Source organism: Artibeus jamaicensis, unplaced genomic scaffold, assembly GCF_021234435.1.
Source record: "Artibeus jamaicensis isolate MK-2021 breed Jamaican fruit bat unplaced genomic scaffold, CSHL_Jam_final scaffold_537, whole genome shotgun sequence".
Taxonomy (NCBI): domain Eukaryota; kingdom Metazoa; phylum Chordata; class Mammalia; order Chiroptera; family Phyllostomidae; genus Artibeus; species Artibeus jamaicensis.
This window is the reverse complement of record NW_026522047.1, coordinates 34439080-34511168: the sequence shown is the minus strand read 5'-3', so window position 1 is coordinate 34511168 and position 72089 is coordinate 34439080. Positions and strand designations below refer to the sequence as shown.

The 72089-nt window shown below is 43.1% G+C and overlaps 1 protein-coding gene, 1 long non-coding RNA gene and 1 other non-coding gene across 8 annotated transcripts; 1 reads left to right on the top strand and 2 right to left on the bottom strand.

Annotated features, from left to right (window-relative positions):
• Positions 1-931: 931 nt before the first annotated feature.
• On the bottom strand, positions 932-1035 carry LOC119048426 (U6 spliceosomal RNA). Its single transcript, XR_005082331.1, has one exon. It is a non-coding gene; the product is annotated as a U6 spliceosomal RNA (small nuclear RNA).
• A 49413-nt stretch (positions 1036-50448) lies between these two features.
• Positions 50449-61695, bottom strand: LOC128626387 (uncharacterized). Of its 6 annotated transcripts, none has more exons than XR_008390320.1 (5): positions 61532-61695; positions 61033-61144; positions 55165-55335; positions 54650-54751; positions 50449-54201 (listed from the first exon to the last, which is right to left on the bottom strand). It is a non-coding gene; the product is annotated as an uncharacterized LOC128626387 (long non-coding RNA). The 6 variants fall into 6 exon arrangements; XR_008390316.1 differs by having other exon boundaries at positions 54650-54804; positions 55215-55335; XR_008390317.1 differs by having other exon boundaries at positions 55215-55335.
• Positions 61696-62693: 998 nt separating this feature from the next.
• Positions 62694-65521, top strand: HAND2 (heart and neural crest derivatives expressed 2). The gene is made up of 2 exons (XM_037156386.2): positions 62694-63314; positions 64653-65521. The coding sequence occupies exons 1-2, from the start codon at positions 62760-62762 to the stop codon at positions 64749-64751; spliced, it is 654 nt and encodes a 217-aa protein (XP_037012281.1). The 5' UTR covers positions 62694-62759; the 3' UTR covers positions 64752-65521.
• Positions 65522-72089: the final 6568 nt, after the last annotated feature.

Genomic DNA, 72089 nt, shown 5'->3' with positions numbered 1-72089 from the left:
GCAAAGGCAGAAGGATTGTTTCATGGAAAGTGCAGCGGACCTGTGGTGCCTTGTGTACGTGCCAGTGATTATTTACTAAATCACATTTAATTGAGCTGCTCAGCAAGTGCTGTTTACTTTCAGACAACACATCTATTTGTTTCTTACAACTTGACAATTTCTTGTTTATGGTTAATGGTTCTTAACATTTTTACTATGATATATTGGTTTGCTTTGGTAAGATATGATTCTTGTACTGTATTTGTGCTTTATCCAAACAGAAAAAAAATCAGCAAAGTACAATAAAACCATACATATGTGGCCTTTAAATAGGTGGTTTTGAAACACTTAGGCTAGAGTTATAAAATTTAAGATCAATATAAACAAAATTATGTATCATAGATGTACTATGCAAGCAAGACTAAGTTATTTTCAGTGACATCGTGGTCATACAGTGTCTTGCTCACAGTAGGTGCTGAAATACATGATAGATGATTAGCTGGTGTTCCCACAGACTCCTACACCTGGGCCTTCACGGAGAGGCCATCCACGTTCACGAGAACCTGTGTGTTTCTGGAATCTGTAATTCCACTGCGGGAATGAAGAAACATGCTCTGTTTAGGAAATGAAATACTCATTGACCAGAGAGCAAGCTTTGGTGACCTTCATCAGGCTGTGTCTGTAGAAAACTCAGGGAGTTGTGTTTAGGTGACCAGACATAGTTTCCTAATTTCATTTTTATTTTCAATTAGTTTACTTTCAATATTATTTTGTATTGCTTTTAGGTGTACAGCATAGTGGTTAGACAATACTTTACAAAGTATCCCCTGACCCCCGATATTTCCAGTACTCACCCGGACCATGCAGTGTATAGCAATATTGTTGTTTATATTCCCTGTGCTGTATTTTACCTCCCTGTGACTATCTTGACTACCAATCTGTACTTCTTCATAAAAATACAGAATGCTTCCAGAATTTGTGTGTCCATCTTGCACAGGAGCTATGCTAATCTTCTTCGTATCGTTACAATTTTAGTATATGTGCTGCCAAAGTGACCAAAAGTTCTCTGTTTTTATAGGCGAGGAAAGTGTAATTCGAAATGTCATTTAAGGAAAATAATGTGAAAAGCATGGTAGGGGAGGTAGACTGAGGCTAAGTGCAAAAGATATTATGTGCCATGCAGGAGTCGGTGCCAGAAAGGCATAGAATGAATTCAAATAGGTGGTTGACACGGTCAGACTTTAGAACTGTCACTTTTCTGGTGTAGGATGGACCCTGCACTCCAGCCATATGTATTAGCGGTTCCCTGGAGCCTGTGCTCTCACATCCCCTTACCTCTGTAAATCTTTCCCTTGAGTAGGAATGGCCTCTCTTCCCTGTTCACCAGACTCATCCCTCCTGCAAATATCCATGCAGCACAGCCCTCGGGTTTCAGGCTCCCGGCAGTCAGTCTCTATTTCCTTTGTGCTCTCCCAGTAGCCACCCAAGTACAAAGATTGTTGGTGCATCTGATATTTCGATCAGACTGGGAGTTTTAAAAATGGGGACTGGGTCTTAGTTATATTTTTGAATTGAGAGTGCCCAGCATGGCTCCTGTACACGTATACAAGGTACTCAGAAGGTGCTCGTCACTACATATCAGCAACATTATAAAAGGGATAAAATGTTGCCTTCTCACCTCCTTGCTCTGTCTCTTGCGCACCTGGTACTGTCGCCTCACTCTGTCCTCAGTTGCCTTTGTCATGCCCAGAGTCCCTGATGTAAGCATCCACTGATGCCTGTTCCCACCCCTCTCACGGTCTAGAACTGTCCCCTTTCCACTGCCCCTCGAGACACTCTCGTTGTTTTCCAAGTACTAAAGCTGGTCACTGGCAAAACTAATTCATGTTCCATGGTAAATGATGCAGTTTTCCTTTTGAGAGATAGTTCTTACAGTCCCAAGGAAGGAACAGCTAATGGTTGGGTTTCAGGCACAGAGGCTGCCCAGCAGAGGCAGAAAAGGGAGGTATTTCTCTGTTACGCTGTACAGCTGCGTATCCCTAAAATCACATTCTGTAGGCAGCTGTTGACACAATCTACACGGGAACATATCAGAACTGGAAGCAAATTTTCAATTCACAGAAGTGTGGTTATTTCAGCACTGCTCCAACATATATATTTTTAAATGTGAATGTGAGGTTTTCCTTTTCTTTGTTTAATTTTTCTTAAATTTATTAGGGTGACATTGGTTAATAAAGTTATATAGGTTTCAGGTGTATAACTCTATAATACATCATCTGTCTATTGTATTGTGTGTTCACCACCCCGAGTCAAGTCCCCTTCCATCACCATTTATCCCCCTTTACTCTCTCCTACCTCCTCCCACCCCTTTTCCTCTGGTAATCAATCACTACACTGTTGTCTATGTCTGAGGTTTCTTAGTCTTCCCTTAATTCCTTCACCTTATTCACGTAAGCTGCCCAGTCCCCTTCCCCTCTGACAGCTGTCAGTCTGTTCTCTGTGTGAGTTTGCTTCTATTTTATTTGTTAGTTTGTTTTGTTCATTAGATTCCAGGTATAAGTGAAATCACATCATACTTGTCTTTCTGTCACTGGTTTATTTCACTTAGCATAATTTTCTCCAGGTCCATCCACACTGTCACAAAAGATGAGATTTCTTTCTTTTTTACAGCAAAGTATTATTCCATTGTGTAAATGTACCGGTGCTTTTTTTATCTACTCAGCTACTGATGGGCACTTGGTTTGCTTCCAAATCTTAACTATTGTAAATAATGCTGCAATGAACATTGGAGTGCATTTTTTAAATAACTGCTTTGAGTTTCTTCAGAAATATTCCCAGAATTAGAATTGCTGGGTCATAAGGAAGTTCTATTTTTAATTTTTTTAGGTGATTCTATGCTGCTTTCCACAGTGGCTACATCAATCTGCCCTTCCACCAACAGTGCGGGATGGTGCCCTTTTCTCCATATCCTGGCCAACATTTGTTGTTTGTTGACTTATTGGTGGTAGCTATTTTGACAGGTGTGAGGTGATATCTCACTGTGTTTTAATTTGCATCTTTTTGATGATTACTGGTGTTGAGCATTTTTTCATATGTCTATTGATGATCTGTATGTCCTCTTTGGAGAAGTGTCTATTCAGGTCATTTGCCCATTTTTATTATTGGATTGTTTGGTTTTTTGGTGTTGAGTTTTATAAGTTGTTTAATAGATTTTGGATATTACTTCCTTATCAGATGTGTCATTGGTGAATATGTTCTCCCATTTGGGGGGGTGTCTTTTGATTTTTACGGATGGTTTCCTTTGCTGTGCAAAAGCTTCTTAGTTTGCTGTGGTCCCATTTGTTTTTTACCCCCTTGGCTTCCCTTGGTGTGATTTATAGAAAAAACATATTCCTATGGGAAATGTTCAAGATTTTACTGCCTATGTTTTTCTTCTAGAATTTTTATGGTTTCGAGTCTAACATTTAAGTTTTTAATCAAAATAACTATAACCTTGTTGATTTTTTAGTGCTGAGAGGCTATCATCCTGTCACCAAAAAAATTAATTGCACACATCCACATGGGGGAATCTCAATAACATAATCAGTCAAAAAAGTCACAGGAGAATGTATCTGCTCTGATTCCATTTATTTAAAATTCAGAACAATCAAAATAAAATTACACATGGCTTATGGATGCATTCATCTGTAGCTAAGCCATATCGAAAAGCAAAGAAATGTTTAGCACAAAATTCAAGCAAGTAACTATATCCATGAAAGAGGCAGGGGCAGAAGGAAGGCTTAGCTTCTCAGATAAAGTCGTACCCTATTTTTTTTTAGCTAGACAATGGGTATTCATTATTATCCTCTAAACTGTACATGTCCTCTTTAAAATACATGACACATTTCATAACAACAAATGAAAATTAAGCACTCTGAAACCCTATACAAAGAAAATAATAACCCCAAACCCACCACACAGTTAACTATTAACCATCAAGACATCTTTCTTTTTCCACGTGTACATACACACACAACTCATATTCCATAAATGCTATTTAAAGCCTGCTTTTTAAAAATAATACACCACATGTATTGTTGTGAAATGAACTCCGTGACATATAATTGAGTGTTAAAAACATCGTGAGCTTACTAAGAACTCACACAAAGAGGAAAGTTCTCACCCAGCGTGATTAAATATACTCCCTTCAGATCTCCAGAATTCAACTGACAGGAGAATTTTCGATCTTCCAAACAAATTCCCAGAGAATGCCACGCAAAACTGACCTTTCCTAGGAGAGTAAACTTGGCTATACAATGTGTCTTTAACCCATAGTCAAAGCCAGACTTTTTCCACTTGTAAGCTAAATTCTTCTTTACCATAAAACGAATGTGCCAAAAATGATATTCATCATTCTCAACACAGAAAAAAATAACCATACTACATCACAGCCTATAAAATATTGAAAATGGAGGGGTGGCTTTCTCACTTCTGACATTCATGTCATGTGCAAGATGTAGGCATACGGCATTTAGGTTCTATTCTGTTAATAACAAAATTATTTTCATTGAAGACCCCAAATTCTGTCTCCATCATGGCAACATTTATGAATCCTAATTGCCTGTTACTACTATGTTAGTAAACCATTGTTCCAAAGTGACATGCCTTCTGGACCAAATTATTCCCATGTACAAACTACTTGCTAGCCAGGGCCTCAGTAAATATTTTCTATGAACTTGAATTTTTCAATACAGCAAGTCACAACTGGTAACCATACACTTCACACTCATGCCTTTCTATAAATGTTTTAGTTTGAAATAATAAATGCTTTTAAAAATACCTCCACTTTGATAGGAAAACCCTATTCACCTCACAGCTCATTCCCACTTTTTAGTAATTTTTCTCTCATCAAGTTGACTCAAATTGAAAACATATCACCAGGAACTGAGAGCCACATAACAGCCTGACAGAAGTTCCAGAGTTGGGGGTGAGGGGCCAATGAGTGGGACCTGGGAATTTGTGGAGAAAGGGATTTTTCTTATCAAAACATGATCAGGAGTTTGAAAACGTGCTCACAAAAATAATTTTGGCTGAAGCAATTCTGCGAGGCTCCAACTGCCCCCCAAACCATGCTTTTATCAGTCTGAAAGATTATAGAAGACTCCACACCTACAATTCAAGTTCCTCATTTCCTCCAAAGTAAATGAAATTGAATTTCTGTAAATATCGCTGTTTCAAAGGATTTTCCCTTTTTAAGTAAATGCCGTGTGCACAATTACTCCCAATTCATTGCAGTTTGTCATTCACACAGTAGGGGATGTCCAGGGCAAAGGTAACAGGCAGGCTTTATGGGATATTCCGTAAACACTGAGATCAGGGTGAGTAAAAATGTCTCACTGAAACCAAGAAAACTCTATTGAGGAATTGGAAATGGAACAAATTCACTGGACACAGGTGAGGAGCATAATATTTAGATGACGTTCTAGGCTCTATGCTGTTGTTTACATGAGTCTTTGTCAAGTGACACATTATCTAGAAAAATACAAGAGAGTTTGTCAAATCCATTTCTTTATATATTTTATTGATTATGCCATTACAGTTCTATTTCCCCCTTCTCATTCCCCTCCACCCTGCACACCCCCTCCCCCACCATTCCCCCCCTTTAGTTTATGACCACGTGTCTCAAGTTCTTTAGATTCTGTATTTCCCATACTATTCTTGCCCTCCCATCTATTTTCTATCTACTGTCTATGCTACTTATTTTCTGTACCTTCTCCCCCCTTCTCCTCCTCCTACTCCCCTGTTGCTAACCCTCCATGTGATCTTCATTTCTATGGTTCTGCTCCTGATCTAGCTGTCCTCTTAGTTTGTTTTTGTTTCAGGTGTGGTTCTTAATAATTGTGAGTTTGCTGTCCTTTCAATGTTCATCTTTTTTATCTTCTTTTTCTTAGGTAAGTTCCTTTAACATTTCATATAATAAGGGCTTGGTGATGATGAATGTCACAAACCAGCGACCTGGGTGGCCCCGCCCTGGTGAACACCTCCTCGTACATAACAGGCACAAACAGATCAAAACATGGCTCAAGAACAACTCAGAGCCCCAGGGCCGGTAAATCTAAGCAATGAAGAAATAGCCAAACTTTCAGATGCACAGTTCAAAACACTGGTGATCAGGATGCTTACAGAACTGTTTGATCATAGTCACAAATTAGAGGAACATATGAAGGCTAAACTAATTGAAATGAATGAAAATGCACAGGAAACCAATAGTAATGGAAAGGTAATTGGGACTCAAATCAAATCCATTTTTTAAAAATTTCCTGCCTAGATATGAAAAATAAATGCCTCTGTGTATGTGGTGCCTAACATACTTCTCTTCCACTTCATTGTTTCACAAGATTCATACCACAGTGAGCTGAGTATTAATAACATATCTGCAGACAAAAAAAAAGATCATGTGTCGGTTGGAACAGCTGCACAAAGAGAAGGAACATGCTTGACTTGTGAAGGCTTTGAAGGCCTCAGGCTCGGGTGGCTAATGCAGGTACATGAAGCGCCAGGTCGAGAAGGATCGTGGTCGTTGTTCTGCTTCTCTGGCCTAGGAAAACATTTTGTTACTATTGTCATAACAGTTGTTTTAACCTTAGAATTGTTATGCCCATTAAATTTCTTTTGCATTTTTATCTGTGGTAATAATGAGTGCCGCCTTCCTCCAACAAAATCAACATTTTTCTGCAGAAACATTTGAAAGCCCATGCTTAAGAACATACTGCTGCTGGGGGAGGAGGGTAAAAGGAGATAAATGGTGACAGAAGGAGACTTGACCTTGGGTGGCGAACACACAGTACAATACACAGACCATCTATTATAGAATTGTACACTTGAAACCTACATAATTTTATTAACCAATGTCACCGCAATAAATTCCATTAAAAAATTTAAAAACGGTATGTAAACAGGGTGATATTCAAACTGATTCTTGTTAAATTTATATATATATATATATATATATGTATACGTCTGCATTTCTAGAATTTTAAGTATTCTTTCACTGCATTATATCTGCTCACAATGTCAGAAGAGTTCCTTTTACTTCCTTAGAGGACTTCAGAGCTATGGGAGGTAGTAGGGTGTGGTATGGTCAGTGGAACAGGGAGACAACCATTCACAGCCTCTACTTGCTATGTTGTTACTAAGTGACTCAGTAACAGTACTTGAACTTTTGGGGCCTTACTTGTACGACAAAGCCTCCAGATCAAATGATTTAAGAGGAAAAAAAAGAACGTGTTGCTTTTAACTGGTTTCTTTCCCACTCTCCACTTCACCCTAACACCATATTATTGGACAAATATCCCTAAAATTCTCCCTTTGTTCCTTTGCTCATGCGCTCAGAATCTCCAGCGCCTTTCCGATGCCTGTAGAGTGTGGTCAGTGGTCTTCCTCTGCTATCCATGGCTTCCATGCTACCCATACGGCCCAGTGTCTTTTTTTCTCTTGTGTGAATCCCTTCGCCAGATCAAAGCCGATTGTTCACTGCCCCCCATACATGTAGTTTTCGGTCTCCACACACTTCTCAAGTTCTGCTCCCTCCCTTTACTGAGCTACAGCTGTGCTGCAGGAACAAACAACCCTCCAAATCGCAATGAATTATGACAGCAAGTACTTGTTTCTCATTCACGTCACATACAGGTTTTTAACGAGCTTCAGCCCTGCTGCAGGCTCTGACCGCCGCTATGTGTCACTTCGCTCTGGAATCCACGCCCGAGAAGCTGCCGCTGTCTGGGACGTGCAGTGGTCCTGGCAGAGAACAGAAGCGAAGCAGGCAGTCACATTTAAATCTTCTCTGATGTGCCCTGTGTGGGGATTCACTCATATTTCATTGGCCAAACAAGTCACATGGAGAAGCCCAACATTAACTAACCAAGAAAACACACTTCCCTTGAATGTAGACGTTACAAATCACACTGCAACTAGCAGGAGTGTATGATCTTATTAGAGAGAAGAAAGGGGGTTAATAACTGCAAACAAAAACAAAATCTACTGCACCACCTGAATGATCTACCCCACACTAGTCTACTCAGAGGTCTGCCCTTCATTCAAGCCTTAGTTCAAGGCCCAGGGTGCATCCCTAACACCACCTGGTCTTCCTGGAGCGCTGCTCTTCAGCATCACACATTTGGCACTCGGCTTATGCACTTATGTAACAAGTTACTGAGCGGTCTCGCCTGTCTTGTATGCCCAACCAGGCCATTGCCTTCCTGAGGATACGATTTAATTTTATACTCCTTGGTAACTTCAATGACTGGATAATGTATGTTCCTAGGTAATCATTTACTGTTGAAGGAGATGTGTAACAGATAACATTTTCTGTTTGGGAAACAAGTTTCATCCCCAAAGAAGAATAGCCTTAGTGTCTATTCTTAGTGTCAATAGCCAAGGAGTATTATTGCCCAATTTAATGTTTTCTCTCCATCATTTACAACATTATCGTAATAAATATATGGAGGCAGGGCATGTTTGCATACATGTCTGGGGCCTCACTGCTTATTCAATAACGCATGTGGTGTGATGAAGTACAGCTATGCCTTGTGCTCCACACTGGCTTTGCCATGGTGCTGGATGAAAGCGGCAAACTGGAAAAATAGAAATAAAATGATTTAGTTTAATGGGAAGTAGCTGTGCTACAATGAGAATTTTAAGATATCTTGACATTTTAAAATAGTTTTCTTTCAATTCTTACAATATTTATAGTCCAAAACCAGTCCCAAGTAACATAATTCAGTAGGATTCCCCCCCCCAAAATTCCTTGCAACAAACCAGCAGGAGGCACGCTCCCACTTCCTGAAGGTGCTAACCCTACTAATTTTATTTGTACTGTTTTGATGCCTTTCTCCCAGCTAATCAGTATGCAGGAATTTTTCCTGAACATTTCATATTCATTTTCCTATATCTCAAAGCAATGCCTTTCATACTTCTTCTTCAGCTCTTTTATTTTCTAAATCATCACTCAAACACAAGTCTAATGTCGGGAGGTGACTTCTGTCACGTGAGATAGCGTATCTCCATTCAACAGCCGATCGGAATCTCCCAGCACCTACTCAGGCACACCTTCCTCAGGAACACATCTATTCTCACATTCCTGCTCTGCTCTTTTCCCTTATTTGAAGTTATGCTCGTGACTCTGAGCCATGCAATCATTACCTCTCCCACCCACAAATAGAATCCATTAAGTCAAAATTCATTCCAAACTCATCTTAGGGTAGTGAGGAAGACTGGGTAAACCCCGAGAGGTCTAGAGGTTGAATTTCATTTGGAAAACTACCCAGAAGTTCAACTGCTTATCCAGTCCTTATCCTAACTATGAGAGTGGCCTAGGGATGTGCTGACAGGAAGGAATTAAGGTGCCACCAGGCACCAGTGGAGACCAGTTGTGGAGCCCTTGCTGCTTCTGAGAAGGAGGGAGGAGAGTGAGAGAAGATGTTGAGGGAGTACCGGGTCAGAAAACCTCACTCCTGGCCTTTCCAGAGCCTCAGAGAAGGATTATTCACGCTGTGTTTGAAACTGGGGAGACCTAGTTTCAAGTCTAAGAAAATTTGCCTCTGACAAATAGGTCATTTATAAGTCAAGGGATGTTGAGAGTCCTTTCCTAAAAACAACTTATTTTCTAACTTAAAGACCAAAAAAAGCTTTGGAAGGTGGTGAAGAAGTTATTTCTTTGGACTTAAAAGGTGATGCTTCAAATTGAAGAAAATTACACTTGGAAAAAAAATAGGCAAAGAGGCATTTATTTTAACAGCCTAAAGATGCCTAACCGGTACTAAGGCTGTAAGGGTATGGAGTGAAAAGAAGTCATTAATTTAAATACACAGTGGAAACAGAGGTTTATTTGAATTTTTGAATCAGTATGGCTGGCACCTTGATCTGAGCTTCGGCAAAAATCAAGTTGCTCAGATCAGTTTGATTGAACCAGGGCAATACAGAAACTTGAGGAATTAAGCCTTGAATAGAGCATAGAAATAGGAAATTCCTTTAAGACGTCTGCCAAACCACTTTTTTCTCCCCAGAGCTTCATTTAAATCTTTAAGAGAGAAAAGAGCTGTTCTACTTTTCAGTAGATCAATGGGCAGGGGTGGGGGGGTTCCGGGGGGGACTATATCCTACCTCATTGTTAATAACACTCATCAGCGCCAGTAAATTGCTTTTCACATGTGACCCAAAGGAAAAAAGTTAAAGGATGCTCTGGCTCATCCCTCACGATGACTGACATGCTATCTCTGGGACCTAATCCCATTCAGTGGCCTTTCCGTGGAGTCCAAAGGCGTGTATAAAGCACTAAAGATAAGCTAAGGCCTTCCATATGTGTCCTTGCTCTTCCTGAAGGCTGTTTTCCCCCAGCAGGAGGAAAAAAGGCTCTATTTCAACAGGCACCTATCTTTTCAAATCTCAAAAAAACCTGGATAATAAGATTCTCTTCAGACCAGTGCTGGCCATCTTGTTGATTTACAGCACTAAGAAAGAACAAGAAAGAAAGGAAGTTTGATCACCTAAGAAAGGAACTTACATTTTTATGTGTGTGCTTTTCTAGGATTTACTTACACTAAACACATCAATGAATACCAAGATCCCCCAGGAAAAAGGAAAAAAGAGAAAAAAGTTCTGAACTTTCTTTGAATGTAAAGTACCACATAATGTGATGGCTACTTACCTTATAAAACTGTCCATGGGCAATTGTCCCCGTTACATCCCCAGGGTTTTGTATGGTGTGTAGCATAGGTGGGGTCTCCTTCTGATAAACAACCAGGTATCAGGGGAGACGGGATCCCTCCTGAAGCTTCTAGGAAACAACATCATGAAGATGATGGAAAATCCTTTTTCTTCTGAAACTCGCATAAAGATTCTTGCCCTCTTTTCTTTCCAAGAATTACAGAACCAGAAGAACCCAAGAAGTTACCTGGAAGGGAAGAAGAGAAGAACAAGTAGAAACAGAATAGTATATCATGGAGAGAAGTAAGTTAACAGCCCATATTTCAGAAACAGGAACAGCTTCCGTGCATGCTGTGCCAGGGCACCGGTCCATGGAAGGAGCAGCTCAGTGGCGGCCCCACCAGGTGCACTGCTCTGGTCTGATGGAGCCACAGCCTGGACCCTGGGGTCACATGGCCCGCATTCCCATACCGGCCCCGCCATTTATTACTTTCATGACCTTGAGCAAATTTTTTGACTTCCAATGCCTCCATTTCCCCATATGTAAAATGAAACTAAATGTAATAGCAAACCTCCTAAAATTGTCGGAAAGATTAAATTGCATAGAGCATATAAAATGTTCACCCTAGTGCATGAAAGATATTTAAGCACCCAATAAATGTAAGCCGGTATAGCATTTCTGTCCTTCCCCTACCAAAGTCATCATCTTCTTCTTCATTTGCCAGGGAGGAAACAGAGTTGAGAAGGAGATGTTACCTGTTCAGTTTCACACTGTCAGTAAGCATTCCAGATGGTATCTGTGTCCCAAAAACCTCTGGCTCCAAATTAAAAACCCTTTCCCTGTGCCACACTGTTCCCCCACCCTCCCAAGACACTCAATTGAAGAATGTTGACTTAGGTCAGTGCAAATAGTTAATCAGCAGCATTTGTCTAAATAGCTAGAATTCTAAAGGCCTGAAAGAATGAATAGTCTTATCAGACTACACCACTTTTAAATACTAGAAAGTGATATTCTTTGACTCTCTACAGTCAATCCCAAGCATTCAAAGACTCCTTAGAACCCCAGTGTCTTTACTGTGTGTGTAAGATCCCACTGAAATAGTAGTTCTTAAGTTTTATTGAGTCTTAGGATTCCTTGTAGAATCTGACCAAAGAAAAAAATACTTTCCTCAGAAAAAAAAAATGCACATAAACATGCTCACAAAGTATGTGTCCAGTTTCAGTGGGTTTGGAGACTTGGGGAAGTCTGTGCAATCCAGGTTAAAAATCCCCATTCTAAAGTGCCTGGAGGTTTGGAATGAGGCTCCATTACAGAGATACTTTTTTTCTATCTAGCTATCATCTCTCTGCTTTGTGTGGCTTTGCTTCTGTTTGATTTCTTTCCCTTCTTCCCGTCACCCCTCCCCCTTTCCCTATCTTTTACCTCTCTTCATCTTCCTTTCTCAATTCTCCACCCCTTCCCTACCTTGGCGATCAGACAAAGCCACTATCACGGTTCCCTCTCCCTTCCCCTCCCTCCCCTCTGTATCCTTCCTGACCAGCTGATTCCGGAGAGGAATTCGATAACTTATCAATAGGCCTAGGTTGCTCCATAGGAATATTGGCCAGCCTAGGAAACAGTCTTTCTTTGAAGGATAGCAGATCAGAATTTCTGACTCCATCAGGGAGTGTTTTCTCCTAATTCTCCAGTAAATGTGGCCACTTTCCATTAAATATACACAGATTTGTCGTATCCTGTTTTCAAGGAAACAGATTCGCTAACAAGTTAACAGTGCTGGCATAGATATAGCTGCATACTCATTTGCCCCCCATCAATGACTTGTTTTTTATGGTGCCCATCAACTTAGTAGTTAACCGCTCAGAAAAAGATAGACTGGAAACAGAAATAGTCCCCACTGAAGCAGCCCTTTGCTCTAAAATGTGTCCATCTCTGTGAGGTTCCTTGTTTCCCTTCAATGTGTGAGTGAATTCCATTTATACCCACTTTTTAATTAATCTTTTAAAACATAAGGCACGCCTTTGGGATCCTTGGCCGACTTTTATAATCTTATATGTAGGTTTTTTAATGTACATTTTGCCCATAAAGTTGCCTAGTATGAAAATCTAGTTACATAACCATAAGAATGTGCCCTGCTGGTGTGGCTCAGTGGATTGAGCACCAGCCTGCGAACTGAAAGATCACTGGTTCAATTCCCAGTTAAGGCACAAGCCTGGAGTAAAGTCCAGGTCCCCAGCTGGGGACATGTGAGAGACAGCAGATCCGTGTAGCTCTCCCACACACTGGTATCTCTCTCCCTCTTTCTCTTCCTCCCTTCCCCTCGCTCTACAAGTAAATAGTGTGGTGGTTGCATGAGGGAGTGGGGGGTGCTAGATGGAGGTCAGCTCAGAGGGAAAAACTGAGACAACTGTAATAGCATAATCAATAAAATATCATTAAAAATAAAATACAATGGGAATAATAAAAAAGTAAACAAAATCTTTTAAAAAATTTAAAGAATGGTAAGCTTCCAATTGAAATAAAACATAAAACCCTGGATTAAAATATCTAATGAAATATGGTTCAAAGGATTTGTCTTATGGTTTGTCTTTGGTTCGGAGTATTTTATACCTCTACAATATTCCATCATCAAAAATCTTAAAGAAAATCAATATTTCTATTCCTAAGCAAAAAAAAAATTGCTTAGAGTACAGCAAGAATTTTTTTTAAGGATGCCTTTCAAGAGAACAATCCTTTGTACTTTCCTGCGGAAGTTTTCACAAAAACCAGCTACGATATGATGACCATGTTTTTAATATGTCACATTTACCGCCATGAAGGTGCCTCGGGTTATAAAAGGAAGTTTTTGTGAAGTGTGCGGCATGATAATTCAAGGTGAGGAACAAATGGTTTACATGAACGTTACACATTTAGTTCAGAGTTTTCAGAATATTTCACAGCAAACTCATTGGCATTTCTGCTTACCATAATGATCGTTTAAGGTTCCTTTACTGTGAAGTCATTCACAGGATGGAAACACTTTTTTTTATTTGGAAAGGAAAAAAAACATATAAAATGAATAGCATTGGCAAATGTTTCTAATCATTTCCTTAAAATACCAAACCACCAAACAATCTTTTTATTTACTACGTTTTGCTTGGGTACATAAATCAAAGGACAATAACAAGCCTAATGTCAAAGAAACTTTTTGACACTTCATACATTTGAGCAAGCTTAGCCGATAAACAGTTTAGATGAAGTTATGGTTTGAAATATGTTTCCCCGGAGGACCGTGGTTCATAAATTGCTATCAGGCTACCTCTGTCATTATTGATTTGAGACGTGCTCAAGGTACCCACAGCTATTATGAAGTCTAGCATTACTTGACCTGCCTTTTTGGAAAATGATATTTAGTTTTATACAGGGACAACCAGCCATGCATCCTATAAGAAATATGCAGTTTGCTTGTCACTGATAATATGTGAAATATTGTATTTTATTTGAAATGTTGAACAACAATTTAAAAAGGAGGAAAGGTAATCCTTTCCAATGGATTAAATGGTTTTCATAATCCTGAGATGGTGTTAAATCAATTGTTTTATAACAATTGTACTGCAAGAGCCAGAAAAATGAGAGAATAAAAAAGCTACATGAAACAAAAGAAATTTGCATCTCAGCATTTTGCAATTATATGATAATTTATTACATCTGTGCTCTTAAGTCTTCTCTGCAGATGAGTGTTTTTGATAAGCTTATTAAAAATAAACCCATAGTCAAATCAAATATTAGTTGCATGACATGTGCATGTTTATTTCCCTCTGTGCCTGCAAAACCAGTTGCCTGTGCTCCTCAGCGAGGCCACGAGTATGGAACAGTTTACCCCCCAACCTGCACCATGCCCTCTGCCTTGGGAAATGTCGAGAAAAGATCAGAGCAAGGATCCTGCTACTTTTTATTCCGATCCTCTAGTCTTAACCTTCAAGGAAGCACTTAAAGGTTAGTTATGACTTGATCATTCTGCACGAGATTTGTCCTCAGTGACCTGGCTTCGCTAAAGCACAGACCCAGAGAGTTTTAGAAACGAACTGGATGAGTGTCATCAACTGCTAGAGATGCGATAAATTTATAAATTTTATCAGCCTTGCTTTTAAAAGTCCTGGTAAGTTAAACAGTCAGAGTTGGTTTCCTGTGGGTCCTCTTAATCATCTGAGAGGCTGCAGGACTGCCCGGTGTGAGGAGAGCCATTCAAGTAAAACCTTGCGCCCGCCGCTCTCACACAAAGAACCCTGCCGAGCATGAAGGCAAACGCCTGGCTTTCTTATATATTTCTTAATGTGTCTATAAGTGTATCCCTGGAACTAGCTGATTTGAAGCACTTCGGCTAACTCATTCAGGGAAGTACCGCTTGCACTGCTATCTCCTACACGCAGTAAACTTTCCTGACGCTTCCATAGTAACCTACGCTAATTTTGCACAATCATCTTCTCAGCTATCTGAATAAGAATGTGGTTTTGCCAAAGCAAACTTGAAGTTACCTCGGTGTTGACCTTTGGCTGAAATTGCTTAGGAATCAGAATGCCTGTGAGGAGCAAAGACCCTTTTCCTCATTCATAATTTACAGTGCTCTGTGGCAGTGAACTTGTAGAAACAGTGCAGATCCCGGTGAGCGATTAAAAGGCTCTCCGATCGCTATCAGCTGCTTTAGTCACCCGCCCCTTAGCCCCCAAATAAAAATAAAACCAGCTTGTTTTGAATGATTTTCAATATGAAACACCAGACCTTTTTAGTAGTTCATTGTTACTTCTAATTAAAACAGAGCCTCTGATTATAGAATATCTTTTGGGGGGTTTTAAACCATAGAACTCTTCTTTTATCAGGACCTTGGGGAAACTTCCACAAAACTGGTTTACTCCTTTAAAAAGTATCAAAAAACGCACAGGGCATTCTACTCTGATAAAGCACTTTTGACATGCAACTATTAACCTCGGGACAAAAGGTCTCCATCTACTTTTTCTCTTGACCTCCTATCCCACAATCCTTTGCTGTGGTTCTGGCGTCACTTCAAAGACCCGTGGGCCCAAGAGGAGCTCCACTTACTCTATTTCCTTCTTCCTCCCCCGTTTCTTCCCTTGTGCTCTCTCTTTCTCTTTTTCATTTTTTTCACTTTCCTCTTACCACTCTCTTGCCTTTGATAGAAAAATATCTAATATCTCTGTCTTCCCACAACTTTACAGTTTTCCTTGACTGTGTGCCTCGCTCATTTATTTCGTTTGGTCCCAGATTTGCTTGTTGTAATTTAAAATGGCAACACCAGTCTCAAGTCTGGAACTCTGTCTACTTTTCCACTCGGAATGATCATCTATTAGGCAGGCTAGAGAAAACCTCAAATCTGTACACAAATCGAATCATTCCTTGATGCCCAAAATGTTGCTTTCTTTGAATAAAAGAATAGAAGAGCTAGAAAGAATATTGAAGGTCCACCTTAGCTCCTCTTTTGAGGATAAGAGGCCCACAGAGGCCAAATAATTTGTCCAAGGCCACAGGGCTGTTTGTGACAGAGGCAGAAACTGCCTCCCGAGTCCAGCACTTTCCCTGTGACACAGGATTTCCCTGAGGTATGAAGAGACTCATTCTTTATCTTGGGCGTCGGTCACTGTAGTGGAACAATGCCGGACTGAAGTCTATTTTTTTTTTTTTACTTCAGGAAAGGTATAAACAAGGGAATTTCTGCATTCCCAAGTCCATCCAGAGGTCTGTCCACTTGACATCACATTTATTTCTATTTCTTTTCTCCTTCATCCTGAGAGAAGAGAAACAATCAAAGAACTTTAAAAAATAAAAATAATTGTAGGACCATAGATAGAGCTGAGAAGAAGCTTAAACTTGATGAGTCCATGTTCTCCACGTTACATTTGAGGTAAAGTAGACTCGAGTTGGTTACTTGGTTGGTGAAGAATCTGGGAGCAGAAGGCCAGCTTTACGACTCCACTGTACCAAGTCTCTGTTTGCATATATTTGAGAATATGCATATTACTGGGCATTACTAGTAAACCTTTAATTTACTGTGTTCATGTGACTCTCACCTCATTAGTCTGCATTTCAAGTACCTATGATATGTAATAATCAGGATGTCTCATAAATTTACTTTCAATCACATAATTACTCCTAAACTCATTTATAAATCCGACTCCTTTTGCTATTTCTCCAATGATTTCATATATCAAATATCCAATTTATCACTCTTCTCTGCAGTAACCTAAACATATAAAATTTCTTTCATGCTGTATTTTAAGGAAAATCTCCACTTCGGCTTTTTAACTTGTTTTTTCCTGTGATCCCCATAAAGTGATATTGATTTAGCTTTCTATTAAGAAATTTTCAGATAAATGGCTTCAGCTAAAGGTTTAAGAATTTTCAAGGAAAACAACTTGTCTTATACTCATGTTTGTTTTCACCTTTCAGAACAGAGTCCCACAAGTCAAACTTTATGGTCAACCAAAAAAAAAAAAGCACATTACTTTCCCACTTTAATGGTAGAACAGGGATCTTTAACCTTCCTGGAGGCTTTGCTTTGGGGTTTATGCAGAGCAGAACTTCCTTAAGGCTGGTAATCAGACCCGCAGGACACGTGTTAATTGTTCCTGACGTGTAAAACTATCTACAGTGTCTCAGCTAATAACACCACTGCAAACGTTTCACTTTTGGAAAGTACAGCATTGAAACCAATTATGTTTCTGTTGATTTACCTTCACATACCTCCCCAAGACATTAGTGTAGCTCATTCTAATAATGTCAAAATTTTAATTCCAAAATTGCAGCAAAAACACTGAAATACAGAGCCAAGTTATAAGATATGCCATCACTGGCTGATTAGAGCTGACTGCCAAACCGAAATACATTTGGGCAAAATATGATTTTTGCAACCTTACAGAAGCATATAACTGATACCACTTCACCATAGCTAACATCTTCAAATAAAACATTATTTAAAAGTAGTCATCCTCAGACTGGTTACCACTGGGTGCATTAATAATTCAGTGTGAAAGGTTAGCATTTATTTCCACTGAGGCTGTGGAAATTGTTGCATCAATAAAAGTTCTTTTTGCAAAAATAAATAAATAAAAATAAAAACCTACTCTGATTATCGTAGGGGAAAAAAGTGGGTAAGGGGATTGATCTGAATATATGGAGGTGTGTGCAATTGGTGGGAGGCTGGAGGACCCAGACGGGAAAATGGCCAGCTTCCCAGGGGGCCAACAGAGCTGGGCAACCAGAACCAGAGCCACGGGCAGGCTGAGCAGGCTGCCCCACACCCCACTGCCTCTGCTGCCCAGGGGGTGTGCCCTATATCCATCCCTTGCCCGCTTACCCAGTTGCTCAAGATTCAAGGTCCCCGAAGACAAGATCTGATTGCCCAAATCTAAATCACATGACTTCCTTGGAGAAGAGAAGGAAGGTCTGGCCCCATCAGCCAGTTGTGCAGCTCTCTACACTCCACACGGGGAGATATCACCAAACAAAGGGCACCAGGACTAGAAAAAAGGAAGTTGGATAGTGGAATCACACACACACACACACACACACACACACACACACACACACACACACACACACACAAATCTTACATAATAAGACAAAGGCTTACTATAAATGTGTTAGCTTCATTTGTTGTTTAAAAAGCCTTTGAATTTAGGAAATAATTTTCTATTTCTGATAAACTCCACTTCGAGCTTTAGATATTTAATGCGTTGGCTGGAAAACCAAAGAGACGTGCCTCACACCCAGGTCTTTCCTGCAGCAGGTAAGGTTGTGGAGCGGTTCCTGGGTTTTGCCTGACTTCCATCAGGGAGAGGGAGGCCTGGATGATGGAAACGGACAGCAAAGTAATCTACTCTGAGATCTCTGACCTTTTGCTGAACAACTGGAATCTGCCACTTTCTCAACTAAAAAAAAAAAAAATATTTCCAAATTGGATTTCAATGTTGGTGAGATTGAGCCAGATCTTTCTCATTTTCCACTTTAAGTGATTCCTGTCAGCTCACAGCTTAATTTTCTTTGCACAAACATGAAATGTAAAAGCATTATTTGCACATAAAATTTCACTAAATGATGGCAAAAATGCAATCCAACATGGAACTTTATGCTCTAGGATATTTTTACCATTTGAAAAAAAATAAAGATCAACTTTTCAAAAGGTAAATACATAACTTTGTTGCATATTTGTTTACTGAAGTCCAGATGCTAGCATTTAAACTTTTTTAAAAAGTGTTCATACTAAGAATTTTGCCAAGTATGAGCACATTTTCATCAGATTTTTAACTCTTTAAAAACTGACCCTCTGTGGAAAAGGAAGCAGGGAGATTTTATAAGCAGGTTTACTTCCTTGAAGAATTGTTTCCCTGGTGGTGCCAGGCAGGAGGAGATGCTGAGCAAAAGGCACGCCCTTTCAGTTACGGGATGAACGCGTTCCGAGCATCTGACGCAGCGCACGGTGAGGGAACTTCATAACGCTGCACTGCGTAGTCGAAGTTTGTTAAGAGAGTAGAACTTGGACATTACATGACAAAACCATGGTAACTATGTGAAGTAACGGATGTGTTCATTGCGATCATCTTTCACAATTTATGTGCATAGTAAATTACTATGCTATTGCACACCTTTTGAAAAGTCATATTGTACAAACTAAACATATGCAATTTTCATTGTCAACTATACCTCAGTAAAGTTGAAAAATAATAAAATTAAATATAATAAATCAGCAACATAATTGTTCCCATAAAAGATAATAATATAGAGTTGATACATTGTAATAGATGCTAAATTATAAAAGCTCTTAATAAATATTTACTAATTAAATAATAACTACATTTATATCACACTAACTGTACCAAGCATTACTGTAATTACTTTACATATGTCCCTTCATTTAACTCTTACATCAGCCCAGTGAAATAGGTATGGTATTTATACTCATTTTACAGATGAGAACACTGAGGGCTAGAACAGTTAAGTAACTTGCCTAAGGTTTCATAGCCAATCCAATAGGTCTGGCTCCACAGTCTATGCTCTTAATAGTTAAGTTATTCCTCTCTGGATGCAATTTTTCAAGAAAGGTAATGAAAGTTCTTTCATTAATGTAATTTAAAGATAAAATATGCCATCAGAGGGGATCACTAAAATCTCCAATTTTGGATCAGAAGTTGTTACAATGCATCCTCTTACAGTAGAGCTTATAAATCTGAAATAGAGGACCCTCTCCAAAAAGTAAATATCTTTAGATAACTGTCTGAAAGGTACTTACACATCTTTTTTTACTATAAACAAGTACGTACATTCCCTCCAATATTACTCTAGTCAAGATATAACTTATAAGGGTTTTTCTTGGGGTACAGAGGCTGATCCTCTGTACACAACAGAGAGTTATAGCTGCATAAACAGGTAAGCAAATTTAAAACACTAATAATTAGATGCTTCGGAGTGTCAGGTGTACTCTTAGTGGTTGGAGACAATGAAACAATCTGCAGAAATATCTAATATACAGCCACAGAGGAGCTTAATGAATGAAAAACTCAAATCTGTAGTGGACATTGAATTATACACTAAAGAGCCAGTGGAAGGAGCATCAAACAGCCAACTTTCCTGACAACAAATGAGTGTGTTTTGAGAAGTGGACTGAACAGCGCTGAAGAATATTGCAATTACTAAAAAGGTTTCCAGACGCACTAGAGTTATTGGACCCTGTTACAAACTCTAACTTCCACCATCAGTTACTGTGATCATTTGTGCCATTGAAGCCTTCACTCAGAGCAACTGGAACCAAAATGTTTACATTTTACCAGTGTTTTATTTTCAATTAAACATCTCAGCTGCTATTTACATAGTTGAATGGCATGGCATTTATACCATGCAATTTGATGTTATTTCTTTGTAAATATTTCTCCAAAGAGAGACCTAAGTTCAAATTCGTTGTGCAAATGTCACCAAAAATAAAATAAACTTTAATTTAACCTTGATCACAAATTACTGTTACACCAAAGCTGAAAATCTATAAAAATTAAAAATGAAAGGCCAAAGGAGTTAACTGAGATGCATGTGTCTGAGAAGTGAATTACTTTTGCATTGCCTGGACTTTTGAAGACTTAGGCTGAGTTAATCCAACTGAGGTCAAGCTAATGTGGAATGTAGAACTACTACACCAGAGAGACAGGGAAGCTGTGGCCACTGCTCCCCCCTCTCAGGCCTGCAGGTCCAGTCTGGAATAAGTCACAACTGGAATGTTTCACGCTTCCCACTAATGGTTGCTGTTGGTCAGCCAGCTCCTCTGTCCCAGATCATTCATCACAGCTGAAAACCTCCATTCTATCTGGACCCGGAACTCCCAGGGCCCAGCAGGGCAGCATCCAATTCAAAATGGAAATAAAAACATCACGAGAATCTGCCTAGACTTTTCTAGATTGTGAAATAAAAACATGAATTTAGGAAAAACAGGCTTTAAGGTAGAACTGGCCTTATACCAACAGGAAGCAAAAGCCAATTATTGAAATTATAACATGTGACTTGACAGATTCCAATCTTGACACTATACTTCCCCCATCCCCCTCCCCTGCAAAAAATCCACTGGCTTGGCAGACACCAGAGACGAAGGTGTGGTTACCTTTTAAACTCCCAGTAGCACTAGAGGAAGAAAGTATTAGGCTGATATCAGTCATTTACAATTCAGTTTGGAGTCCTTTATTAGATTACTTTTCCCTGAGAATTCTAAATGAAACTAAAAAATAAGAATTTGACAGCAAAAAGGGAAAGATCACTTTTGGGCGGAGGTAACACAATGTTGAAGAAACTCAATAATTTACCAATTTTGGCAGTTTACCAAATTTGCCTTGGCTTGGGGAAATAAGACAGTCCTTCTCTTCCCCATTTAATCAGTAAACTCAAATGCCTTCAGCAGCTGGGCAAGTAACATAAATCACACGGAATCAACTCTGATGATCTAAGGAGCACAAACCTCATCGCAGAAATTGCAATTTTTTTTTAAATGTACAACAATTTGGCTGGCCTGTGAAGATACGGATGCAACTGCTAGTTTAGATCCCACTTCAGTCCAAGCCAAAGGAAGTTCTGGGCAAGAATGATATTATTCAGGAATCATACTAAACACAATTCAGTACTTCGTGATTTCTCCCTAAATCAAGAGGCCACCAAGGAACCCAACTGAAGGGCAATCACTAACTGAGTGTCCTCTAATTTGCATACATTCATCTGACAATGGAAATGGTGACTTGAAAATGTGGTTACTCGAAGAAGTCTCGCGTTATGTGAAATGACTTGGCGGCAACTGACCAGGACGGGCAGGGAAAGGCACAGAGAAGTCAAGGACAAGTTTAAACGTTTGGAAGCTCAGAAATGGCAAGCAAAGTGTTCATCACCAAAGTTCAAATTAATACCACTTTAATTTTCTTTCTTTTGTTCCATATCTGCTAAAATAATATAGCACTCCAGTGCCTACCTCAGAATGGTATTATGAATATTAATCATGTTGGTGCCTTCCAGGTACTTTGAAGATGAAAAGGACTAATTAGTACCAATAGCAGCCAAGACATCCATAACGATTAGAGCAAACAGGAAGGCGGCACCATGGAGAAACTTGGAAGCAATAAAGCAATGCCCTTGTTTCTGTGCAAACCTTTTAATAATGAAAGCCTCTGAACTCCTCCTCTAGATGAAAAGAGGCTAAATAGTGTCTTTAATTAGATCGTCCTATTGGAGCACAATATAGTGATAAAGAAGATTTAATAAAGCATTTTGTCTTTTTATTACTTTGATTTGATGCAACATATCTGCTCATCCAAGCAAGATGTTTAACTTCAAAAGAAGTTCTGTCCACCCTCCCCTCTGGCCAATAAATAACTCCAAGAGGGAAAAAATACCATATATTTGGAGCATCCCTATGTTGCTGAGTGATGAAAAGATTCATCTTTTTTTTTCCTACTGTGAACATGGGTCTATAATGAGTCCTTTTCTTTCCTCCTATAACGGGTAGAATTTATAAAAGACTTAAAATGGTGATAGTTACTGATTAAAATACATGGCAGGGTAATTTTGAAAAAAAATATCTAATTACTTAACAACCATGGGAAGACTTCCTGATTTGACGTGATCTGGAATGTGCCCATTAGATCAGGAATTTCAGGAATAAACCAAATTAAGCCATAAAACTGTTGGCACAGAATTATCTGTGTCATGACAAACTTACTCTAAACATTTTTTTTACACATAGATCTATAATGAGCTTCAGTTCTTGAATTTAAAATTATGGCCAGGTGCCTTGACGAGGGTGGCTCAATTGGTGGGCATCCCCACACAAACCAGAAGGTCGCCGGTTCAATTACCAGCCAGGACAATGCCTGGGTTGCAGGCCAGGTCCCCTGTTGGGGGTGTGTGAGAGGCAACAGATCAATGTTTCTCTCACACATGGATGTTTTCCTCCCTCGCTTTTTCCCTGCCTTTCCATCTCTCTAGAAATAAATAAATAAAATCTTTAAAAAAATTATAACCAAGCTAAGCCTAGAAACATAAAGATAGGATGTTTAGGAGGTAAGTGAATTAATTTGTGGGATTCATTTGCCTTTTTTTTAGTCGTCTGAATGATAATGTTTGGTTTTCAGGCCCACACTCAGTCCACTGAGCTACACCAGCCAGGGCACGAACAATAATGTTAACACAGATGACTAGATTAACCAGACAACCGTCCTGAGTCTATACCTAAGAATACCTCGGACAAACCTATCTGCCTAAATCAAATAACATCGATTGAGTTGCCTGGATAAAAATGAGAGGAAGAAAATGGGCAGACCACAGAAAGGAAACTAAAGAAATATCGGCAAGGACAGAAGGGAGAGAAAGCAAACCAGCTAATTCATTGTCTTTACTACATTACACCTAAAAGCCATTTTAACTTTTTTACCCTTAAAAAATAGGCTTTAATAATGAATAAACCAAAAAGCTCTTGTGGAAGCCAACTTAAATCTTCAGATTAGCAGAGAGAGAGAGGAAAAAAAAGTGTCTCAGATAATCCTGCAAGCCACAATTGCTAAGTAATATAACAGAATTTCTAAGTGATTCCTTAGAACCATTTTTTTTGGATGACACAAACTGATTTTTCTTAAAAAGTTACTTCCAACAGTTCTCTTCTATAAGGAAACCACTGATTTCCATATCTGTCAATGTGAGTTTCTTACTATCTCCCTGATATCTTTGGAATCAGAAGTACCTGAATTCAAACTTCACCTTTGCCATTAGCTGGGGCTTTAGTTTTCATATCTGTAAAAAATGGAAATAATAATACCCACTACATGTGGTTACAGTGCAGATTGAATGAAAAAACATATGTAAAATACTTAGTAGTAGTTCGTACACTCACTCACATCCCATGCCCACTCACACACACGCAGACATACTCTAACCCACACTCCTTTCAGGTCCTTTGGGCCAGCGCCTGGATATTCTTTTGTGTATTCTACCAGGATTTCTGAAGTTATATGTACTTAAGCTTACATCTAATAACTGTATGTGTCCAGGTGAAAATTCGTTTTCTTATCCATTATCATTAATTTCCCAAATGCAATTATCCATTTATTTAGAGAGTATTACTGGGATGTTTGGAAGCATGTAAGCACAGCTTTGACTGCAAATTATGGGAGAGTAGAACACATCACGTGGAGGGACATGGCCTGAATGGTCCTGTTTCTTGCAACTAAAAGGAGATAGGGTCCACCACTGGCGTTGGACAGCTCCTGGGAGTTAGTCCTCACCTGCAAGTGATAAGGGAAGTCCTGCTGACAAGCAAAATGTGACACCCAGCAGTGGGTTCCATCACTGAGCTGCCAGTCAGTGCACTGGAGAACAAGACACCAAGACTTGAGGAAAGTTACCAAAAGAAGGATTTCAAAAATGGCTTCTTGTGGTCCTCGTGGTTGCACAGAAGAGAAACCAACTCAATCCAGCTTAATTAAGCAAACAAGAGACCTCCTTGGAAGGCACCGGGTTATCTGATGGAACCCAGAGATCTTTCCAGGGGAGAGCGTCTCAGCCTCGGGAACATTGATGCTTCCTACTGGGTAAGTCTTTGCTGTAGGGGAAGGAGGAGGTTTTCCTGCATGAAAGGGTGTAGGATGTTGGGTGTAGAATATAGGATGCTGTAGGGTGTTGAGCAGCATCACTGGCTTCTGTCTACTAAATGCAAACAACATTGTCCATCCCCTCCCTAAGGTTGTAACCACCAAAACAGTCTCCTGATATTGCAAAATGCCTCCTTTGGAACAAACTTGCTCCCAGTTTAGAACCACTGGCCTAGAGGGGAAAGGCTTGTTCTGTGACAAGTGGCAGCACTGGAAGAGGGTCAGCGTGGGGCAAGGAGCTGTCTGAAGCATGGGGACCAGAACAGGGGCTGAGGCACGCCAGGCTGTGTGTTAGTTACTTTCCCAGAATTATTTTCTGTGACCCTTCCAACAACTCACCAAGGTGAGAATGATAAACTGATTGCATAAATGAGGACACCAAGGCTTATGAAGTTAAGCATCTTGCTAAATTTCACACATCTGGAAATTGGCAGAACCCAGCTTAGGTCTATCCAGTGCCAACCAGGCTGAAACTAAATTGATATAAAGCCAAACTAGAATCTCAGGCCTTGAAATACCCTAATGCTAAAGTGATCCTACTCAATTCTTCATCAGATGTACAGATTTGTTGATGCTCAAGAAATTGTACCTGATAATAAAAATTATCACAGGAGGTGTCTACTCCTGTTTAGAAAAATATCCAAGAGGTGAAGAGGAGGTTATTTCTGACTTTAATACTAGTCATGTCTTTTTAAAAATATCATATCTGAGTGGAAAAAATCCATATCCCCCTGTCTCCAGTTCATTAGTTAACATGACTTTAACTAAATGAGAATCAGCTCTTCTGAAACCAGTAAAGATCTTGCCCACGCAATGGAGCAAAGACCAAGGTCAGGTGCATATAAATTAATGTGCAGAACTATGTGAGCAAGGCCATAAAGTCACATAGTTGTTTAAGGGCAGGGTCCACATCTTCCTTATTTTGAATCTAACACTGTATATATTACATTAAAAAAACACTTAAAAATTTTGTTGAATGAATAAATAGTTTTAATTTCTCTAGATAAGTTTAGTTTAAGAAATATACATTTTGCTACCCTTGGGAAGGTTTCTAGATAATTACCTCAACTTTTTACTTATCTTTAACTGTATAAAAACAATCTGACAGAGAGAGAGCCTTAGAATGTATCACATTTAAAAGTTTTAAAATATGTCCTGGCTTGTGTGGCTCAGTGGACTGAGTGCCAGCCTGCGAGTGAAAGGGTCATCGGTTCGGTTCCCAGTGGGGGCACATGCCTCTGTGGTGGGATGGGTGCTCAGTGTGGGTGTGGGAGCCAGCTACACGCTGATGTTTCTCTCCCTCTATTTCTCCCTCCCTGCTCTCCTCCCTAAAAATAAATAAATGCAAATTTTAAACAATATATAAAGCTTACTTTAAAAGTTCTTTTTTAAAGTTTTAAAATAAAGTTTGTGTTTGAGGCAGTTGCAGTTCACATGAAACTAAACAAGCACCTGTCGCTGGAAAGCTGAAATGTGTTAATAAATGCATTTGCATGGACTGGACAAGGGCAAAGGTTACACAGTCAGAGACCCTGGTTTAACAGCAGACTTGAACTGTTATTTAAAAGTCCCAAATGTCAGTGTTCGTCTTCAAATTGTATTACAATAGGATTAGTATCCTAAGCCTTGTTCCAATTTATGGAGAATCAAGGAAAATGATTCTCATCAACTTGGTCCAAAGCAAGAAAAGATTGATTTTCCTTTACCCTTGAGTCTGCTTTTATGAGTTTTCCAGACCCTACCTTTCCCAGGATGCATCATGGATGCAAGCTGTCAGATCTGCTTGGAGGCCATGTGTGAGCAGTGAATCTGGAAGAGTTATGGCTCACTGAGAAACCAGGAAGAAAATCCTGACCCTTCGGCCACCTCCCCCCAGCCAGGCTCCCTGCAAATGTCAGAAGTAGTAGTGACTGAAACCTATGGAACGAGTGTAGGACGGGCCCAGCATGCCAAACAAAGGCAGTGAGGACCAGAACCAGGATGGCAGAGCTCATCCTGAATCTCCATCAGCACCATTTGTCTTTGCTCAACTAGGAAAAGGCACATGACTCTGAAGCTCTTCCAGTCCTTATTATTACTCCTCTTTGTTATTAATAACAATAAAACACATGTATTTGAGCACCTGCCAAGTAAAATAGACACAGCATCTCATCTCAGTGCTCACAGAGTTTTGTTGTGGGGTAGGTATTATTATGCTTATTCTAAATAAAAAAGTTATGACTAAAGCTCTCAACATGGATGGGTTGCCTAATTCCAGGCTCTTCCCTCTTAACAATTATGCAAGCAGAGTGGCTTGCACAGAGGGAAAGGCAAAAAGATCTCAAGGCCACAGAGCTTTATCCTCTAAAGTATTGTCCACCATGGAACTGGGGTTCTAGAGCTCAAGGGGCTGTAGCATTTGAGGCCCAGCGCCTGCACTAGGACACCCAGGCATGGAGGGGCATGGCATTCGATAACACGAACAACTTCCAAATGAGGACAGTTTGCCCTTGACACAGCCCTTTCCTCTTTAGAGCTTTGGACAAACCACAAGGGTGATTTTCAGATGGAAGATGGAGACTTTCCTACTACAAAGAGGACATGGGGAATGTCAGAGGAGGTCATGGGATCTGTATGTGGGTCTCTCCAAGATCTTGAGGGCAACTGCAGAAAGTAGCAGGGCCGACGAACGGAGGGAAGCAGCCATGTCTCTGGCCCAGGCCTTTCCGTCCCCCAGGCCTTTGAGAGTTACTACAATTTCAGAAAATAAATGAGCTTCTAGTCATTTCGGGGAGTGTGTGGATGTGTGGCAGTGTGGGAAGACTGCATGTGGGAGACCAGAGGGTCCACAATAAAAACACTGGAGCAAAGAGCCACTACAAGGCAAAGAAGCAGGCCCATGTTGAGATCTCCGGAAAGAAAGCACTCAGGACAGCCACTAAGTTTCAAAAGAGGTACAGTTACTTCTTTTCTTGTTTCAATATGACCAGTTGATACAAATAAATGACAAGCTAGATACTTGTTGTTTGACTGTTAATGAGGTGGCCCCCAAATACTATAGATTGAAGCCACATTGCAAAATATTGCTAAATGTTTAATCAGTAATAACTAATCTTTCACATGCTATGTATGTAAAAATATACAAAGTACTCACTCTGTAATACGTACATTATTAGGCACTTATACATGATCAATGTTGTCCTCACAACAGCCTTGTAAGGTGGGTGGTATTATTAACCCATTTTATAGACTAAACAATTGTGTCTCAGAGAAGCTGCGTGAGTTTCTCGAATTCCCAAAGCTGTAACACGGAAGTAGGGTCTGTCGATTGTAAAACTCTCACTCTTTTCATTTCACCATGCTGACAGTTCGACAAAGCAAACAGTCCATGAAGCCAAATGCAAAGAAGGGACTTAGTGAAAAGGTCGTTGAGTACAGAATTTTATTCTGAGAAAACCTTGCCTGGGTAGGTTCAGGCTGCTAATGCTGGTAGCGTCCTGGGTCTAGACACTTCGAGTTAGCTGTGCATAGAGGAAGTAAAGATTTATCTTCATAGTTTAAAAATTGGTATTGAAGACATCGAAATTTAGTACCCAAATCAACATTTTTTTGTACTCCCAAGTCACCTGGTCATTATTGAATGACTCTATTCTGCATGTGCAGACAAGGTCTCCTTTACTGTGGTCATTTCTTCCCTTAACTTTTGTTTTTGAGAGTTCGTGCACAGTCACAAGCCCTACACGCATCCAGCAAGATACATCTGAGTAAAAACAAGGAAAAGCAGCAGAATCCAACCAACTCCCACTTTATGTTTTTAAGGTACTTTAGTCCTTTCCAATTTGTTTTTTTTAATCTACCACTTTTGAAAGATTTGTTTCAAAGTTTAAACAAACTTTAAACCTTCTCTTCAAATGTTATACAAAGAGAAGAGAAAAAGTACAGCCCCAGACATAATCTTTTTAATGTACAAGCTTTTCTTCTGGATTTTCAAGAAAAGAACTTACTATGTATTATCATCTTAAAATGATTTTCAGAAGAAATAATGTGTCTTTTTAAAATCTTTTTAAAGACTTTTATTTATTTATTTTTAGACAGAGAGGAAGGGACAAAGAAAGACAGGGAGAGAAACATCAATGTGTGGTTGCCTCTTGCATGCCCCCTACTGGGGATTTGGCCTGCAACCCAGGCACGTGTCCTGGCTGGGAATCGAACATGCAACCCTTTGGTTCTCAGGGCCACGTTCAAGCCACTGAACTATACCAGCCAGAGCTCATATAAGTCTTTTAATGCTTGAATTCAAATTTATGTTGCAAAGTGACCAGACTTTTATTCTGATACTTGTGCCAGAAAACTGTATGTTCTCATTGCTTTTTCTCCTATTCTATCATATTCAACAACTACGTGCTTCCTAAATTGCTTGGGAATCGGGTGGTCTAAAGAGTGAGTACGTACCACCTGCCAGAGGAGCTGCTCTGCTGAAGAGAAGTAGCAGTCCAGGAATGAGGGAGCCTCGTCTGAGGGCACAGGGGTACAGGGAGAGTGGCGTTGGGGAGAATCGAGGTCCAGGGGAAGAAACATTCTTGGGCCACAAAAAGGCTTTTCAGTTTGTAACAAAAATCCAATTCAACTTACAAATGAACTTTTTTTAGTTCACTAATAATCTGAAAATAATGTCTACATTAAGCTAGGAAGTAAGACCACTCAATTAAGGAATTAAAAATATCAACATGAACTAAAGAACTTTCTGATGGTAAATGTATAATAGCTCTTTTGTTAGTGCGTAAAATAAGTCCAGGAAATATTTTGATAGATTAATACTCAAAGAACAGCAAGTTAAATTTTTCCAGCACAGTCATACAGTCTGCTTTTTTGAGCACCAAACAGAACGTTGCAAGCGTACCCAGTGGATAACAATCTCTACACTGTTAAATTTTAGCAGGTGGAATTCCAGCTTGCCAAAAACTCAAAATTAGGAAACTGCTCTTCCAGCCGTCCCCAGACTGCCAACTCTTGTTTTGGTTGAACTGAAAACTGTAGGAAGATTGTCCTTAAGTATGTGATCAGATCCTGAACCAAACTTTTGTTTTCTATTACATTCCAAAGAGGTCTTTATGCCGGGCAAATAACCCAACAGTACATTATAAAGCAGATGAAGAAGAAGGGTGTAAATGCTGATCGTGAGATGTCTGAAGACTGAACCTTGGTTCTGCATATTTACCCAGAAGACAACGATGAGAACTGTTAGATACATCCAAGGGAGGGAGCCCCTTTATTGGGTAGAGTAAAATAAAATAACTAAGCTACATATGGAAATTTAGTTCACTAAGGTATTTTATTATAAGATGCCTTAAAGTGTTTGCTATTTTATAGAGTTGTTTAATCCCTCCCGGATACAAAAATAGTGATAAGTGTTATATTAACTCAGTGAGCCATGAAGAGATGAAGTAAAACACTGACTATAGGACCGTGGTGGTTACTCACAACTGTATAATGAATTGCATGTCACACGATGCATGATAGTTATCTGTGTTGCTGAAATTATAGCTGAGGAATTACTGGTCTCCCTTATCTAAAAGACCAAATGTTGAGTGAGATCAAAGGAGGCAATAATTGTACAGGAAATAACATCTCTAAAAAATTCCTCTGAGGATGAGAAACTGATTTATAAAGTTCAAGATTAGTACAATAAATACCAAATATCATTTTAGGTTACCCAAGTTGGATCACGCATGTTTAGCAATTTTCCTAACAGATTATTTACAGCAAGAACAAAACATGAAAAATTACCAAATTGCCAAATCAGGGACTGAACAAAACAGCATGTGAAGTGTTTTCTCTCATTGACATGGCATTGAAAATGTCCATATAACAAACACGATATCATTACATGAATTTGTTTCATTGGAAGAAGATGATGCTTGAAGTCCCCTGCAGAAGCCCCATAGACCAAAGGAGATCTCTATAAGCAAAGGAGACAACCAATGACATTCAATGTTTTCTGAAGCAGCAGCTTCTGGTGACTCAAGTATGGGCACAAGAAGCACTTGGAGTAGATTGATGGATGCTTCATATCAACAGCTAGTCAATGAATAAGGTCCCAGGCCAGATTGTTTTACCTCCTTACCAAAGCATGCCGATGAAGAGAACTTTGGGAAGTCATTCACAGCTTATTACATAATTTGTTAAAATCCTTAAAGATCTGCAGAGGTGGAGAAATGCTACAAAGCATGCTACCCCATCTTGCATGGGATTTCCCAGCAAAAGTTCTTTACTTAAAAAATTTCTCCATTCAAAACTCAATTATGGTTAAGTGCAAATTGATATATAGCTTTCTGCAATGTTAACTACTAAACATTTAAAACTAGGTGCTTGCAAAGAGGAAAAATTAGCAGTTATTTCTAAGTGAGATTAATAGTGAGTCTTAGTTGATTTTTAATCTTTTCTTTACTTTCTTTGTTGAATATATTTAATGCATATTACCTTTATAAAATAAAAAGTAAATAAAATTTTAAGAAACACCCACAGTGCGAACTTCAATTTTAGCTAATAGTTGATTTTCATTTCTTATTTTACTTATATTTATGTCTCCTTTTCAAAACACGATCACGTTTCCAATACTTTCAATTTCTCTTTCTATTGACTTTTTGAAATGTTCTACAGAAGTGAGCACTTAGGTTCCACCTGGTTTACTTACCAATGAGAAAATAAATTGGAAATATTGTCATGCATTACTGGACTAAGACTTTAGTAAGCCAAGTGAGGATGTGACTTCTCAGCGACGCCTGAGAGATAATTATAGCCAGTATTTTTCCCCTGATAATTTTTTTCTCCTGGCAGCCTTTTATTTGCCTTCCTGTGATCTAACAACACAGTTTTAATACAAATTGATTATATATAATTACCATACTACAGGAAAATAATCCTGAAACAAGCAGCTTTCTTTCACAATTTAAAACTGTAAGAACAACAGAGCTAGTTGTGGGGATAAATGTGTAATTAACACAGAATGCAAGAACACAAAATCAGAGTGGTCAACGGTTTACTTCATATCAACCATTGTTAAGTTTGAATAATTTTAATGTCATCTCTTATTGCTCATGTTAGAGACTTGAATATTGGTCAAGTCTTCTCCCTGAAGCTCTCCCCGACCACTCACCCAGGGTGGTCTCCCTACATTTCCATGACACTGTCTGGGGTTTTGCTCACCTGGCCCATGTAGACTACCTCGTACTAGTAACACCTTTATATATACACAAAGTTCTTGTTTTCCCAAATTGATTGTAGTTTCTTGACACTATTTCACAGCTCCCTCCCCCAACCACCCTCCTGATCTGTGTCTGGTACTATGCCCAATACATAGCTCTTGGTCGGTTGATGTGAAAAACCGAGTTTGACTTTACTTTTCCAATCTACAAATCAACCCCTTTTAACGGGGTAAGGCCACAGCCAAACCGGGAGGCAGGGTATCAGAAGGCCAGGTTCCAGCTCTGCTCATCACTACCCATGTGCCCTGGGTCAAGGTATCTCACCTTCTGGGCTTCAGTTTCCTCACTTGTGAAATCAAAGTGCCAGAAAGTAAACATCAGGGTCTTATATATATCCCCCCAAAATTGTTTAGAGCTGTGCTGTCTAACACATTAGCCACAGATTCACACATGGCCTTTTAAATTCAAATTTAATTAACTAAAATTAAACACAATAAAAAGAATTCAGTTCTTCACATGCACTAGCCCCATTCAAGTGCTTAATAACTACACATAACTAGTGGCTACTCTATTAGCACAGATATGGAACATTTCCATTACCACCGAAAGTTTAACTGGACAAACCTTGTCTAGAGTGTTGTCTTAAACACTGTCGTTGTCTTAGCGGTGTAGCAACAAATCCAGTTAACTTTAATAAGTACATTACTCTCATTTCATTGCCATTTTTAATATTCATATTCATATGAATGCAATATGTACATTTAAAATATTGCAATATGTACATTTTAAGTGATAATTACTTACAAATGCAATTTATACATTTTTAAATAATAATGACTTATAAATGCACACACACACACACACAAGCATCATTAGAGCAGCAAGCTAAAAACAGGAGCCTGAGGTCCACCCCTCTCATTCAGATTCCCTTGCTCACCTTCACTGAGCTCTTCCCACCCCTCACACTTGGCAATTTTTTGTGTGCACACCTTTGTCCTCTTTCTTTCACTTAAGATGAGTTTTCTTTCCTCCCACACCCCATCCTACATTCAAATTCACCAAAATCCTCTCCACAGTTATTCTGGGGCAAAGCTAAGGAGAACTGTTCAAGATGCTACCATGATGGCTTAGCAATAGTGGTCAGAACCGTTATTTTAAAGAGTTTGCTTAAGAATAATGCCTCAGGTAGCCCAGTACCATGCTGCCTTGTCTCAGCTTGTATCTATCAAATATGCTAAAGGCACACAGGGAATTTGCTGAGGCTGGGACTGCCTCAGAAGGTACCAGATAATCTCCCCAATGTACACGCTAAAAATGAGGGAATAAAATCACCCATGAAAGAAACTTTGGGTCATGAGCAACAGCTGAGGCAACCTGCCTCTGTGTGTACTTGGAGAAACGCCAAAATCCTCTGCCCAACAGCCTACCCAGCCCCAGTGGACGACATGGAACCGGTTTACGCAGGTATGTGAGGTATTACCCCGAGCCCTACGGGAAAGGCGGGCAGCCGGCAGGGCCAGTGGTCCATTTCATCAGTTTCTGATAATTGACCCAGTCAATGTAGGTTTTGAATAAACAGTCAATAAAACCTATTGTGTTGTATTGTTATTCCAGTTGTCTTATATCTTAGAACAAATGCTACTATCTCTTTCCTGCTGAAAGTGCCGTCTTCCTCTTTAGAACTGCAATAGCACTTCATGTCATTCTTGAGGTACTTACCATGAACTCTTACACTGCATTCTGTCCATTGCTTAATTCCCTTACAAGGCTGTTAAGATGTGATCTGTACTTTGTACTTATATTTTCCAGAGATTTAACAGAATCATTAGCACACTAGAAGCTAAGTAACTATGGAATCTGACTAGGAATGGATGAATCAGTGAATTCAATGAATAGATTTATGAATGAATGAATGAATGAATACTCCAAAGTGAATACCATCTCTCTAGTCCCCACATAACCCAGGTCTTAATGTGTGACTTACCCCCTTCTTCTATCTGTGACTTACTTAAATTTCCTTTCTTTAAAGGGAAGTGTCTATTCACATAACAAGACATGTCCAACTACATGAACTCCAAGGTTACACTGTCCATGTATAGAGCAGGATGAGAACCACTTAAGGATATACCTCTTGACCACAATTTCTAAATTTTACCTTATTTTCTACTTATTATATCTATAAATTGCTTCATTTAAAATAATTTTTTAAAGATTTTATTTATTTATTTTCATAGATTAGGGAAAGGAGAGAGAAAGAGAGGGAGAGAAACATCAATGTGTGGTTGCCTCTTGCACACCCCAAACCAAGGACCTGGCCCACAACCTGGGCATATGCCCTGCCTGGGAATCAAACTAGTGACATTTCAGTTCACAGGCTGGTGCTCTATCCACTCAGCCACACCAGCCAGGGCTTCTTTTAAAATAATTGTTAGAAGTCTTCATATCATATTTAATTTGGGTATAAAATAAAATTATATGGATATAGTAAATTTTTCAAATTGTACATATCAGTATTCATCATTATTAGTACAAGTTGTTTTCTCACAAAATTTCTAACTCAATTACAGATGGGTTTTCCCTACTTTTCTCAAAGCTAATAGTGCCTGAAAATTACCCACAACTGAAAATGTTATTCATAACTAAACCTTCCACTCATGCACTTATCATGGGCTCTCACCTCTCGTGTAAGTCGTTTTCTGGAACACTAAGCAAGCCACCTGGCTCTCCTCATTTTAAATCTGTGTGGCTCCGACACCGCCCAAGGACAATAATTGCCCCTGCCACAACTCACTAAAGCTTCTTCTTGGTTGTGTTTCCCTCTCATTTTTTAAAGATTTTATTTATTTATCTTTAGAGGGGAAGGGAGGAGAGAGGGAGAGAAACATCAATGTATGGTTGCCTCCCATGTGTCCCCTGATGGGAACTGGCCTGCCACCCAGGCATGTGCCCTGACTGGGAACCGAACTGTGATCCCTTGGTTTGCAGGCCCACACTCAATCCACTGAGCTACACCAGCCAGGGCTCCCTCACATTTTTAATCCTTGTTATAGCTTAAGAGTCCATGTCCCTTAAATGTCTACATTATGAGGTCAAGTGTGAAAAAACAAAATAATTTATATTCTACAACCAGACAAAATGAGTAAGGTGTAAAGGTAACTAGGAAAATAAAAATACATAAAATTATAATGTGATGATAAAATTGTTATGACTTTTACTTCATTAAAATTTCTGTTTTTACTAAAAACCTGATTTTTCTGGTATTAATTCCACATATTTACTTGCTCATATATAATATAATACATGTATAAGGTTATTCATTATAACATTGTCTACAAAAATAAAACAGTGGAAACTCAACATCTACAAATAAGGAAATAGATTAATAAATTATGATATATTTATTTAATGGAATGACATGTAAATGTTTCAAAAAGAACGAGAATGCTTTCTACATAATGCATTCCAAAATAATTTTTCATTAATTTATTCAATCAGCATTTATTATGCTGGGGAGCTAGTCTAAGGCCTGCCAAAGTCATTGGGGCTCAATTGAACTTTAATTCTTTTAATTTATAGAGACAGATGGTAGGGGAGTAACACCAGAAATTTGTCAAAACTAGTAGTTTCCATCAAGCGCCTCGATGAAAGAAAAGTAGACGTTTCCCGCACTGCTTTCATCTTCTCAAGGTGGGATTCTTCCAAAGTGGGAACAGTCCTGGACCCGCGAGTGGGCGCAGCTCCCACGAGGATGGGATGAAGGCCCTGGGGCAGGCAGTCCTTCGGGCATTGCCCGCAGCGTTTGTTCAACAGCCGAGGTCTCACTTAAACCTCAGGAGCAGGATGATCAGGTTAACTGTTGTAATCCCAGGGCCCAGGTGGCTCTCAAAGTCACACCCGTCTGCACAAAGCAAGACTGAATCAGGACCCCAGGCTGCTTCCCAACACCTCTGGGTTTCCGGAGAAGGCTTTCTCCGTGTCCATCCACCTCAAGTGAACTGGCCTTGGGATCTGTCACCGCTTCCACCATCACTGCCCAAAGGAGCCAGCAGTGAGGTAAATGGTGGGGTTGGCACGGCTGTGGACACAGGGCAGGAGAAGTGCAACCAGGCAAGGATGAAAGAAGGCGTTGGAACCTTTTCTAGCCCGATTAGGGGGCACCCCTGAATGCCGCAGCGCAGGCCGCCCTGGAGGTAGAGCCCGGTCAGCAGCACCCGCTGGGAGCCACACAGCGGTGTGGTCAGCAGGGCCATGCGGCCGCGATGAGAGCAAACACTGCACAGCAAACATAATGGGAATCCCCAGTCAGGAAGCCACAACCCAGGATGCTCAGCAGCCGGGACAGGGTCCAGAGGTGGGCACGCATGACAGCTGACATGTGGGAGAGCGGTGGCTGTGGTACCAGATGTGCCACAGGACTGACAGGCAGTGCGTCCTGCCAAAATAATTTATTACTTTGTCTGTAATAGAAAATACTAGAAACTCTCTCAAGGGTCATCAATAGGTAAGTAGATGAACAAATTATAGTACATCCACTCATTGGAATACTACACAACTATGGGGGGGAACTAAGGCTAATCTGCATATATGGAAAGGTCTCTCAAACACATTGTTAACTTTTTTAAAAACAAGATTAAAGATAATGTTTATAATGGGCTAACCTTTGCCTAAAAAGAGGAGAAGGTTTAAGATTTGTTCACATAAAGAAATTCCATATGAGTGCATGAGAAATATATAAAAATGGCTGTAATACAAGGGAAGCAGAACTGGGTACATGAAAGACAGGGGAGGAAGAAAATCTTTTCACAATATATCATTTTACATATTTTTAAAATATTTTATTTATTTATTTTTAGACAGAAGGGAAGGGACAGAGAAAGAGAGGGAGAGAAACATCAATGTGTGGTTGCCTCTCATGCGCCGGGCCAGGGAACCTGGCCCACAACCCAGGCATGTGGAACCAGCGACCCTTTGGTTTGCAGGCCGTCGCTCAATCCACTGAGCCACACCAGCCAGGGCTATTTTATATATTTCTTAACCTTGTGAATGCATTACCTAGTCAAATGTACATTTTTGTATTTTAATATATTTTATATTTTAATATATATTGCATTATCATTGTTCTAATGTTTCTTTAATAAATAGATTTTAAAGAAATACCGAATACATCATTCTTTATCCTTCTCTTGCCTCATTTCCCTTCTGTGCTCTGCCCTCCCCTCTTCTGTGTCAAATGTCTTTTCAAGGCTCACAGATCCAGCTAGAGAAAACAGCTAATACAGATAACTTTGGAATGGAGTTTGATTTTTGACTCAGTTTGAAATCTAACAAAACATGATGTTTAATAATGAAGTAATTTGGGGGCATATTTGCTTAGAAATGACAGATAGGATGCATGGGCTTGGTGTGGGCCAAAAGGTTGAATAACACAGAGTTAATTTTACCTGCTTTTCGCTAGCATGTTAATGGTCTAATTATCAGAAGGTTTAATAAAAATGTTTTCTTAAATGTAGGTAGTGATTATCAATCACTCTCTGAAGAATTAATTATTTTCTTATTTCACTGGCTTAAACAGATTTTAAGAAAAAGGAAAGGTAACTGAATACCCATACTGAAATTTCTTTTTTAGTACTGATCCAATTTTTAATGTTTAAGTATTAATCTATATTTGGAAATCTATAATCATCTGAGGTGTTGTACACCCTTCCGTTTATTAGAAATGAATTCACACCCAAAAAGCAACAATGTTTAAATTTGGTGTTCAAAAGAGCCTCTCAGCACAAGGTATTAAAATGTCAACCTCATTTAAATGAGACATTATTGACCCCCATTAGTAGGACACGTGCTTAGCTTGGCTTTCTCTAATGGTGGTGATGGATTTGCTCTTGTCCATCCACACACTCCTGCCATGTCCTCTTATGACCTGGGGCAGACATATGCTAGACAGCTGGCTGGACCAGGTCCATGACCACTGAACAAAGCAAAGTCTGCTGGCCCACACAAAGATTGAACCTGTGACCTTGTTCTCATTAGCTCAATACCCTGACCACCTGAGCTAAGCAGCCAGACACACACACACACACGCAAACGAAAGGATAGACTGAACACTAAGTAGATAGATGTCTGTGTGTGGGTATAAAATAATGTATAACAGTGGGCATAAAGCTGGTGCTTCAGCATTAAAGGAGGATATTATTGGTTATATATTTTGTATATCTTGCATCCTATTCCCCAGTGGCATTTTCCAAGCTGAGCACCAAAAATAACCACCTTAAAGGAGTTTTATTATAGTTTGGTACTAAATTTCAATGTGGTACCAACCCTGAAATAAAAGAATTAACCATTGAAATCAGTAATTAACCAAAATGTATTAGGAGATTCCAGCAACAGATTCCACATCTAACTTGACTGGTAATCTACTAAGCCTTGGGCTAAAAGAAAAAATTGAGATAAGAGTAGTAGTCAATAGAAGAAGAGGTGAGAATAAGACCCAAGAATTTATAACTAGAAGATATAGAGTCTGTTTATCCAAGCAAAGCTGCATGAAAAAAAAATCCAGTCAATCTAAATCTACAACTTTTGGTTGAGTATCCATGTTTTGTTCTGCCTTGGTTTGGTTTCAGATTTTTTTTTTGGCTCAGGATCTTTGGTTACAGAAATTACTAACAGCAAAGGGATTTTCATAAAATACTCCATGGAGTGTTGGGACTCAGTGGAGAAAGTCACTAATGTCTAGATTTTTCAGTTTCTCCTTAGCCCTGAATAGACAGTTATTCAGGTGCCAGCTTCAAAGGGCCACCATGACTGTGGGCCCAACACAATACTCACCAAGGGTAGAAAATCCCAGGTTAGATGAGAAGTTTAAGCACAAGTGCAATATGGGCAGTTTCAGTACCAAGTGTTATTTCAAGGCATGGGGTGAAGTTCCACCCATAGCTCTTCTTCTTCACTCTTTGAGTGGACTCTCCATCATAGGAATGAGCTACAACAGGATCCTGGTCCATAGGATCACAGGCACTAGGAAAAAACAACTGAATTCTATCTTGGGTCAGGATAAATATATTTCATTTAACCATCCATAAACACCACTTTCAACTCCTCCCCTCTTGAAAGATATAACTTCCCTTAGCATAAAGTTCCAATTCCTTACTTGGCATTCACAGACATACAAGGCTAAGTCTTCTTTGTCTTTGCATCCCCAAGCTTAGCAGACAGCTACCCACATAAAAGGAGCTTGATAAATTATTGAATGAGAAAGCAAGTGAATGACTGACTCTGATTCTAAGTTATCACTCCACATTATTTCACTCTACTTCTCTTACTAGATCCTTCATGCCAAGACTCATAATAATCTTCTCATTGCCCCGTAGACATGGTAAGCTCTCGTGACAGAGTGCAGCGAAGAGGGAGCCCCAAATAGGGATTTGTAACAGAGTCCAGAAGAGCTTGGAGATACTTGGCTCCACACCACAGGGCCACACCTTCTGGGAATGCTGGCAGCTGTGGCCAGTTGGGAGGGAGGTGCCGGAAATGAGGCTGCAGAAGAAGATTGGTGCTGGGATTTAAAAGGAGGTGCGGTAGCCATTTGGCATCTCTCTTTTTGGGAGCACGCGTCTGTTTAGGACCACGAGGCCTTGGTGTCTTGGTTGGGACCATGTGGCTTGGTTGAGAGTCAGGACCACAAGGCTTTGGAAGTGCTCCCTTTTGCCACGTGGAGGGTGCCAGGAGGACTGTGTGCGTTTGTGGAGAACTTTAGTTTGTATTATTTCAAATAAATAATAAATTCCTTTCCTTTTCATTGATCTCTGGTGTTAAGAGACATCTTTCCTCAGGCAGAGGGCAAAATAAACCCAGTAGATGGGGAGGAGACCCCAGGGAAAAAGCGGGGGTCTTTTATATCATTCAGCCCTCACCCCCAGTCTGTTCTGTAACACTCTCACCTTATCCCAAATTTGTTCAGGATGTTCTCTCCAGCTAAGGGTATTAGCATTTATTGAGTGATTATTATTTTTCACATTGTATGTGTTATCTCATTTAATCCTAAAAAATAATAAAGTCGTCACTACTACACCCATTTTCCCCACAATGCTCAGAGAAGTTGAGTAACCTCCCAAGATTTGCAGCTACAGGGCAATGCAGTAGCCGCAGACCTGACTTGAACCCAGATCTGTATGGTTCCAAAACGAATCTCTTCTCCCTTCCAGAGTATTCTTTTGCTTTCATGTACCCAGGTTCTGCCTCTCCAAGATTGGTCTTTCTTTCTCAAGGTTAGTGCAAGCTGTACAGAGGAACTTCCTTATTCATCCCATTATGGTCTCTCATTCTTTTAACTTAGTGTTACTAATGCAATATTTCAGGTAAAAATTGTAGACTACCTCAAACCTCCTTCTATTGCTCCTTTTATTTCTTCCTTTGAACTTTTTATTAATTCATTCTTTCTCAGTCTAATTAAGTATAAGCTTAAAGGGCAGTTCTACATGTTATAACTCGCTGTTTCCTTTTACAAGCATTAAAGTGACTTCTGCATGTGGTAGGTACCCAGCAAATATGATCGCCTAATAAATGACTGACTAATGTTGACAATTCCATTCTCCCACCCAAAGTGTTTGCCAATTCCCACTGTTATAAAGAAACACTTCTTAAAGCATTTATCTCCTAAGGTTATCATAGTAAAAAGAGAAAACAGGTAAACTTGAAAAATAAACCATATTTGTTAAGTATATTAAAGTCTTTTATTATTAACCTTCTTGAGCATCTCTGCTGCTGACAAGTCTATTGTGCTGATGTCTTTGAGATCATCTTAAGATTTTGCTTGTTTCCTTTAAATACCCTCATTTTCAAAGGTTAATCGCTTGGTCATAAAAGTGCACTTCAGAATGAAATTTAACCTATGAGTTCTCCATCCTGAGAGGAAATTCTTAGCTTTTCTTTTTCAGAAATAGAAAGCCATCTGTTTAACCAATTTGAATACATTTTTGTAGAAGAATAAAAAAAAAGGAATACAGAGGTCCATGGATTTTAAGAACTTTCGAGTATTTGTAAAACACATTATGACTTTGATGCTTGGAAAAAATATGAAGTGATGCTTTCAGCTATAAATCAGCACAAGCAAATAAAGCTGAGCTAAAAGTGAAGCATCTTTAAGACAAATTTTTTTTGATCATCCAAAATGTTGATCACTTGTGGGCCATAGGAAAGAAAGATTTATTATTTTTGAATGGTTCAATTTTTAGTAAGATAAAGCACATATAATTTGAGAGAACATCAAACAGAATATGGTTCTTATTAATATCACATAACTTTTCCACAAAACTTTTCCTTTCTCCAGCCTAGCTCCCATTAGAACCAAACTAAACATGTTGACAGCTACAACTTAGGAAGGTGTTAGGCCAATAGTCTCCCCTTCTGAGAAACCAGATCATTAATTCCATATCATGTTACTCGTTTTCTATAAACCAAATGCATGGGGACAGACTCTATTCTGTAGGGTTTAATCATACACAAGTGGCAAAAACCACAGAACACAACTCCTAATCAGCTGGGCCTTCAACCACAGACTCCCTCTATGCACATATGTCACTCCCATTATCATTAATATGAATAAAACTCTAACTTATTTTACCAACTCAGGAGGCTGGATCTCAGCGTTTGAGGTTAGGTATGTTCTCACAAAAATTACACTGTCATTACCAAATGTGTTTACAGATATCAGCATGTTTCAGAATTCAATATTCTCCTCCAAAGCAGAATAAATCATTGTTTCTTGAGCAATCTGTGATTTATTTCCTTTTTATTGTAAAAACTCATGAATCTAAAGTTAGCATTTTGGGTCCTGACTGACTTGGCTGAACTCGTTGGGCATCATTCTGCAAAGCGAAAGATCGCTGGTTTGATTCCCAGTCAGGGCACATGCCTGGGTTGTCATCAGGTCCCCAGTTAGAATGCATGAAGGAGGCAACCAACTGATGTTTCTCTCACACATCACTATTCTCCCTCTCTAAAAAAATTAAGAAATAAAAACTTTTTTTTAAATTAACATTTTTGTTTTCTATCAATGACTTCTAGGATCTCAAGTTTTATTTATTCTAAGTCTTGCACATAATAGGCACTCAATAAACATTTATCATAGGATGAATGAATGCATGAATGACCTGAACTTTTGAATTCGACCCATAATTACAAAGGGGTATACCCTAGAGGAAACTCCAAATGGAATTCAAGATGAAAATCTCAAAAACTAAGCTCAGTCTTTGCCTCTGAGAGAACAAGATAAGTCACCAGCAGCTCCACTAGAGCCATCAAGAAAATCTGACCAGGGATCTCGTTCTCCCCACATCTGCTCACACCTGCATGGGCTGACCTGGAAATACTGCCTCAATATGAGCTGCCTGTGTTTCCCTTAGCAAGTGAAGGATATAGGCTTCATTACCTTGGACTGAGTGAACTTCCTTGAATGAGTTATTTAAGATATCTACCTTACTGCAGAAACAATATTAGTTCTTTGTACATAATTTTTTTAAAAATTCAATTTAAAAAAAACTAGGCTCATATCTACCTCATGAGTCGATTCCATTTAATTTTGAGTTTGAATCCCAAGAAGAATACTCTTAATGTTCCCCAAAGATCCAGACAGAATTCCTTAGGCAGAGGTCAAAGATAATAGATGTGACTGTATCTTTAGAAGAACTAGCTTTGACATGCCTTTGTATAGAAGAATAAAGCCCTTGGGGTTATCTCCTAACTCCTCTCTGGAGGCCATCCCTGAGTTGGCGAATCCAGAATCATATTGCAGAGTTATATGGCTATATATCAAAACCAAGCAAAAAATAAGTTAACATCAATAGATGCTAAGATCCCCCTGGGCCCAACTCCCATTCCTACTGCTGCTGTTACTGGCACAATCAAATCCAGGTAGGGAACCTGCCCACCTAGCCTGTCACCTGAGACTCACATCAGAGTACAGTGAAACAGCCTGACATCAAGAGTTCACATTTAAGTGAGCCATCTCCGATGGGGAACACAAGAAAGAAGACAACCATGGCTGTGTGGGAAGGAGTCGGGTTCCCTATATTTATTAAGAAGTTTGTATCAACATCAACATTGCATGCAAACATAGACTAATACCTTCTCACAGCATCAAGCTTTTCACACAATAAGTCATTAGCCTTTATGCTCAATAGGCCATAAATTCAAGGAAGGCAGAGACATATATCTAGATTCATTGAAGTATTGCCTGCATACAGCCTGTTGTATACGAGATGCTCAACAGATGCATGGCAAATGAGTGAGCAATAGTGGATAAGGGAACACACTCTGGAGCCAGTCGGCATGGGTTTCATTTCTGCCTGTTGCTCACTAGCTGTGTGATGCTGGTAATTTCTTTTGGCCTCAGTTTCTTGTCTATAAGAATAATAACTTTTAGTCAGTAATTGTGAAAAACAAATGAGTTAACATGGGAAATATACTTAGATCAGGGCTGGACACAGAGTAAGTGCCATTATTATTATTATTATTATTATTACCTCTAATTTCTGGTGCAGGGCGTAGCCCGGCCTTGACCAACTTCTAGCACTTCATACCATCCTAGAGGTGTGTGAAAATGCTCATGGCCCTGTGAAAATGCTCACCCCTATAATGAATCATGCTCTTGCTGTGAGAGAGAAGACAAAGCACACTACTCAATAAAATGAATTCTTGCGATGTTTAGAAAGATCCTCCAGAGTGAGGCGCTTATCTCCACTCTTGTCTGTAAGTATTAAATAAATAAGTAAATAAATAAATGAGTTGTGTCCAAGGTGTTACCCAAGGTCTGTTGATTTTGAATATAATAAATAAGTTTCCCACATGTACATAATTTGCACAGAATGCCATCAGTACAATTTTGTCAGGTACAAGGAGACTCCCAATAATGCTCATTGTTCCCTGGGCTTAACCTCAGACTGGGATGCAGGTAAAGGCTAGACTGGATTCCATCATTTCCATTTCTGCTGCCCCTGCAGCACCTCTCCGAGGGGTTTACAATTCTCTAGAATGGTCTGAGTGCCCAACTGTGTGCCCGTGGTCACTGCAGAGGGTTGTGTAAGGGGAACGGGGATGGGACATCTTAAAACAAAACAGCTGCATTAAAAACGGTCAAGGCTTGGGCGCAATATGATAGCTGCTATTAAAACTTCACTTTGAGCTTCCCTTGGCTTTGATGATTTCTTTCTTCCTCTCAAAAGTTTATCATTCTTTTCTTGACCTCAAGACAACCTCATAAAAGCCCAATTTTTGTTTTGATTCATATTAAAGTTTTTCTCATATTGTTGTTAGTTCAGCCATTTTCACTGTTTTTTTTTTAACATTTTATTATTGTTGTTGTTATTGTTGCTATTGTTTTTTCTTAGTCTACTTGGTTTGGGAGAACTGCAAAGCAAGGCAGGCCAGTCATGCTAAATTCTCCTAAATAGACATGGGCCCGAGAATTTTTGTTCCCTAGTGTTCACCTGTTTCCCAGACTCTGCCCACCCCCCACGGCAAGTCCTTCTGGTAAACAGCTGGACCACGTGTGCTACAAGTTTGTTCAGCATGTCTGGTACCAATGGTCTGTCCCGACATTTCTCATTCAGCTGTAAGAGAGCTAATTGAGTTAAAAGGCTTCATTTTAACATCCGATGACATCCTTGAATAAAGTTTACTATTCACTATTTTGAGAGGATAAGAGCTTTAATGCATTGTTAGAATTTAAAAAAGTTTTCAATCTTTTTTGACATAAGAAGTTAGTTCACTTTTAGTTGCTTGAAAACAGTGATACAGTGGGAAAAATGATAAAGAATTAGTTTTAAGGCCTGCTAACCCTTCTGTAATCATTGAAATAAACTATAAATAATATTTCTTACATTAATATACCTTAACACCACCATTGTACTTAACATAACCTTTTCTTAAGGTGATAATTAATAAGTCATCACTAAGAGACCTCTTAATGATGCTAAAGTGAAGCCTAGACTTAAGTCAGCCAACTCATTGGGACTTTTTCCAGCTCCCAAGGACCACCTGGCATTCATCTCAATTCTCTGATTCTGTGTTTCAAATCAGCCACTCAGAGATACTATTTGCTGTCAGCAAGTCCCCTGATTTATCTAATCCTTCCCCAAAATATGTCCTAAAATTCTCACAATTTAACCCCTGTTTGTCATGATGGCAGCTCGTCCACAATGACTAAATCACTCTCCTGCGTGGCCAGGTGTTTGCGGAGGGCCCCGTGGCAGCGCTGGCGGCCTGGAAAGGTGAGGCCAGCCCTCTGCAAAATTGCTGTTACTTTACCTTCTCGAAAAATCAGCAGTAGATTTGTTTAATTACACTGCTATCCAAGCATGCTGCAGAAAGTGGTCCTGTGTGGACATTCAATACAACTTTATATTTCTCATTTTAAAAATGACAGTAATTCTGCCAACAATATACATCCTTAATGTTTGTTTTTAGCTTTCACAATGCAATATGGGGATATATGGGTTCAAATGGAGTAAGAAAAAAAAGAAGAAAAGTGAGGAAAAAACTCTTCTCTGACTTTAAAAACAGATTGTGATATCGGATTCAATGTAATCTAGTTTTATCTTCTGATATGTAAAGCAGTTAGCTGATGAATTGAAAAATACTTGTGGTTTGCAAACTGACAAAGTCCTGCGACAGAGACATGAGAATTTTTTATGAATTCCCAGAAATCATAGTAAATAGACATTACAATTCATAAGAAATCAGAAGGAATAAATGCAGAAGAGTTTGAGCAGTGTGCTGAAAACCATTCCCAAAGTTTACAACTTCTATTCTCAATCCCCTCCTACCTCTGTTTTCTAGTCAGTTCTGGAAGCAACCGCACATCTGTGACTTCCTTCTTCAGCTTTTTATTTTGAGATATTTGCAGATTCTCATGCAGTTGTAAGAAATAACAAAGATTCTTTGTACCCTCTACCCAGTTTCTCCCAACAGTAGCACCTTGCAAAATTACAGTATAATATCACAGCCACAATATCGACATTAATACAAGTTACAATACAGAACATTCTGTATTGTACAGAACACAAGGATTCCTCCTGTTGCCCTTTTATAGCCACACCCACTTCCCTTCCACCCCCACCACCCATTAACCTCTAATAACCACTGAAACTTCATTTCTATATCTTTGTTATTTCAAGAACTGTATATAAATATACCCCTTTGGAGTTGGACTTTCCACCCACCCTAATTCTCTGGAGATTTATTCAAGTTGTTGTGCTGATCAATAATTTATTTTTTTTTATTGCTGAGTAGTATTCTGTAGTATGAATGTACTCTGATTAACAGTACATGCTTCACTGTTCGCAGTGGCTAACAGTTTGTTTATCCATCGAAAAACATCTGAGTTGTTTCCAGTTAGGGGTCATTATGAATAAAGCTGCTATAAGAATTCACACACCTTTCTATGTGAATTTAAGTCTTCATTTATGTAAATAAATGATTGGAAGTACAACTGCTGAGTCATAAGATAGTTACAATTTATTTCTTTAAGAAACTGTCAAACTGTCTTCCAGACTCACTGTAGCATTTTACAATCCCACCAGCAAAAATGAGGAAGCCAGTTTCTCCACATCTTCCGCTGCATTTGGTGCTGTCGAGGTTGATTTTTAGCCAAAGCCGGAGATTCAATTTGGGACAAAAACTAGCAGCAAGGCTTTCAAATTTAATGTGTTTATTTTAAAATGTGTAATTTTTTACATTACATGTGTAATCTGTCTCCCCTCAGTTCAGACAAAAATAAATACAGTTTAATAAGTAAGTTAAGATGAGGAAACAGTATGATATGACCTCCAGAAAACAAGTTCAAACCCAACTCTGCTGCCTGCTAACTGTGTGAACTTGGACAATTATTTCACTCCCACAGTCAATGCCAGGGTGGTGCATCTCTTCCACCTTGAGGATGAAGAGAATCAAACCTGCTTTACCTGCCTTACAGAAATAATGAGTTCAAATGAAATATAGGAAGGTGATTTGTCAGCAGTGAGGAGCTATTCAACTACATGGCAAAGAGAGTGAGTCGTAGCAAAGAGAATCCAGTGCACTTAAGGGTCTCCTTCATTCTGCAGAACATTCTATAGAATGTCACAACAGAGAAATGGCAGGAATCACAGCTTCTGAGTGTGGGAGTCAAAATGTGGGGTGCAAGAGAACCCATCAGACCTTCTCTTTATATTTGCTTTTATATAAATAATCGGAATCACCAACACCCTCACGTGGTCCCAGTCAACAGTTGCCTGGGGTCACAGGGTGTCCTCAGGAAGCAGGGAGATCTCAGCTGAAAAGCTGTTAACGGTGGCCACCTAACTGGGAGGTGTTACGGTTTGTCTGGCTCAGTTAGGTGGGAGTAGACTATATAATATCTGTGAGGGTTTTTAATTTTGTAAAAGATTACATTTATTTTTAGAGAGGAGGAAGGGAGGGAGAAAGAGTACGAGAGAAACATCAGTGTGTGGTTGCCTCTCACGCACCCCCTACTGGGGACCTGGCCTGCAACCCAGGCAAGTGCTCTGACTGGGAATCCAACTGCAGGCCTTTGGTTCGCAGGCCAGCACTCAGTCCACTGAGCCACGCCTGTCAGGGCTGTAATCTGGTTTTAACTAAACTAACCTTCCACCAAATGGACAAGGGGCTTAAGATTCCTGCAAAATACTTTAGATTGGAGATGATTCCAAGAATGTAGGAATAAACCATCAACAAGAAAATGGGAGAATTAAACTGCTTCCCCCTCCTAGCTAAGAGCTTTAGTCAGCCACAAAACAAGGCAGAAACATCCACAACATGAATGGAACAGTTAATCAGCTGAAGCATTTTTCAATGTCCAAGACTATTTGAAATGTGAATTTGCATCCATTGTTGGTGCTGCTGAAATCTCTCCCTAACATATTAAAACCTCTGGTTTAATTCTTCACTTACCCTTTTTCAGTTTATTCTTTGCTTAGGTTTATAATAAAAATAATACATCAGTAAAATAGTGCAGATACATAATTTATAAAGAAATGCATTTAAAATGTTTTACTCTTGGAGTATACAATTAAAACAATGAGACCCTATTCATTGACTCTCAGTTCAGAGTCTGAACCAAGGGGAGATAGAGCTATAAAACTGAACAGAAACAAAGCTTCTAAGTGGTGCAGGGAATGGATTAAAAGAAAGCACATATATTAGAATACGTAAGGATCAAATGGAGAGACGTGGTGGAAAGCAATTGGCATTTATTGAGCACTTATTGTATCCTGTCCTCTTTATACACATTATTCCTTTAATCCAGTTTTTACTTGGAAGGGTAGATTTTACATATAAGTAAATTAAGGTTCAGAGATGTTGAGTGATTTGTTTAAAGTGCACAGCTTTGCAGCCATGGCGTCTGAATTTAAAAAGATCTGACACTTAAAGCATGTCTTTCCTGTCCTTACAGGGTCATGATAGTTGAAGTCGCTGGGTTGTGGAGAACTCAGGCATGAGAATCTCCAGAACCTCTGAGTGCTGACTGTGGCCATACAAGCCACCCTCTTGGTAGGTATAAATCACATCTGACATTTGGTACTAAGAAAAAATGGGGGGAACCACTGACCTGGGACATTCCATTTCTTTAAAGTGTCATTTCCCTCAGTTTAGACCTTTGTGTTAGGCACCAAGAGACCACACCACACGTGGAAAACATGACATGAAGCTAGGCATCCGCAGCCAGTCTGACGGGTTGCTATCACTAGGACCATTTCCACATACCTTTCTAGAGCCTCTGAAGACAACCAGGAGCCATGGCCTTCACCCAGCCAACCTTGAGGCTGGGCGCCAGTGCAGACTCCGCACACAGATCTCCGTGTCCGTGGGCTGTCAACACCCTGCACTTACTCTGTGGCTCTCAGGAAGGTAGCCTGCATGCCGCTCTTAACCTTCGAAGAGCTATGCCAGAGAGAAGAGCTATGTTTATTGAGCACTTACTCTATGCCAGGCCCTCTACTTAATCGCCTCATGTGAATCATCTCACCCAGTGTTCGTCATGAGGCTGCAACAGAGTCTAAAATTATTTTCCACCTTTCACAGATGTGTCAAGTAAAGCAGAGAACGGTTAGATAATCTTTCGAAGGCCACATGCTGGTTAGTGTTGTAGTCAAAACCCGAACCTGCCTCTTCCCCCTGTGACGTTGCTTCTAATCACTGAGTTATGTTGCCATACAGGCAGAATAACAGTTTCATTTCTATGCATCACTAAAATGTCTTTATGACATGCTCAAAATTAATTTTAAAAATTCGTTGCATTCCAAATCTGATTTTGCTTCATCTTGGGATCAAAAATTTTGCCAGGATACATCATTAACCTCGTAATAAGCATCAAAATAAATTATGAAATTATATTTAGAGGCATTATTTTTACAAACTTGGAAAAATCATCTTAATTCTTTTTTTAAAATATTTTATTTATTTATTTTTAGATAGGAAGGGGAAGAGAAAGGGAGGGAGAGAAACACCAATGTGTGGTTGCCTCTCATGTACCTCCAACCAAGGACCTGGCCCACAACCCAGGCATGTGCCCTGACTTGGAATCAAACCAGCAAACCTTTGGTTTGCAGGCTGGTGCTCAGTCCATTGAGCCACACCAGCCTGGACAAATCATCTTAATTCTTCAAACTACTTGAAGTCCTTACAGACATGAAGCAGAGCATAATTAATCATACAATAAAATGTATATGGCTTCCTATTTACTCAGACAGATCTGAGGTTATAAATTAAAACTCCTAGGATGCTAGGAAGTGAGAAAAACTCAGCTCACAATCCAATTATTGCCACATATTAAGACAGTTAACAGTGAGAACATTAAACACAAGGACAATGGACTGAACTCTTCAATCATCTAATACCAAAGTATCTACGGACAGAAAAGCCCAGTGAGTTGCAGCCACTCTTAACTCTGTGACTTTTTAGTAAAATACAGCTAGTGGAAGTAATGGGGGAGGGGTGGAGAAATGGCATTTCCGAGACAGAAATGCTTCTAGGGCAAGTTCTCCTACGTACTTGCTTGTGTAAGTTGAGGAGCCTTGAGTTTCTCTTCTCAGATGTCCTCATTACAAATACCTAGGTCGTGGTTTTAAAAGCACTATAATTTACAAGCAAGTGCAGCTCACAACACACAGATTCAAACACCACTTAACATGACTGTTTAACATGACTACTGTCTCTTTGATGAACCAACAGACTGATATTTCTAAACGTTTCATTAAATATCACTGTATCACTGAAAAAATATTTAGCAAACAATTGCAGCTTCAACAGCCCCAAATATAATATATATTATAACAAGGTAAAAATAGTCACTTGATTAGATTCTATAATCTTATTGCTGGCATTATCTTTAATTGAATAGCACATGGTACAAAGAACTTAACGATGTTGGAAAAGTGGAAAGAATTACTAGGAATGAAAGGAGGCAAAGTCTTGCTTTATTTATTCCAAATTCATAACCAGTTGCTTGGTTTCTGCCAACAAATTCAAAGTGGGTTTTTTTTTCACTTTTTTCTCAGCCAGTTGGAGTTTATGAAAGCCATCTCATGGATATGTTCTCTTATTCCAATTTAACACAAATTTGAGAAAATTCAAAGATTTTGACACCAATGGTTACAGCGTCCATCCATTTAGAAAGAACAATGGTATGTATGGTGGGTTAAAGGTCCTTATATTCTAAACTAATATGGAAAATCAAGGTAGCTGGTATTTTCCCATGTACAAGAATCTACATATATTTTCTTGATTGGGCTTCTTCATTCAGTGAAAAATCTATTTTTAAATCCCTGAATTGAAGAAAACAAAAAGCCGTCTATTCCCCAAAGTGGATTCAACTCATCACTCTCCTGTTTGTGGGCGAAGAGCCAGATTCTGCCTGAGAACTTTCTTTTTCAGATTTTCTGCTTCTGCATTCCTCCTGTCTCACATTTTGGACCCCTCTCTCAGTCATCATTCCACGACTATGGGTAGAAAAGTCACGCCCTAATATTCTCCAATTGCACATTTTCACAGACATTTTTTATATGAACCACAAGTGGTCTCATAGGAAAACCTCTCATCTCTCATAGGTTCTGCAGGGAGTAGGCAGTCTGTCCAGCGCACTGTCCGTTTGTCACCCAGCGCAGACAGGGAATCCTATTACCTACAAAGGTATTAGGAAAGTGCTCCCAGCTGAAAGCATTTATCCAATTCCAATTGTTGTTTGGAAGTCTGAAGTACTAAGGGTGGTGCTGTTCCAGGAGCTACCGTTTGCAACAATGCAATGCCTGTTTAGAGTAGAAATCAGAACTTGAAAATCTCAGCCGGCTTTAAAAATAATAACTGAGCATCCAAAAAAGAATTCTTAAAGAAACATTTATATGCCAGGCATATGTTTTCAATTTTAATAACATTGGTTTAGTTTAATAAATATGTAGACCCTAATAATTATTCTCTATATTTTAATATTTCATATATTTTTCTATTTTAGTGAGTGTGCAAAGAGGCTAATTAATAAAAATGTAGGAAAAATATGTATCTGTCAGTACCAAGTTGCTGTGGTTTATGGGCATTGCAAATGCTGCTTTGAAAAAAAAATCTGTTAAATAGTAATTGAAAACTGCCCCGATTTTAAAAGAAATGAATGTAGCCATATCCTTATAGGATAATGTCAGATAAAAAGTAATCATGCTCCCTCTGCAATTGTGTTTGTTGGCATTTATATAAGAATAATAATGCTTTAAGGTTATATTCATAGTTGTTCACTTAACATGGGATTAACATCAAAATCTTCATAATTATCTAAGATCACCCATTTGAAAGCAGTGTAGCAAAACATGTTAGTGGTTAAGACACTCTAGCAATTTTAATACTAAACAGATTAACACACATGAAACTAATATTATAATTTGTGCATTGAATAACATGCCAGACCAAATTTGGGAGGCAGGGGTAAAGAGAATTTTTAGGAAATGGAACCCTTTCTGCTACCGCTTCCTATTTCTTGAACTACCAACGCAATCAGCTAGAAAACTCTATGGGAGATATACATGGCAATGCATGACTTCCGGACTTGAAATATTATTCTGTGGCTTCATCATTGCACGATTTTGGGAAACCACCATTTCTGAGGTTTGCTTTAAATAAAATTGCTCTTATCTGGTAAATAATATTTAAACCAAAATATTATTATAGGAGGGTGATCCAAGAGAATGAAGATACAGTCCAAATGGAATTAGAAACAAACAAAAAATATTTTTGAAGCATAAGAGATCACTATGTTTGACAAGAATGGCTATGAATTATTTTATGACCATCAGCAAAGAAATGTAGGTCCATACCTTATGCATTTTAAATAATAAAGAAGCATATTTTAATGTGTACTTCAGAGTCTCATAAAACTATTCTTCCGCCTCAACTTCTCCACCTCCTTCAGAGATCAACATGAGAGGAAGATGGGTGGTCATTTAGAAAGTAATATGAAATTATAAATTAACTACCCCAGTCATACCCATTTTTCTTGAATCCATGTGAAAATAGACTTCACATCTCAGACCTAATTGTTTCATAATTCTTGTTGCCTTTGGCTGGATGGGTCAGGGTGGGATGTGAAATCTTGGAAACTAAAGTGAGAGTAAAAATGTGGGTGCCCCCCCCCCAGCCAGGGAGAGTGTATGTTAAAAGGCAGTATCTGCCTAACTTCAGCAGTTCCTGAAAGGGAGGGTGGAAGTGCCCCGGATTTAAATCATGTTGTTTCCACTTATGCAGCGAGAATCCATAAAACGAGATTTATTATCATATTTTCTTTTTTGAAATGCAGTATTTGTTTTTGACTTTAAAAGTGCTCCTCAGTGTAGAGCAGAGCAAATATTACATTTTTGTTAAACAGCCGCCAAGATTTAATTGTCTGTGAAATATAAGGCTTAGGACCTGATTGGAGTTAACTACTGTTCTGCAGAAACCGGCGCGGCGGGCCTGGGCGGGGGCGAACGCGCCCGGCCGCTGCCTCGCGGGGAAGAGCCGCCCCGCAAGACTTCGAGGAGGGCTCGGGGCAGCGGAGCGCCCGCAGGAGCCCATCCGAAGGACTCGGGGCCTCATTCTTCCTGCCGCAGAGTTAAAGGGACTCCGTACAAAAAGTCAAACAAGAATAAGCAGCTATGGAAAATGTAACGAATCATGCTAGCGGTTTAACAGCGAGAGAGAGGGGAAATCCAGGGACCGCCAACAAATACTGGAGAAACGCGTCCTGGGGGCAGAAGAGAGGGGAGAGGAGACGGGAAGCTGCGTAAGGACACAGCGTGATTGCCACGTGTGCACCGCAGATTTTGCCGTTCTTGTCTGTACCCCCGGGGTTCCGTCGGGAACCTCAGGCGCCCGGCGCTTTCCGCGGCGCCCCGCGCGCCCTCCGCGCGCGCGTCGGGAGCGGCTGGGCCGCCCGCGCCCCCCCTGCGTCCCCGCCCGCGGGCCACCCCTTCCCCGGCGGCGGCTCCGCGGGGCGCCTCCTCCACCCGCCCAGGGTGCGGAGGAGAAAGCGGGCGGCTGCAGATTTGCCCCGGTGGCACCGCTGCCACAAGCCAACCCGTAATTGCAAAGCAAACAAGGCTGAAATATTGGGATTGGTCTCAATCGTGACAAGATCTACGCTTTTGCCGCCAATTTGTTTGTGCAGCTCTATTTAAAGGTTCTTGATTGAGGAAATGTTGGAAATAGCGGTACGGGTTTCCCTAATGAGACCCCGCGAGGGGGACGGCGGCCTTCGCCCGGCGCGGAGGGCGGGAGGGGGGAGGGGCGCGGTTAACCCCTTCCTGCCCGCCTCCAGCGAAACGTCCTCGGAGACCCGCAGGAGGCGAATGGGGAGGGGGGACCCCCCTCCCCGCAGCCGTGGCCGCCTTGGGCCTGAGCGGCGGAGAACTGGCCTCCTCGGCGGTTGTTACCGAGAGGGCGGTGGGATCCAAACGAAAATTTAACCAGGAGGGAGGGCGCGGCCCAGCAGCCAACACAGTGGCCTAAGTCTGGGGGGCGGCTCTGGATGCGCTTCCTGTCCCCTAACAGTCCCGAGCTGTGGCTGCAGCCAGCGTCTCACTCTGCGTCTCGCTGTCCAGCGACCGCCGAGGCCCTTGTGATCCCAGCGGAGGCGCGCGGTGCCCCCGAAGCGACCTGGCCCTAGTTGTCAAGTTGGGTCTTTGGGTCCCTGGAGGAAAAGTCAAGAAATCAAAAAGGCAGGAAGAGAAAATACATAAATATTTATCGAGAGCAAACAGATCTCGTTTATTCTCCCCTAAACACCCTCGAGGTCGGTGTCATTACCCCCTTGTTCAGATGAGGAAACTAAGGCTTAGGGAGAAGGTGGCGCCGGTCAGTGGGGAGCCCAGAGTCCGCCGTGCCGGCTCTGCCTCCGGAGCCCAGGAGCTCAGAGGGAGTACCGGCGAGGCTGGACTGCGTCTGCCACTCTCAGATCCAGAGCTGGCTGCTGCAGACCCGACGCCACTGCGATCAACGGGAGGAAGCCCTCCCTGGCCCTCGCAACAGCTGAGAGATGTAGGCCTGCTCCCTGACGGAGGGCGATGCCCTCCTCTACTAGTTCTAGTCGCCTTCAAAATAAAAACCAATTCGACTGCTATTGGAATAGCGGGACTCACCTGATTGCTCGGAATCACCCCTTTTACTGAAGCTGTTGGAGCACCTCCTGGCTTCAGTGCATGGATTGGTCTCTCCACAGCCCGCAGGAAGTGCCCAGAGGTCTACGGAAGAGAACGGAGCAGCAGCACCCGAGAGAAGTTCAGAAGAAAGAAATCTGATTTGAGGGAGGAGAGAGAAGGGAAGCTACACCTGGAAAGGACGCCTGGAGGAGGTGGCATTTCAGCTGGGCCCAGAAGAAACACAGAAGTGTGCGAGAGACGAGTTTGCTCGCTGTGCTGGCAAGTCACGCGGTGCCAGGCCCACAGTTGGCCACCTGCTGCCATGTCCCGCCTGCTCCCCTAACTTGGAGAACTGGGAGCTGATCAAACCCTGAGCCAAGTTCCAGTCTTTTATGGGATTGAAAACTTGGGGCTTACACACACCACCAGTGGCTAGACTTTGACCCTTCCAGAGCCCTGGACCTGGGCCCAGAAAGCCAAGGGCAGGGGTAAAAATGGGAGGGGGGCGCTCTCACCAGAGTTCTTGGAGCCACAGGAGCCCAGAGGGATCTGGTCAGAGATGTACCTGGGCCAATCTGAAGTTTGTCTTTCTGGAGTCACAGGCAGATGGAGACTGGGAGAAGGAAGACCCCTGGGTGGCAGAGGAGGCCTGCTTTCGGTTGGACTTCCCCAAGAATGGCCTGCACCTTCCGTCAGCAAAACAAAAAAGCATCAGTGTCACCAATTTAGTGAAACCTCCAAATGTGTTCCGAATGAAATTCTGCTTTTCTTGCACAAAACCGATTCTTCCGTTTGAAGTTGGAGGCTTTGCAGGCAGAATGCAATTCCATGTTTTGTTCCTAGAGGTTTGGGCCTGTGTTAACTTAAGTGGGCACTCACACAAGTATTAAAAAGAAAACCATTCTCTTCTGGAAAATGGAACAAAGTAACGCCTCTCCAACCTTGGGCCCGATATATAATCTGTAACAACAATTAGCCTCCCAGTGCTGCGCATTTCCAGCAAGCATCCTGCCTTCTCTGTTTATAACTTTTCTGCCTGCAATTATTTTTATTTTAATTCTCTGTCACTTTAACAGAAACCAGAGCCTTTTCTTTTCATGTTTTGTACACAGCATGTTCATTTTGATAAGATGTTCTTTCCTATCCTCTTTTAGCTTGCCTTTCCTTGTTTAGAGTTCTGCATCAGGAGTTTCTAATATTTCTTTCTCTTTCTCTCCCTCTCTTTTTAAGAGTTTGTCCCTGTCTTGCTTTATTTGTGTGAAATTTAGTTTGAAGGGAGATCAGAGAGAGCAGGAGGGGTCTGTAATAAGAGAATGACCGAATGACCCAAAGGCTGATTATCTGTCATTAACTGGAGACTCGGTATACCCAAATTACCGGGGAGACCTCAGTCTGCCGGATCCTTCCCCAGCCAGAAAGGCGAGTGTGGAATGCACACACAGAAACAGGCGTGTGACACTGCCAATGAAGACACCCTGCTCACACTTTTTCTTAAGGGGGTCTCCTTCAAAACTCACCTTGGGTCCAGTGGGCAAATTTATTAGATCCTGACATGCTGTATACACAGGTTAAAAAAAAAAATCCCTGCTGAAAGATTAACTTTAACATTTCTGTAACTTTGTGTGTGTGTTGTTTCGTTAGGCCCAAAATTGCAGTTAATTTTCTAAGCTCCAGAGAATTATTGAGAAATCAAGCCAAGCTGCTTTTGATCTGCTCGCGCTGCTAAACCCAAGCCTTGTAAAAATCGAGGTTTGCCATTAATATTGACAATAAAAGTGTTTCTTTTTGTTAACCTGAAACCTCACCATCCTGGCTCAAGTCCCTTGTCTAGAAGCAAAGGCCCTAGAAGAAAGTAGAAAGGGTTTGGGAGAAACTGCCGGGGCTAGAGAAACCCATCCGTATGGATTTGCAGAGGAGGCCTCAGACCAGGACTTCCAGGAATGCGAGCACACTGCACTCAGGACTGGCCATGGTCCGGCCCTCACGTCACAAACAGATCTTGCGGTCCCAGAAACAGTTTGTCCAAAGCCCCACCTTTTAAGCTGCCCTTTGCTTTCACATCTTCTTCTGAACAGCAGACGGGATTGCAGACTAGCTGAAGTCCATTACTTACTACTTCCACAGAGCACGTATGCAAAATTACAATTACTTCCTCATCTGCATGCGAATGATTTCCTCCCGGCTTGGAAGAAAATGTTGCCAATGTGGATGGAATTTGCTTGAAACCAGAATGTGGATGAGGAGTTAACATAAGTCCTGTGGGATATATTTTCTTATGCCATTTGTGCTCTAACCTTTATATTTTACTACGAAGTAGCAAAGATCAGATTTACAGCACCTCTTAGGGCCTCTCTAATAACATTCATAACATGTCCCATATATGTATCATAGTGCCTCTTGTGAGGTCTTCCCATCATGCATGTAGTTATCTTTTATTCCCTTCGGTTTGAGTAAGTCTTTCAGTTTGACAGACTAGGAACCTAGCAAAGTATTCAATTCTCTCTTATCAGTGAAAATCCTTCCAGACCAGCTGAACATCTTCCAGTTAACATGGAGATCTAGTTATTCATTATTTGGAGAAAATGAAAATTCCCAATGCCAGTAATCTTGAATATTAAGATCTTTCTTACATGTTGTGTACCTTAAACTTACACAATATTATATGTCAATTATATCTCAATTTTTTTTTTAAAAAAGGTTTTTTTTTTCTTGGAGGAGTTAGGATGAGCCAATACTTTATTCTCTTCATCAGTTTTAGGTTCAGTAACATCAAAAACTTTGTAAATCTAAACCTTGCTGGAGGCAAATTAGGAGGGAGGGAGGGACAGAGGGAAGAAGGAGGAGAGGAGGGACTGAGGAGAGGGGACACAGAGGGGGAGGGAGAGGCAGAATGGGGAGTGGAGAAGGCACGCAGGCACCAAGCAAGTCTCAGTTTTCTCCACCGACTTAAATGTCTCTTAATCATAACTAGACTGAAGGGCTCGTGAGCAATCTCCCCTCCTTAGTCAGCATTGCAGCTGGGCCGGCCCCTCCCCACCCCCAACTCCACAGAACTGCTCTGGATGGGGAAGAGGTGGGAAGAGGGCTCACTCATCAATATCCTGCCCCCAAACCCAAAATCCAAACAAGAAAATGCTCAGGAGAAATAAAACCTCTTCAGAGCCAAGGGAAGCTTTTCTTGCCCTTCATTTCTGAAACAGGCATAAAAGTCTGATTGAACTTGATTCTGCTTTGTGGGTGTGAACAGTGAGCAGCACCTCGTTTCTGGAGCCACTGTCACTTGCCATATCTGCAGACGACTATTTCCAAGAAGGAAAACAAGGAATTGAGTGTTTCCTTGTTTACAAAACATCGGTTAGAGAAATCCTTGCCACTGCACCACTCAGGCAATATGCCGCCTTCCCGGTGCCCTGAGGGATTTGAACCTCATCGGTTAGTGTGTAAAAGTGACTCAGTCCCACCCTGGTACAGGCAGGAATGCAGGACCACCTGGGTGTCCCACGAGGCACCGTCCTTGGAGCAGGCAGGGCTGGGGTTGCATCTTCAAGAACATATTGCTTCTTCTGCCACCTTCTGGGTTTGATATGTTTCTGGGGGTTTTATCCCACTCGGGGATCACTCATTATAGATAAATAGGAGAATGCTCAGGTTCTTCTATGTCAGTTGGGAAAGTAAGGTACAACGAGATTTGAAAAATGACAAAGAGAATTGAGCCATAATTCCCGTAAACATAAAATGTGTGTTTATGGCTCTCTGGCCTGGTTCTTTTCGGGTACAGCTTATTTTGAGTTCTCATGAGCAAAACACAAGATACTTACTGCCTTGCCTTTGGAATAATAAATACCTCAATAAGATCTGTATTTCCCCTGAAAACAGATTGAAGTGTAAAAAAAATATTTTGTTTAAACCAGATTGATTTTAAAAGTAGTATCTCACAAGATGCAAATGTTTGCAAGGGAGTGCTCAGCCTCTCTCATGCCCTTTGAATCTTTTCCAGGGGAAGGGGTGGGAGGGAAGGGATAAGGCCAGAGACATGGGCACAAAAGAAATGTTTGAACCTAGTTCTGTCTGTTTAGTTGGAGGCAGACATAAGGCACAGCCCAGTGAGTACTCCATCAGCTAGGACCTGCAAGATGGGGACAGAGAATCACAAACATTCTCCCAAACCAGGGTAGCCCCCCTGGGAAGTGGACTCCGGACCGACCAGGCTACAACAAGTTGCAGCCCCTGGCCTCAGAAAAGGAGAGGCAGGAAGTATGTCTTTGCCAGGATTCCTCCCGTGGGCACCCGCAACTAGGACTGCCACCAGCCGGCCTCATCTCAGCAGCTGGGCCCTGTGAGTACTCGGAAAACGTACCCTTTGGGGAGCACACACCAGAAGCTGCACTCGTGTGCCCTGCGGTGGGGTCACTGGACTGACATCTAAGCCTGGAACTCTCCCATCGCCACCACTGCCATCATTTCATCACTACCGCTTCTCGAGAAGGCACAGGCCAGCTAAGTGGAAGGAAGACTTGAGGTGGCATCTTTGCCTCGCAGCTTTCCGAAGCAGCAAGCTAACTCAGTATCCCAACAGACCTGGGGATAGCGTGTCAGGGAGAACACGAAGAGGGGAAAGTGGCCGCATTTGCTTGAGAATCCAGAGTGGAGCTCGGCTAGTCTGGCCTCTGAGTCAGTAAATACAGCTGAAGACAGCAGAGCTCACCGTTCTGTCCCTGCCTCCCAGCCCCCCTTTCTACGGCCATAGCCCCTGCATTTTGGCTTTCTGAGATAAATGAAGCCCTGCACCCTTGGACCACATTAATTACCTGATAATGACACTGTCAGTGAGGACTGACGCTCAGATTAGCATCTTTTATGACTTTTTTCTGTCCCATGTTGCCCTTCTCTTTTATCACTGGCCGTGCTATCTGGGACCATGAAGGGACTCACTCATTTTGTTGTTGTTGTTTCAATTAAAAGATCATGAGAAAGGCAGGTTCTGAAGCCTTCGCCATTGAGGCCACTTGCCTCTCCAACTCACCCCTCTCCCGGGCCTCTTCTTCCTCTTTTCAATTCTCAAAACTCCTTGTGGATCTGAAAGCAGACTAGCAGCTACTCTTCGAGAATTTTTATCTGTTCCCAGCCAGGATGCAACCATCTTACTTTGTCTACCTGCTCCCAGGGCCTAGATGTGTTTTTATAAACAGATCCTTTTTTTTTTTAATGTATCAAATGTCAGGGGATTGAACTACCAGTATTTACACATTCAGGGTTTGCCTCTGGGTGAAAATGTAAACAGAACCCCGACCACACTACTTATAGTCTTTCGTAGAAGAACAAGGTTTTAGAAAGACTCTCCTCGTGTTCAAAACTGCAGACCCTCCCAAGTTGAAGGTTTGAAACTCTAGATCCGTATTTTGTTCAGAGCCCGTATGTAAGCTCCTGGCACTTTCCAATGAATTTGTCTTAAGCTTCTCTCCATTCCCTGCTCTCTGCCTTACGACATTCTGCTGAGGGCAGCCAGTGAAGCTGACATCCAGTGGGACAGAATCGCCTCATATGGACACGCAGCCTATGTTTCCATGTCCCTGAGTTCCTTCCCCTGTCCTACTGCCCCGAGGCAGCAAACCTAAAAAAATATTTCTCAGTACTGTTGTGCTGGGGCCTGGAGTCCCTGGCAGCACCGGGATCGGATGCCCCCCAACCCTGCCCTCAACTCTCTGGACCTTGCCTTCCGTCCCTGAACTACGTACCCCACAGGAAAGCACCCAGAGGGCAAGGAGAGGGCTGCCTCCGAAAGACGATGACCAGGGTGGCATTGTTGGTGGACCCTGGCCAGGCCAGCAGCGTGTTGCAGGCTGCCCAGGCCTGCAGGGGCCTCTACACGCTCTCCCCCCACCCCGTCCCTCTAACATACAGCCCTAGGGCTTCTGTGGGCACGCTTTTCCACACCGAAATCTATCGAATGGAATCCTCAGCTACCACCCTCATCTATGTACAACAGCTTCCCCTGAAGGCTCCTGGCCAAGCCCGGGGGTAACTTCAGCTCCTGCCACTGTCCATTCCCACCGCCCCTCACCCGACCAGTCTCCTGTGATCCTTCTGCAGCCGCTCACGCAGCAGGGCCGCCCCTGCGGCCCGGTGACTTACAAGTGGAGATCCATTGTCCGTTCTAATGCGTTCAAGATCGCCACTGCCAGCAGTCTAAACATCCACGAGCCGTCCTCCTGGCCTGCCTCTTAAACCGGTGTTTAATGGTTCCCCTCCGCTAACTAAACCTGCTTTCCACAGATGCCCGCTTTTATGGGAGAGGCAGGAATGCGGAGATATATTTATATGTTTGTTCATAAAAACTGAAAAATAAGCTCTGAACACGCTGTAAAAAATATTCAGTTACTTACCAAACAGGCTAGTTAAACCAGGGCAACACCAAGACCGGCCACATCACAAATTCGAGGAATCGAGGTGCCTGCGCTTTGAAATCGCCCAAGGTCTTCCTGAGGACTGGTGTCCCTGAAGAATATGGAAATAAGAGGGTTTTCCATCAGCCTGGCCGTTCCCCCGGGGGTCTCACCCGTGATCTCCAAAAGCAGCCACAATACCAGGAGCTGCAGTCAATGCCCGCGCCCGGATTACGGCGGTGGGTAAGTGGAGGGACACAGAGCCGGGGGTTCCCAGGCTGTGCCCAGGGCTAAGCAGCAGCCCGCCCTGCCGCGCCCTGCGCCCCTCGCGGCCCGGCCGCCCCTTTGTGGGGTCCTGCTGCCTCTGCTCTCGGCCCCGCACAAAACTGCACCCGTTCCCCAGCTGAATTTCTTGCCTCGGTTACCTATCCAACTTCGAAAAGTAATATCTACATTCCTTCTATTTAACCAGGAAAAGAAAAAAACAGTGATACTGTACCTGGTTTGAGATTCTTCAATATTTAAGAGGTGGGGGGAAAATATTTTAATAATGAAGCATCTGTTAAACACTTGCATTAACCTCTGGCTGATAAAAAAGTTTTTTTAACCCTGCCCCCCCCTCGTTTTAATTATCTTATGGTTAAGAAGGGGCAGCCAATCCTAGAAGAGGACCTCGGCAATTAGCAAAAAGAACATCAAAAAGTTTTATTGCGGAGGGAGCGAGGCGCCGCCCCCGCCGCCCCGGGATTGGCGTGAGGAGCCTCTGACGACATATATTAACCCGAGCGGCCCTAAAGATGTAGCTGTACATGGAGATCTTGCTGGGAAAATTCGCCTGGTCCCCTCACGGCGTCCAGCCCAGAACCGCCGCCGCCGCCTCCCGGGAGCTCCCGTGGCCGCCGCGCAGACCCCTCTGACCGCTGGAGCCCAAGGCCTTCGCGCTCCAAGGCGACCACAGGGCCCCAAATCCTTCCCCCGAAAGAAGGAGAGGATCTGAGAAAATGGATGCACTGAGACCTCTCTGAAAACCCTCCGAGGGAGCCCTGGAGGAGCGAGGACACGTTACTCGCAGCTAAAATCACATTCAAGGACCAAAACAACCACCACCAAAAATTTCATTAAAACAATAAGCGCCCAAGAATCCAGATCGGGCTGGTGGGGGGAGGGGAAGGGGCGGGAAGGGGAGGGTCGCACGAAGGTAGCTTCACAAGTGAGCAGTCGACCCCGCCGCCTCCCTGCGGAGCCGGGCCGGCTCCTCCAACGGCGGCTCGGACTCGTCCCGGGACTCGGTGCCAGGAGCGCGGCCGGGGCGTGGAGCCCTGCGACTCCGAGAAGCAGCCTCGCGGGAGCAGGGCAATTTTGCATGAGCACCCGAGGATTCGGCGTCCCCTCAGCACCCCGGGAAGCAGCAGCCGGCGCGCGGGCCGTGGAGCAAGGCGGGAGCCGGCGGCGGCGGCGGCCGAGGGCGCACGGTGCCGGGACCAGCTCGCCGCGCCCCATGGGGAGTCAGCGGCCGCAGCGCTGCTGAGGCGGGCCCGGCCGGCCAGGCGGGGGGCCGGGGCCCGGGCTGCAGCAGCCCCCTCTGCGGCTGCCGGGCCGGCCCGGGCGCCCCGGGGCTGGGGGGTGGGGGGTGGGGGAGGCCGCCGAGCGCCGAAGCAGGGGCCCGGGCCCAAGGGGCGGCGGGGCTGCGCGCACGCTGGGGCGCGTGGAGGGGCGCGGAGGGCGAGATGAGTCTGGTGGGGGGCTTCCCCCACCACCCGGTGGTGCACCATGAGGGCTACCCGTTCGCCGCTGCCGCCGCCGCAGCTGCCGCCGCCGCCGCCAGCCGCTGCAGCCACGAGGAGAACCCCTACTTCCATGGCTGGCTCATCGGCCACCCCGAGATGTCGCCCCCCGACTACAGCATGGCCCTATCCTACAGCCCCGATTATGCCAGCGGCGCCGCCGGCCTCGACCACTCCCATTACGGGGGGGTGCCGCCGGGCGCCGGGCCCCCAGGCCTGGGGGGGCCGCGCCCCGTGAAGCGCCGGGGCACCGCCAACCGCAAGGAGCGGCGGAGGACTCAGAGCATCAACAGCGCCTTCGCCGAACTGCGCGAGTGCATCCCCAACGTGCCCGCCGACACCAAACTCTCCAAGATCAAGACACTGCGCCTGGCCACCAGCTACATCGCCTACCTCATGGACCTGCTGGCCAAGGACGACCAGAACGGCGAGGCGGAGGCCTTCAAGGCGGAAATCAAGAAGACAGATGTGAAAGAAGAGAAAAGGAAGAAAGAACTGGTTAGTACCAGGGGTCAGCGGGCAGTGGGTTTGCGGGGTTCGAGTGGCTGGTGCTCCCGGTCTCTTTCCACATGGGCTGAGCAAGAGCACCCTGCTTTCTTTGGCCGCCTCCTGAGCCTACGTTGTTTGCACCAGCTCGCGGTAGGGATGGTTCCCCGAAAAGGCAGAGGAGGTGAGGGAGGGTGTCAGCAGGAGAAGAAGGAGGTTAAGAGGGGTGCTTCGCGCTGGCGATCTTCCCTCCCGGTCACCGCTGATCTCCCAGGCGCTTAGGGCGGACCTCGAAGTCTCGGGGTCGCTCCTGATCTTCCGATAGCGCTGGCCCAGAACCCTCATTCTGTGGCCTTTGGAACAGCACGGGGCCTCCAATCCAATGCTTCGAGGTACTCCGAAAAAATCAGTCTCCCATAAGCTCTCCATTCCAATTATGTTTCTATTGATTCCATTGCCACCGTTTGAGAACCAGGCCGCCACTGATTCAAAGAGAGTTTTATGGTTGTTCTTACTGTGCCCTGAAGACATAAAGCTAAACACGAAATAAGCACTTTTAACTTCAAAATGCAGTTCCAGTTTCTCTTTGGCCATGAGGTTAAAATGCAATTTATCAGATGAGTACATTTCATGGGTATTTCTTCTTTTATTTGCATCGACCTGCGCATTTTAAGACAAAGAGTAAATATTACTATGATCACCGCTGTTCACAGTAACTCGAAATTATAACTGAAAATTAGTTTTCTCGAGTCCCTACCAAGTTCTCTTAAGGTGATGGTGCTCAGAGCAGGGCGGTTGCCAAAAGGGACCTGAAAAATAATCCTATTTGTCGAGTGTTCCTTCCTTGGGGCCTGTGGCGCTTTAGGCGCTGCGTACACGAGTGACCTCCAGAATGCCCAGGGGTTTCAGAGGCCTTGGAGGAGAAGCTGAGCTGGGGGTGGAGAGCCGCCGGCCCACAGGCCCAAACCAGGGCGAGGGAACCTCTCCCTTTCTTCCTGAGAGTGCGGATCTGGGATTGCGATCGACACCGGGGAAACCACATTTAGCGCCAACCCCGCTAAGGGCCCCCAGGTCCTCCATAAAGGACATGAAAACGGGTGGTTGCTTATAAACGTGCCTATCTGGTATTTGAGGGTTGCAGGCGCTCGGAGGCCTGGGCTGTAGCTAGGGCAGCGCCAGTCCTCGTAGCTTTTCCGCAGGGGCGAGGAATGAAAGCCATCCCACCTCCCAAGCCTTCCTCCCTGTCTCTCTGTCTTCTCGAGCCCGGGGAGCGCGGGGGTGGCGTGGAACCAGGTTTCCTCTCTGAATTTCTCTCTCCACTTTTCTCCCCCTCGCCTCCCTTCTGCCCAGAACGAAATCTTGAAAAGCACAGTGAGCAGCAACGACAAGAAAAGCAAAGGCCGGACGGGCTGGCCGCAGCACGTCTGGGCCCTGGAGCTCAAGCAGTGAGGAGGAGGAGGAGGAGGAGGAGGAGGAGAGCGCTAGTGAGCTGGGGCCCAGGAGCCGGATGTAGAGCCAGGACTCCGGGCAAGCTCTGCGCGCTCCGACCCGAGGACTACTTGCATTTGGAGTCATCCGGTTTATTTATGTGCAATTTGCCTCCCTTCTCTTTGCCCCCCTTTGAGGCATCCGCTCCCCACCTCCCCCTCCAAAAATAGTGGATATTTGAAGAAAAGCATTCCATATTTTAATATGAAGAGGACACTCCCGCGTGGTAAGGGATCCCGGCGTCTCGTAGATTCTCTGTGTTTGAATGTTCCCCCCTGGCTGTGTAGACACCAGCGTGGCCCCTGCCCACCTACCCTTCCACGTAACAGACAGCGGACATTGGTGTGTATGTGAAGTGTATCTTTAATCATTGGCCTTTGGGTATAAATATTCCTGGGGATTATAAAGCTTTATTTCAAAACGGAAAACGGGGCCGCTAACATTTCCGTTGGGGGCGGTATCTCGTGCTGTCGTTTCGTCTGTGGTTGTTCTCTATTTGAAGATGTTCCCAGCAGCTACTTGTTTTGTGCACTTCCGTCCTCTAAAACTAAGTGGAATTTAATTAATATTGAAGGTGTAAACGTTGTAAGTATTCAATAAACCACTGTGTGTTTTTTTTACAAAACCCCAATCTTTTAATAGTTGATACCTCAAAAGAGTTTTGAAAACAAAACTGTTATATTTGTTTTCATAATATTTAAAATATTCAGAAGTAAACTAAATTATCATGATTGCCTCTAACTTTATTTGAAAGAGTCAGTGATTTCGACCAATCAACTTGAGCAGTCGTCTCCCCAGGGCGTGGTGGTCCCAAAAAGAGACGGGTCCTTGATGAAAATCTTGCCACAGCGCCTGGGCTCCTCCCAGAGGCCCCCCCCCAACCCCCCAGGAAAACCCTGAGTTGTCTGTAGGAAGAGGGTCTGGGCTGGAGAAAGGCCTCAGTTCCCCCAGAAGGTGGGAAGGTGTCCTCGTTTTCCTGAAATCAACCAGAAGCCATTCGGCGGGGACCTAGGCTTCTGTTGGGGGGCGCGTTTTCAGCTGAGGAGGTTTGGAGAGGATCCCAGGCATTAGAGCCTTTAACTCAAAATACAGGGTTTTCATCTAAGAAAGGAGAGGGGAAAAGGAAAGAGAAAAGAGGAGGTAACGCGTGGTCTCGACGGCGTGGGGGTGGTGGGGGCGGAGTGCTGTGAACTCCCCTCTGAGCAGGCTGGGGGGAGAGGGGGGGGCCTTCGGAGAAGTCCCTGATTAGGTAGCAAGGAACTTAGGTAACATCGAGTAAGAAATCTCGAACGCGACCAAGGATTTAAAGGGGGTGGGTGGTGGGAGCCAGATTTACAAGGCGCTACAGGGAACTCAATATTAACTGTGCGGTGTCTGAAGTCTTCCCGGCCGCATGCCAGCCTAGCGAGCGACTCCCTGCCCGACTACCAGCCCCCCGGGACGGGACCCCGCCGGAGGTTCGGTCTCTCCGAGTCCCAGCACGACCCGGAAGGAAGTCCCCGAGGCCTCCTTGGCCCGCGGTCTTGGCTCGAGCCTCAACCTCCGCGCTAGGAACCAGGGAAACTGGTGCGCCTTAGAGGACTTGGCAGGCCTGGGAGGGGGGAAAGGGGAGGGATTGAGGAGTGAGGAGGGGGGAGGGAAGAAAGGTGAAACGTATTAAAAAGCGGTTTGTTTCATGAAACGCCACGTATATAAATCTGGTGTTAGGGAGGCTTGCCAGAGGCTTTCCATCTTGGAACCCATCCTCGGGGTGATGTTCGCACCTCGGCTTCGGGCGCAGACCCTCCCCTCACATCCCAACGGTTCCCACGCCTGGCCTGTGCCCACTCGGAGCGCGCCGCCTGCAGCAGGGGAATTCGCAAGGGCCGGGGGAGAGACAGCGAGTGGCTCTGCGGGTCTCTTCTGCGGGCAGCTGACAACGCGAGGGCGAGGGGTTAGAACAACTCGGCCAAAACGATCTGAACTTTCTCCCCTCGGGTCAGCCGGCGCTGGGCCGACGTGGTGGGCGCGGGGCTGTGTTTACAGACACTTGCCTTTGTTTATAGCACTGGGGGGCGGAGGGAGGCGCGCCCTGATTTTTCTATTACTCTCCGGATCCCCGTCCGTTTGACCGAGTGGCTTCCTCCCTCTCCTGCCTCCTGCCACCTTTGGCATCTTTACTTTAATCCGTTGAAGAGAAGGACACGGGCCAGATCTTAGGGGGTCGATGGAAAGCGTCTCCCGAAGTAGTGGAGTGAATGGTGGGGAGGCGGGGAGGTTTTCAGAACAGGAGCCAGGAAGGAGTTATCTTCATCATGCATGTGTGCTAGCGCTTGACTTGAGTAGCTGGTCTACTTCGCCATCTGAGCCTTAATGCATTTTTCTGCTAGTTTAACACTTTTTCTGGTTTATTAAACACCAGCTGAAGGGAACCAGAGAACTCTGGCAGCACCGTTGGGACCGGGCAGCTCGCTTCTACACAAGCTTGTAAACCCGCTCTCAAGAAATCCACTGTCTTTGTCCGGCCTGGGCCCAGGCTCCCCTCTCCTCTCCTTTCCTCTCCTGCCTGCCACACTGCTTCCTCCCGCCCAGCAGCAGCAGAAGACCCCACACTTCAAACCACCTCAACATTCCTGTCCACCAGGAACCCGAAAGCCAGACCTGAGGCAGGACCAACAACCCAGGAGCCCAAACTGCCTAACCAGAGGCGGACCCTAAAAGGCCCGACACTCCCACCGGCAAGACACCCAGATTATGAGTCACTCCAGCCTCCCAGCAGCTCTGCCCTGTGCTGTCAAGAGAGCAAGTGAGTGGTGTGCTGGACAGGCGTTTCTCGTGCGCATGGGGCTGCCATGCTTTTCTCCTCTACACATTTATATCTGTTTTTAACTCCCTTTCTTTCTCCTTAAAAAAGTTTTCCAGTTCCTGCCTTGCGGGACGGCTAAAAGGTCTCTGTTTTAATTGCTCGGATAATGTGGTTGCTGCCATTTTGTTAAAAGCAATCACTCCTGCAGCGAAATCACAAGCTCTCTAGACAGGCCGGAGCCGACAAAAATGCAGGATTTGACGTTAAAAGCTAAATGGGAAGCTGGGGCGGCGGAAGGTAAATTGATGGTAGATCTGGCTGTCAGGGTTGGGCCACAGGCCGCCGCGCAGGCCCAGCGCCTGATAACCCTGGAGCACAAGCCGGGCTACGGCTCGCTGCTGTGTGTGTGTGTGTGTGTGTGTGTGTGTGTGTGTGTGTGTGTGTGTGTGTGTGTGTGTGTGTGTGTGTTTGGGCCCTACAAACCCATTCTCAATTTTCTTGGGAAGTGATTTGGAAAACTCAACAGGGGGGGACCTAAGCACACTCCCTGCTCTCAGGCTCGGTTTTCCAGGACTTTCACCTCCCAGCCGGGACACTGACGGCAGCTTTAAGAGCTTTTTCAGGTCAAGATGCCAAGAAGATGACAACAAGATCACCTGATGTTCTTCTTGCCTTCTGAATTCCGAAGGTCGCCCCTTCCAGTGATCCATGGGAAGTTCCAGCTTCTGAGCGGAATAGCCAGTAGATAGGGCGCCTGGGAAGGGTGGATCTCCAGCCCAGGCTGCCCTCCTCAAGCGTGGGAGGGCCATGCGGCTTGGTGGTCTCCACGAAAGGCGAGTGCAGTAGTGGGGCCAGGACGGCAGGACCCACTCCCCACCGCGATGATCGCAGAGCTGGTATCTCACCCAGCTGTTAAGATAACAGGAGGGTGAATATGTTGTGTGCACACGTATTTTGCAGGATAGAGTGTCGAGGGTAAGAAAGAGTGAGCTCAAGTGCAAAGCCACAGGGATTGGAAGGAGGCCTTCGGGCTGCTTTTCAGAGAGAGCCGTTCCCCTTGAGAGAGCTTGAGATGGGTGTGCAGGGGACAGTAAACTGTGCAAAGTGCACCACAATAGCCTGGACAGTGTTTGCATTGCGGGTCTGCAAAGCGCGGGAAACTTCTCAGTCATCCCTGTGCCTTTAAGGAAACGCTGTGTCTAACGCCGCGTGTGCGGCTGGCGATTTTCTCTTCCACAGTTGCCGTGCGCTCTCCCTGCCCGCCAGTTCCATCCACGTGCCTGGATTTGGAAAAGAGACGGGTGGTGGATGCCAAGAGAAGATGATCTGGAAAGAAGGCTTGTGGCCTATGCCCTGTAGACAGCTGCATCTGAGCACTGCCCGGCTTTTCTGGATCACTTGGCCTGAGGGAACCCATCCACCAGACCCAACTCTTGTGGTTCGGATCCCAGTGGGAGGAACGGACGCTACGGGGCCTTAGGGACCAATAGGACGCCTGGCCTGTCGGAGCCCAGGATCTCTTGGGAGACAAAGACCCTGGAGCCGCCCTCAGGCTGCGGCCCAGAACCGGGGCTCGAGCTCAGCCGCGCTGCAGAGTCTACGTCTCCCGGCAGAGAGGGGGACAAGGTGTCTTTTAACTGTTCGTAAGGGGAGGAGGAGCGGGGAGCGAACTCCCGGAGAGGAAACGAATCCCACGTTTCCGGGGGCCGAGCCGCTCCGAGCGCGCCTCCCGACCACCCGCCCGCCGCCGCCGGCCCGGGCCCCGCGGGCGGACCGCGGGCGAGCGGCCAGGGCCGGGCGGGCGGCGGGCCTGCGGGCGTGCGCGCCGAAGCCCGGCCGCCCCCGGCTCCCGCGTCCTGCCCGGAGAGCGCCCCCTCCGCTCGGCCCGAGCACGACCCTCCTGCCCTGCGCGCACATTCTCTTCAAATTCTCCCGGCATTTGGGCCGCTTTGATGATCAGATGGTGGAGCCCTGATTACAAATTTATTCCCGGCCGCTCCGTCCGTCTTTATCTCCGCTATTCGGGACATCTGGGAGTGATTAGCGCCGCGCCCGGCCGCGCTGCCTATCTCGCCGCGGCGGGGCCGGAGCCTCGCTGACGTCAGGGCAGACGGCGCGGAGCCACCGCGGCCGAGCTGGGTGTAAGGGGCGGCCGCTTCGGCCAAGTCTTCCCCGGGCCAGGCCGGCAGCTGGAACTCGCCGCTCGCCTGTGCATTGGGACTTTCTAAGTTTGTATTTTTAGCCCAGAAGACGTTTTTTGTTTTCCTTGTTTAAGGTGAGGCAGAGCCGGTTAACTTTTCCACTGTCCCTCCTCCCCACTGTAAATTTTCCAACTCCCAGGTCTGGTGCGTTCCGCCTGGAAAACCTCCCACATCCGGCCCCGACCCGCGGCCTAGGGTGCTGTTCCCGCCGCGGCCTGGCTGCGGTGCCCGAGGCGGCCAGGGGAGGGGAAGAGGGAGGCCCTTAGGGGTCTAGGCCACTCTAAGGGGTGCCCTCCCTGCACTGGCACCCGCTCGACCCCTACAGCTTTGGGGGCCAAAATAGTAAGAGTCTCTGCCTAGTGGGGTGGAGGGCTAATTACAGACCAGGACTTCTCTCCAAGCCTCAGTCTTGGCACCTGCTATTGACACCTGATGGATCTAAGGAGCAGATGCTCTAGACCCCCTTCGGCCTCCCTGCCCCTTACCACTCCAGAGCTGTCCTTGGCGCAAAACACTGACACAAGCATAACTGGTAGAAGCTTTGTCCCGCACTATGTCTCAAAGATCAGAGCAGCGACTGGATGTATTCGTATAATTCCTGGACAGAAGGCCACACCTCAGCCCTCCGACGCTGGCGCCTGGGGCACTGTCCTGGTCGCTGGGACGATCCAGCTCCAGAACCCTTCACACTGGAGCTTCCCACACCTGGCCAGTTATCCGAAATCCCCAAAGACCTTGAAAAGATGATACATTCAGCCTTTATTTCAACTCCCCCTCTACCAGAAATTCTGATTTAGCAGGTCAGGGAGGAAATCGGAAGTTTGCAATTTTCAACGCCCCCCCCCGACATTTGGGAACCACAGCCTGAGGCCACAGCCACCCTCCGAAGCCTGTCTCTCACCCTTGGCACACTCTCAGCCCGGCAATGTGAAACACTGGACGATTTGGGGTGGCTTGATCCAGCATGAGATGAGGGGGGGGGCAAGACCTGTAATATTTAAAGTCTCGACAGGGAGAGAGTTAGCCATACCATGGATCAGTTCTGTACCTCAATTTAAATGGTCAATGCAAGGACTCAAAGCAAATCCAGAAGATGCTTTTCATTTGCACACAGGGTGCAAAGACTAAGCTTAGTGTGTACTCAGAGACTACGGTGAATTTAGTGAGAAAATAACTCAGAGCCCATGTTTTGAGTGTAGTAACAAGAAGCTCTACTTGGAGGGCCAAGGTTATCGAACATAAACAGGAAATCCAATGGAGAAAATTTCCCAATGTTCACTCCTCCTCGATTCTTCAAGGCACTCAATACACCAACCTCCAAAGTGTCTTCATGTAATCTGGAACGGAAGAGAATCATTTCCTCATAAATCAGTGAAAACGTCACATTTGAGAGAGCTTGGCTCCCCCTTCCACCCACTCTTATCCCAAGGGGGGGGGGAGTCTTTGGGGGCTAGGGATAGAGAGTGAGGCTTTTATTTTTAAGTATATTTTATTGAATATGCTATTACAGTTGTCCCATTTATTTTCTCCCCTTTATTCCTCTCCACCCAACACTGCCCCTCCCACCAGCATCCATTCCCCTCAGTTCATGTCCATGGGTTGTATATATAAGTTCTTTGGCTTCTCCATTTCCTATACTGTTCTTAAGGCCATATGACCCTGAACACACCAGATCTCATCCTATCTGGAAAGCTAAGCAGGGTCGGGCCTGGTTAGTACTTGGATGGGAGAGTGAGGCTTTTAGGCAGCTGAATACTTACTGATTGGAGTAGGAGGAACCTATCTGTGCTTCCAGTGGGGGGAAGGGCAGGCAGTGGCTGCACAAAGGAGTTTCCCACAGGGTTGGCAAGTGGCTTCTCCAGCATCTACCTTAAGGTGGATCCTGGTGGTAGTCTTCTCAGAAAGTGGAAGGTGATAGTGGGCTAGGGCTATCAAATAGTCTGAATCATTCAGACCACTCAAACACACACACACACAACTAACATCAACAAAACTCCACATTGCTTTTGCCCCTAATACTTTTTTGCATGCAGCATAAATTAACTTTCACTTGAATTACAATAGGTGGATTGAATCAACATGAGCCACAGGTCCATCACAGAGAATCTCATTTTATATTTCCAAGTGAAGGAGACAAGCTTGCAGGCAGTTAGACCATTAATATAAAGGACCACAGGGTACTCACCTTCTCTTCTCCCTCCCCAACTAACAACTCAGTGTTCCCAGGTAGTATATCTAACACACTGATCGTGAGCCAAACGGACCCAACCCAATGCTTCCCGGGGGCCAGATAGTTTCAAAGACAGTATTTCT

Excerpts from the sequence above, each read along its gene's own strand:
- HAND2 (XM_037156386.2), top strand. The coding sequence starts at position 62,760 with ATGAGTCTGGTGGGGGGCTTCCCCCACCACCCGGTGGTGCACCATGAG. Across the intron at positions 63,315-64,652 it reads AGAAAAGGAAGAAAGAACTG|AACGAAATCTTGAAAAGCAC; the intron begins GTTAGTACCAGG and ends CCTTCTGCCCAG.